General features: G+C 47.1%; 1 long non-coding RNA gene across 1 annotated transcript; it reads left to right on the forward strand.

Moving 5' to 3' along the window:
- The first annotated feature begins 21875 nt into the window (after positions 1–21875).
- Positions 21876–55717, forward strand: LOC115945339 (uncharacterized). The gene is made up of 3 exons (XR_004079696.2): positions 21876–21943; positions 23052–23138; positions 55600–55717. It is a non-coding gene; the product is annotated as an uncharacterized lncRNA (long non-coding RNA).
- The last annotated feature ends 5231 nt before the right edge of the window (positions 55718–60948 follow it).

Below are 60948 nucleotides of genomic sequence, written 5' to 3' on the forward strand. Positions count from 1 at the left end.
CATGGAGGCAGGGACATGACATCGTGGTATGACATTGCTGTTGCAGCTGTGCTAAAGGTGCTTTTTAAATCAGTTTGATCATCTTAAAGTCCTTTCCAACCCTAACTATTCTATGATTTTATGCAATTTTAGTCATCAAACACAGAGAAAAAACTTAGAAAAGGGACGCCCCAGAAATCCGATCATTTAGCACCATTCCTCTCCCCTCCCCGCTTTGGGTCACTGGCATGCTGAAAGCCTTTCAATTCAACACATTGACCTCTGCCACTTGAACTAATGATAGAGATTGATAGCAGCAATAAGCTGCTGCAGTCTGCCTGGGTAAGGGCTGTGGGAGAAGGCCCACACACACTGCCTTTAACCCTCAGCTGCTGGCAGCTGTCCCCAGCACATGGTCACCCCATTGTGATACAATGGAGTCAATCACAGAATAAATCACAGCCTGGTTTGGGTTGAAGGGCCTTAAAGCTCCTCCAGCTCCAACCCCTGCCACGGGCAGGGACCCCTTCCACTGGAGCAGCTTCCTCCAAGCCCCTGTGTCCAACCTGGCCTTGAACACTGCCAGGGATGGGGCAGCTTCTCTGGGTACCTGAACAGGGAACTTCCACCTTATATCTAATCTCATCAGAGCACAATAGAGTGGAAGGATCCCTTCCCTTGACCTGCTGCTCATGCTGCTGGGGTGCAGCCTTGGGATGTGTGAGAGCACATTGCCAGGTCATGGGGCTGTTGGTTGACAAGCAGCTTACCGAGTCTATTTCCTCTCTGTCTGAGCTTGTGAGCCCTGCTTTCCTTTCCAACCAGGAGTTGCCACCCAGGCTCCCTAATGCCTCTGCACCCTCACTGCACACTGATATAATACCCTCCCCTTCTTGGAGGATAAATGCACTCCAGGTTGTGAGATGCTCAGACACTATGGTACACAGGGCTGTGCAAGTACCTCTACTGAGTGGGTATGTTTAAGCAGCCACCACTCAGATCTTCAGTCATCATTACCCAGAGAAACCAGCTGTTCTTTTGCTATTTATGTTCTCCCCCTTAAATCTCCCCTCCCTATGACTCAACCCACAGGCTTTAAAGTGCGCGGTGTATTGACATTTATATAGTACATTTCATACACTTCCTCTCAAAGCTTTTTACAAAGCCATGAATTACATACCTGTCACCCACTGAATTCATTCATCCAAAAAAGAAGCAGTCATTACGCGCTCGGCAATAAGCCTCACAACACTACCTGCCGTCGAGTTTGTGTGCGTGCACAAAGCAGATAAAGTTACTTTAATGCCATCTCTGCTATTAATGCAACAGAGAGCAAGGGAGGGAAAGGACAAGGAGAGAGGGGTTGATGATGGGTGGGAGGGTCTGGGTCTTTCTGCATACCTAGATGTAGTAGCATGTATTAGCTTCTTAAAAGGCTGCATCTACAGGGAAGGAGCTATGTGAGTGGCAAGGTGCCTCCATCCTGGTCTAGAGGGGACATGATAAAACAATAGAATACTTTGCATTTGTTCTGCTCCTTTCATTTTGGGATCCCAAAGTGCTTTTTAGACATGAATTAATTCTCCTGAAAGACAAGAAAAATACCACTGCCGCAGGTCTTGTATTGGAGATGGAGGCACTGACAGGTCTGGGAACTTAGTCCAAGCTGCAGGAAGAGTTAGTGGCAGAAATAACCCCTGGCAGCTTGTTTCCCATCTCACTGGTCCACCACATTGACTCATCTCCTTTTCATCTACTCCTATCAGGCCTGCTTCTTGTTAATCAGTGTTCCAGTGGGATGGCTTTCCTTGCTGAGGAAAGGCTGCCTTAACTTTTGTCTCAATGAGCCAAGCATATGCAAAGTATCTAATTAATAGCCCTGGCCTTGATTGCAGGCAGACAAATAAAAGGACTCCTCCCAGATTCCAGTGATTTTAGGATGTGTTTTCCACCAGTGCAATGAAGCCCGTCTGTGTTCAGAGAGCTGGCAGGGACCAGTTCCAAGCCATAAGGACTGAGCTGAATCTGCAGCATCCTGGATTTCCCCTGAAAAGAGTAAACCTTGTGGTGTGTTAGTTACTCTTAGGCCACCTTTTCCCCCAAGACTGACCCTAATTCCTTCTCCCCTGCTGCATACTGTACTGCAATGGCACTGTGGGTTGCAGGATGCAACAGATTCAGATTTGGATTGTCAAAAGCCTGTCCCAACCCGCAGTGGAGAAGGGCTACCTGTGCCAAGAGCAGGTGAACAAGAAGCTGGGGAGGGAGAAGAGTCCTGAGAAATCCAGTGCTGAAACACAATCAGCTCATGATTTCCAGCCCATGGACCATTTTCTGCACTGTTCTGTCAGTGATTGAAAAAGATGAGTCCACGTCAACAACAGATGGTCACAAAGCCTCCATCTTCGTCCATCTCCTGCTCAAGTCTCTTGCCAATTACTGCAGACACCAGTGATGGAGGTCATCTAGATTACCAACCGACCCTGGAAAAGTCTGGTCAGGAAGGAAGGAACCAACACAGCAATTTCTGCGTGTCCCCTTGGTCAGTACACAACCTGCCAGGCACTATCCCAGCCCTGACAGCTTCTAGGTGACACCACCACTCAGCCTGTATCAAAGCATCTATGATGAGTGATTAGATAATTCAGGAGATGGTTAGACATACAGACAGATAAATGGGAATATATGGATACTTATTTGCACCCCATCCAGTTATCACTGCCTGCAGTGTGGTATCAGCACTCATTTCTAAGGGGTTTCTGCTCGCTGTGCCAGGTAGATGAAGCAAGTGCAGTTCATTTGAGGCCTCACAGTGGTATATGCTGATACAGACTGTGCATAGCTACACTGATAACAAAGCCCTTGTAGGGAAATATCCCGTCTCACTGGGGATGAGTCAAGCCAGGGGTTTGTACTTCATTTGCAAACAGGATATGGTTCAGCAATGACAGCCTCTTTCTAAATTCAAGTCATTCATTTGCCAGGTTGGGTTGGATGGGGCTCAGAGCACCCTGCTCTAGTGGAAGGTGTCATTGAGCATGGCAGGGGTTGGAACTGGGTGAGCTTTAAGGTCCCTTCCAATCCAAACTGTTTCATGATTTTGTTATTAGCATTACTATAACTTAAACCCACCTCCCTATCTTCCTTTGCTCCAGGCTCTGGCTGCAGCATTGAGTGGTGCAACGCTACCAATATGCAACACGTGTTTACAAGGCTGGGAAGCTTGTCTGGGAATCAAATACAGCAGTGACCAAATGCCATCCTTCCCCTTTTCAAAACCCAAAGGCCCTCAGGGAACAGGCAGGATCTGAATGGCTGCCCCTTGCATAGCACTCAAAAGAAACAACAACCTGTCTGGAGAAATAGCTTCCCTCTGTCTGCATTAGCTGAAAAGCACAAATGTGGAGTTGTTTTTGCCTCTGTGCACCAAATCATGCTTCTCAACGGGGATTAAACATGTTCTCTCAATTGGAGATTAAATACGTTCGAAAATCTCTCAACAAATGGCCAAATAGAACATAAACCAACAAAGAGGGCATTGCTTTAAGTCTAGCTAGATTGTAGTTATTATGGAAAAAGATATTTTACATTTCTTTAGTAACATCCACAGCAAAGCATTCAGCAGGCTACTGCTGAGATTTTAAAAGCAATATGTTGGATTATATGCCTAATACCCACTAATTTAAGTGGAAAATAGAATAGGCATTTACATCTCCTATATATTCCATCTCTCCCTCCCCATCACACATGCTCTCAGACTCTCACACGCACATAGAAACCCCTTTGTCCACGCAGTGGTTTCTGTATTGGAGCTGCTGAGCTGGTTATTTGGAAAGATCAAATCATCCTTGTCTACTAATGAGATCTCAAACTTGAAATGCAGGGAAAATAGAGAAGAAAAAAAGTTTTTATTCATAGGGTGTAGACAGAAGACCTATTGCCCATGCCCTGGGAAGGACACCCCAATTTCTTTGCAAGTTAAGATGCTCAGGGTATTTGGTCTTGTACCTCATCATAAGTAAGCCCTAAAGAAGAAGACTCATCCTCCACTTGGCCAGTCCCTCCTCTCAGTCACGACCGCAATCTCAGCCATTGCATCTGTGCATGGTGCCACCAGGGCATTCCTCAAAGCCTATCTCAGGCTGATCCCACCTGTAAGTACACTGCATCTCCAGTGTGTTACGGAAGGGAAAGCTGCTTGCGGTGCGTTGCAGATGAGGGCAGAGGGGGCTGGAACCTGTAGGAAATTTAACCTGGTTCCAGCTCGCAGTGATGTCAAACCACAGGAAATGAAAGCAGAAAGTGGAGATTTATGAGAAAAGTGGCAGGAGACATTATTATGTGTGCACTATTGATTGAAGAAGATCGTGTTGCCCCCAAATCGAAATGGCTTTTACGTGTTTGGGCCCATCCTGACAAAAACACTTTCTTCTCTGTTGACGAGGCCATGTTGCCATGGAGATGCAGGGCTGGATGCTTGGCAAAAGCACGTTTCGATAAGGCAGGTCTAATGGATATATTTTCACAACATTCACAGTTCCTTTCTGCTCATTTTCTCCTAAGCAGACTCCTCCACTTCTTCCATTTGGCCACTTGATGAAAAAATATCTTTTTAATCTTTTAATTTAGCTTAGATTTCCCTCCCTCCAGCACCAGAGCTTAGCAATTAAACTACTTATCTGAGATGCTCCACACCAAGGCCAAGTGCCTGCTTTTCATTATCAGGTTGGGTGGCTTGTTTTCACCCTCCCTGCTCCATGTGCGCACCTCTTTGCTGCTTGCTGGATGTTATAGATGTTGTGATATAGGGAGCTTGTAGTTTCATTCTAGTGGAAGAGGCTGAAAGTTCATCTCTTCTGTAAGACAGCGCTTCTGAAGTGCTTGGGACCACAAAACAGTATCATGTTGGCAGGTACACATCCTAGAGTGCACGTTGACCCTGTCTGTGCCAAAACCATCCATGCTAATGCAGTGATACCTAGAATAGAGGCAGGATTTGGTTAAAGTTTTTTAATTCTGGGTGGTTTTGGTTTCTTTTTAATATAAAAAAGCTTATTTTGAGTTTACACAGATGCAAGAGCTATTTCTGCGCAGATGTAGACATTCCTACATGCAGGTAAGTTATTTCGCATCCATTTGAGCATCTCTTACTGGTTCTTTCCATCTGAGCATCTTTTAGAGACTTCTGGAATCTGTTTGGCTTTCTTTTGCACAAATAGGCAGCTGGGATATTGCCTAGAAGGGATGCTCACAGGATCATCCAATCTGAATGGAAAGAACAGTTTGAAATAATATTTTCAGGAAGTGAATTGAAGAAATGTATATTCATGCCACAACATACACTTATGCCATGTGGCCTCTGTGACCAATTGAAGTTAGTCAGTCTCTGTTGGATGGGGGATACTTTTAATTACCTTCTCCAGAAGAAAGGAGCAGACCAAGTATTTGCATCAGCAACCAATTTCAAGCAATCAATTAGGTGGAGAAATCAACACCTCGAGCATAGAAAACGCACAAACAGGAAAGAAAAAAGAGGCAAAAATCATCCAATACATTATTCATCATGAATTATTTGTCCAGTTTCTTTTAGATCTGGTTTCAGTTATTTCTAATTAGTTATGGAGCCCTTTAACTACTAGGTCTTGTGTTGGGAAGTGGAAGAAAACCATTACCTCCAGTGGTGGCTTGAAGGCAGCTCCTAGGAGCTGGTAAGTCAAAGCTCGTGTCACCAAGTGACTGTTACAAGCTCTCCTGTTCCATCTGACAATAACACAGCCCGTTTTCAATGGTAACAGTCATCAAAGAGCTCATTCATCTTTCCTCCCCCGAGTCAGGGCTGAGGCACGCTGTTGGGTCAATATTTTGGAAGTGTGATTGTTCAGCACATTCAGTAAGTGCCTGAAGGACTGCAGACACCAGGGCTGTCATTCAGACACGTTACAAAGCTTGGGGTGTTTCTTTGTCCTTTTGTACGTGCCAGTGGTCTTGGAACAAGAAAAGAAGAAACGAGATTGAGTATCATAGGATTCCTTGGGTTTTTGGCTTTGCCTCTGTCTGGGCTGTATGTCTTATAATAGGGCTTTGGCCCAGGACGTGGGCTGTGAGATGTGAGGCAAATCCGATAAGGGAATAATCATCCAATAAGCAAATTCATTTCATCTCCTCATGCTTCAATTTTCCCATCCACAAGACACTGCTAATGATACTTCTCCTGCTCTAAGATCTTTGGATGAAGGGGGCTGTGTATGCAAAAACCCCAGCATTAACTCTTTGTAAAGGCTAATCCTCTTTGTCTGCTCTAACCGCAGAAGCATGCGAAGCTCAGTGTTAGATGTGCCTCTGCAGTGCAGAGGAGCTATAATTGGGAGCTCAGAAAGGTACAGGAGAGTGGGGGCAAAGGCAGCCAGAAACAGGGAACAGCTTCAGCAGGAGGCATCAGGTAGGATCCTATGGATCAAAGAGCAGATCCAGAAGGAGGGATGTGATGAGGTCTGTGGGATCATGCGTGGTGGGGAGGCAGAGGAGCAGGAGCACTTTTTCACCACGTTGCACAATATAAGAATGATTTGATAGCAGATTTAAACCATGTAGAACACCATCCTTCCCACAGCACTCCTGGTGACACTGGGATGGCCCCCGAGAGCTTGTTATCACCACAGATGGAATGGGTTTTTAGCAGTATCCCTGACAGAGGAGAATTGACAAACTGCCCCATCACCCCTGAGATAACTGCTGATTTTCGCAAGGTCTGGGGGACCTGTGCACAGTTCTTTCCTAAACACCCAAAGTTCTCACCCAAAACCAATGCCTGTAAATGCCCCTAGTGAAAAGACAATACTACTAAAGAGGCATCCTTACATGGCCACATACAGCCAGTGGATGAGCTTGCTCTGGTTACCTTGCCTGGCTGATTACAGGCTGAGGGATTGGGAAGGAGAAGACATGAGCACGCTGATGCCTTCCTTGTGGATTTTCTCCATGGCGTTTTCACATGGTCACGCTTCATTGATGAAATGAGTCCCAGGAAGGTTTATTCATTTGACTGCTTATTGTTTCCTCTAACAGGTGCAATCACTATAATTAGGTCTGTACAGCGGCGTTTTCTTGTTACTCCAATTCCTTCTGTCTCTCGGATGCTCCTGGCTATAGCACTACAGTGGCTGCTGCTTAGAGAATGAGTGAAAATGAGCTGTTTTCTTCCCTTCCTTTTACTTCATTCATCTGTATTAAGCCAAGACAAACAGGGCCTCCACCTCGCACAGATCATTTGCTCCTCGTCTTTCTTGGGCACAAGCGAAGATGTTACCGAATCCCTTATCCCTGATAAAGGCATTTCCCTTGAAAACACAGCACAGACCAACTAGGGACTGATGCGAATACAGGAGCAGAGGAAGCTGGTGTAAGGTGGGAAGGAAAAGACCAAGGCAGTCCATGGAGAGCTGCCCTTTGCCCCTAGTTTTGGAGGGAGGACAGTTGGGCATCTCCATCATTGAGTCTCTTCAGTAATGGCCAAGGGGAGCATGGCAGTGGGAGTGTAACAGTCACGGGTCCTGCAGGAGCAGTGTTGAGGGGGAGATTGATATCCAGTGGTTGAATGGTTGTCCCCTACATCTTTTGCTGATTTAAAGCCTGTAATCCTTTTCCCTTCCTATTTAACGCACACACATGCATAACCCACAGGCAAGCGGTGTAAAACCAGGCAGCTTTTACACCAGAAAGGTGTGGGTGCATCCAGTTTAACCAGCCAAAAAGCTATCTGATGCCCCAGCAAACCAACACCTTTCCTCTCACAAAACAGTGAGCCAGCCTTAGAAAACAAGGGAAAACACATCTCTGCTGGCACTGTACTGAAGTGGGATATTTTCCCTGTCATTTTCTTGCCTCATTATATGATGTGCCAAAAAAAGTGAATTCAAATAGTCCTTTGGAGCAAGGTCTTTCTGGGAATGACGGGGTTGCGTGTTGGCAGCAGCCTCAAGGCCTGATGGGTTTGAGGCTATGAGGAGAGCCATGGCACTGGGAAAATGAGGCTCTCAGGATAACAACTGGGGGGGGGATATGTGCTGCTTTCAGTCAATCAAGCCCAAACTCAGCCACGGAGCAATCAAGCTCAATTCAACCCGCTTCTGCGTTATTATTGTTATTATTTATCACTTGAATTACTGGAGCACCTTGAGGAGGCAACTGAAATGAGAGCAGAGAGAGGGCTGCTGCTCTACAAAGGTATAATGAGAGCGTGGCTGGGCACACGGGCTGCAGAGACGAGGCCGGCAAACAAGCAGGAGAGAAATGGGGCTGCAATTAGGCATTGGCAAGCATAGTCTGTCAGCACTGTGGGGAAGATCCTGCTCCCTGATTTCAGGCAGGCTGCTCAGCATCCGGCGTAGTCAAGGCTCCCTCCATAGCTGGTGGTGACAGAGGTGCCAGTGCAAAGATGAAGCCTGATACAGGTCCTCTGTGGAGCTGCATGTGGACACCATGCCCCTATAAGTCCAGACTGCAGTGAGACACAGCAAACGCCATCACATCCAGGCTGGATGCAAGCTCATAGCCTTGATAGTCCATCATACACACACCCGTTGTTTCCATCCAATATCCTGCTCATACAGACACACATCCTTATCATGCTGCACCAGCCCTTCAGGGCCTTCCTCTTTCCCATTCTTCCTCAGACACAGGCTTTCACACCTCGCTGAAGTCATTGCTTCACCCAGCCGTTCCCTCAGCGCTCAGTGCTCTCAATAGGAAAGCTGATGCATCCCTCTGCGTGTCAGCTGGGGTCTGTTTGAATGAGGCAGGAGTCAAGTCCCTTCCTTCTGCTGAGCTCACTCCAACTGTCATCTGTAAGTAATAGGCCAGACATGTTTCTTTTTCTGTTAAAAAAAAAGCAGAAAAAGTAATTTATTTTCTAATTATAAAAGAATATAGTATAAAACAAAAAAAAATACAATGAAAGAAAAGAAATGATGACTACCAGATGGCGAATCACCATTTAGCAGGAGCAGGCAAAGAGAGGACTCAGTCAATCACAGGGTAAGTGATAAGACACCAGAGGGAACTACCGAAAAGAAAGGCAGCTCATTACACAAAGCACTAAATTATTCTTACTGGGACTTCTCCTCCTTCTTTTCCCCTTTCTATTTCTTATTCTGAGCTATAAAGCAAGTAATTCCGCTGAGACCCTCGTTTAATGATTAACATTTCCATTTTAACTTTTGGGTTTGATGGTGTCCCTGCCATTAATCGTTCTGTCTTTTCCTGTGCCCCACTGTTCACCTCATCTTCTAACTCCCTCATTCCCCAAGCCGATCTCCTGCACCCACATAAGCAGCATCTACCTTGGGCAGATCAGGCCAAGGTCAGGGGGATGTCCCAACAGCATCACCAACAGCATCGTGGCCCATAAAGAGAGGCAGTGTCCCTCCAAAAGAGACATCTGGCCAAGATCATCTCCTTGCATGGATGTTTGGGAGCAACTTTACAAATCCCAGGTAAAGAGACAATCCTGAGATACACCTGGCCAGCAATCCCTGCTTGACTCCAATGGGAGCTGATGACATCTGGACTGGCTGAGGGCTATTTCTGGCTCTGTTCCTCACCACTGAGTAGTTAATTCATCACTGGGAGGAAGTTTTGGGCAGCACAGTGTTTTCAGCAGCATCACAGCAGCTTCTGCCTTTGCTTTGAGGAGGCAGGATGCAAACCTCGGCTCCCTGTCCCCAGGGAAGACACTGGGGAAGAAGTGGTGAGTCAAAACAGACCATTGCCCATCTTTGCATGTATATGGATAAACAGGAAAATAAAGGGAGCATTGATTATTCTGATGGCACCCATTGTGCCATGGGTCCCAAAAGAGCTGTGGGATGCTCTGTTCTTGTCCTGCCTCTGCTCCTGGGCTGGGCTGGGTCATTCCCAAAATCTCCTCCTCCCCTGGTTTCCCTCTGTTGCCAGGAAGGTAAATATTATTGCCTTCCTTTGCAAAGCCCCTTGTAAAACACTGCTAATGTGGAGCTTTTACAGCTGCCTCCTGGCACTGAGGAATCTGGGTCCCCTTGGGGCAGATCATCAGCAGAAGCCAGCCAAGCCATGGGTGTTGCTAGCCCATAAATCCTTTCTCACTACCAGTTTCCTTGCCCTGTTGGCATTTATAGCTTGTTGATGTGTTTTAGGAGTGTTAGGCAAAATACAAGCAGTCATGCATTTATATACTCATATTTCTCCAGCCTTTTAAGGACAGAATGTAGTGCAATTTGCTAATCTGGGGACACCAGCACAAGAAGGACATGGACCTGTTCAATTGAGTCCAGAGGAGGCCATGAAGATGTTCCAAGGGCTGAAGCAGCTCTGCCCTGGAGCCAGGCTGAGAGAGCTGGGCTGGGGCAGCCTGGAGAAGAAAAGACTCCTGAAGGGGAGACCTGAGAGCAGCTCCAGTGCCTAAAGGGGCTGCAGGAAACCTGGAGAGGGGCTTGGGACAAGGGCCTGTAGGGACAGGCCAAGGGGAATGGCTTTAACCTACCAGAGGGGAGACTGAGCTGAGCTCTTAGGCAGAAGCTCTTTCCTGTGAGGGTGCTGAGGCATTTAAGGTTCCTTCCAACCCAAACCATCCTAAGAACCAACTGGGCTGAGGCCAATGCACTGGTAGCACTGATTGAAATGAACACAAGACCTTGAAAAGGTGTAAACTTCAAGCATGCACAGAATAACCTCTCTCTGAATGTCACCCCTGCCTGTCCTCCATCACCTCTATGAGAGCTATGACAATGGGTGGGTGTAATGGAGCACAGCAGCCTGCCTTTGCAGGAGCCAAGGGGTCAAGTGCTGCAGGAAAGGCTGTGGAACATGTCCCTCCATGGCTATAAAGCAGCATGGCCAGAAGAAGGGGGTGAGATGGCCAAAAGCCTGGGCTGTGAGACCTCAGGCCATGAAGAGGCTGGTTGTTGAATGATGCAGTTTTGTCTCTTCTGGAAACCATGCAGGTGAAAAGGGAGAGGTTTCAGTCAATATAGAAAGTTCTTGTTGGTAAAATGGGAGCTCTTCAGCTTAGAGCAGCAGCGGGGCATCACCTAACCCCCGCGGCTCAGGACTGTGGGTACGTGGGTGTCAATAAACACCAAATCTTGCACTTGAAGTGAAAACAAACTAGAATTAATTAATCAGTGGAAAAACACTTGATTTGGACTGGGGAGAGCAGATGCAAGCAGCAGGTCTAGGTGGACAAACAAGATAATCAAATCAATACCCACACTTTTCTTACTGGCTTACAGCCACAGGCTACAGAGTTAGAGCAGGAGCGTGGATCTGCTTCGTTCCTATTAGCTATCAGCTGGGTCCATAATTAACTGCAATACAGACCCACTGGGGGAGTTGTTACCCTGTCCCTGGGTGGATCTTGTCTGTGTGATGAGGGCAGCTTGCTCCTGCTGCTCTTGTCTCCTAAACCTCATCTTGCTTCTGCACAAACCTCACTCCTTCCATCCAAACCAGAGCTGGCTGCGACACGTAAATTGTAGGAGGGTGGTCGAGACTGGAGGGATCAACCCGGTTCATTGCAGTACCAGCTAATCAGTGCCATTGTCAGCAGGAATAGCTGCAAACGAGTGGGGCCAGGTGTAGGACTTAGTTAATAATGCTCTAATTGAGAAGAGATTATCAGGCCCTGACACAGGGGCAGGGCTGGGGAAGATTTTGCTTCTTTTGGGGTTGTTTTTTAGCTGTTTAAAAACGCTGCTTAGAATCTGCAGATGGTGCTTATTGTGTGCCAGAATTACGTGTGCCCTCTCTAGGGACAGTCTCCATTGCCAGGGGGGTCATGGCTTCTGTGGGTGCTTCCACAAGCTACAGGGAATGCTGAATAGGTGTTGGAAGTGAGCAGTATCACCCTTCTTATCCACCTGGCCCTAGCAGCACATCAAGTCCTGCAGGCTGGAAACAATGCTCATTCTAATCAGCTAAAGATGCCCTGTGAAATTTGGATTCCCAGCACTTGAAAGCCTGGCATCGGGAGGCTGGGACTTTCCTTTTCTCTTCCTAGAGACAGCCCAAGAGCATCTCGACTGAGGTGAGCGGAACTTTGATTTTCCTTAGTTAAGGTATTAATTATTACTTGATATCTGTGCTGTGCAAGAAGCAGCTGCCTTGGTCCTAGACCTGGCTGGAGCCTGAGAGGAAGGGCTCATAAATATTCATTTAAACCAGCTCCAAATTAATTCCAGTGCAATACTTTATGGCTTTGCTTCCCAGGAACACTCAAGCGAATGCGTTTTGATAGGAGGGGTGGTAACCAAGAAACAGTAAAGTTTCAGAGAACTATAGTGACTGTTTGCCAAAACTCCCCAAAGTTTTCCACTTTGAAATTCCAATCAGTTTCAGTATTGAGCAGATCAGAGCGGGAGGAGTTAGTGTCATCCCGCTGGAGCCCAAAAACGTGCTGGATCACCTACATACTTGAGCCAAATAGAGTACACTGCAGATTTCAAGTAGCACCAATGGCTCATAAGTCAAAGAAGTGGCTTGGAAATTCACTGGGAAAGAGGTTATTCAACAAAAAATGAGAAAAGACAAATGGCAGAGAGAACAGGAACAGTTCTCCCTAGATCCACATTTCATTGCTAATGAATGCTTAGCTCGTCTCTTCTCTCCCCTCCGTGTCTTTTTGCTGTCCTCCTCCTTAATTTTGCCTCTTATTAGTTACACTTCAAGCTTTTTGTTTAGGCGACAGAAACAGCGATTTCACCTGCAGCACTTTCTTACTCCGGAGATGAATGGGGGTCTGCTTTAGAGGCTGGAGAAAAATCCTTACTCTGAGATTTGGGGTCTGTTTGCTATTCCAAACATTTGTGAAAGAAGAGGAGTTGAGTCCTGATGATCAATATTGCATGTGTGTGTTTGCGTTCACACCTTAATGTGCATCTCAGTGGCTCTGTTCCTTCCTCACCCCCCTTCCTTCACCCAAGGTCTAATTAAAACAAGAATGTACCAGCCTGCCTTTTGCTCTGTTTCATCTCCTGATATTTTTATGTTAAATCCACCAAGGAAATCTCCTGAAGTCTTTGAAGTCTTAGGGTGTGTGAATAAAGATGTCACAACGGTAGACACAGGGCTTCTTAATGAGGACAGAAGATTTGATGTCAGAACACTTCAGTGCCCAAAGGAAAGAGATGCTCTCCAACAAGCTCTCCCTTTCCTTCCCTTTATTTTCTGTATTCTTGCTGCAAGGGCCTATTTTTTTTTTCTCTTCCTATATTTTTTATTCTCTCCCCACCTTTCAAGGAGGATGGGGAAAAATGAGAGGAAATGCAGGGAAAACGTGCAGTTTTACCAATCCTGTTGTTTTTTCACACTGCTGTTTCTTATTTTATCTTGGTACCCTATGAGGTACCAGCCCCATCCTGACTGTCCTGGGTTCAGCAGCAGCAGTCATTTTTCTCCTTCTTAGTAACTGGTGCAGTGCTGTGGGTTTGACTTTCAGCCTGGGAACAGCGCTGATAACACCGATGGTTTTAGTTGCTGCTCAGTCATGTTTACTCTGACCAAGGACTTTGTGAGTCTCATGCTCTGCCAGAGAGGAGGGGAAGCTGGGAGGAAGCAGAGACAGACACCTGACCCAAACTAGCGAAAGAGGTATTCAATTCCATACCATAGCACGTCATGCCCAGTATATAAACTGGGGGCAGTTACCCAGAAGGGCTAGATCACTGCTCGGTTGGGCTGGGTATCAGTCGGCAGGTGGTGGGCGGTTGTATTCTCTTCCCTTGTCATTTCCCTTATCATTATCATTATCAGTATTGGTGGTAGCAGCAGTGGTTTGTGTTATACCTTAGTTACTGGACTGCTCTTGTCTCAACCCCTGGGAGTTACATTCCCTCATTTCTTCTCCCCATCCCTCTGAGAGCTGGGGGCAGTGAGCGAGCGGCTGCGTGGCTGAATGGCTGACTGGGTTTAAACCATGACACTGACACATTCTGCCTCCTTCCCAATCTGGCCCAAGATTACAGACCCTCCCTCTGCCTCTGTCTCTCTCTCAGTTCAGACTCAGGCAAGGAATGTTTATCCTTATTGAGAGGAGTTTTGCTTGAAAGAGTCCCCATTAAGTCAAAAGTTAATTTAATACAACTGAGAGCAACATCTGATCCCCAGAGTACAAAAGTCATTACCACAAGCCTGGTCAGTGGCAGCACTCCTTGGGACCTCAATGTATTTGAGCTGATCTATGTTTGCTTTGAATTTGCCTGCTGGACCCTTACCCCTATTGCTTTCTCCTGTAGCATCTGAGAAGCTTTTAAAATCATGGGTCAAATAGAAACCAAAGGAACTATCCCATCCCATCATTCTCCACCCTGTGTAACCAGCAGAACAACAGGATGCCATTAAGGCAGGGCTGGACATCCTCTGGGGTATGTCAGCTTTATGGTGGAGAAAGTTTCCAAGTTCCATGGGAAGAAAGCACTTCCTACACATGGGAAATACCAGCTGGAGCCAGGCATCCCCCCTATTGGGGTGTGTTGTCCTCTGAGGGAACTGAGTGGTTGTCTTGTTGCTGATGTCCCAGGCAGGATCTGGGTCACACAATAACTTGTCATTACTAAGCAAAACCCCACTCTCAAATCTGAGATCCCTCCTTTGTGCATTGTCCTTAGATCTGGACACAGCATCCTGGTTGAAGGCCATTCTGGCTTTTCCCTGTTTGTCTCCCAGCATGATGGGTTTCATGCTGGGTCCCCCCCATGTCCTTCCCTTCTGTAGGACATTAGAGAATCTCTTTCTCCCATCATTTCTCTGCAGGATCTTATTCCTCATCTTCACAGCATCTGAGCATCATCCACCTTACTCAGCACAATCAATGCAGAGATCTAGCATGTCCAATGCAATCCTCATGGGGAGAGGGCAGTGTCAGTGGCAGGGAATGCTGCCTTGGTGCTGGTTTATGTATGTACAGGCTCCTGCTGTCACCCCCTGCACCAGTGAGCACCTGAAGGGCTGAAGCTTTGAAGCCTCTGACTGAAGTCCTTGTCTTTGTGAAGATGAGGGGGAGAACTTTCTGGTTTGAAGTACAGAAAGCAAAGGTTGGTGCAATGCTATGAACGTAACCCAGTGGATGCAGAAGCCAATTTAGGTCCTAAGGATGCTGTTTGTGTACTTTCTCGTTAAGCTCAAGCATAGCTGGAGTTTTTGCTGCAAACCTCTGAATTTCAAGCTCAGAATGAGTCAGTCACAGAGTGCTGAAATATTTAAGAGCTTTTTTCACTCAGGAGCTGGATTTATTGACACCAAACAGGCTGTATCATTTTTCACCTCAGAAAACCCTGATGTTTGGTGTTGAGAGTGATGATGATGATTGTTTGAAATTAGGCTCTTTGCATTGATTGACCACATCTGCTCAGTTCCATCCTTCTTAAATCAGGCACAATCTTCCTTCCCCTTCAGGATTCGTCCTCAAAGGCTATTGCCTTCTAGCCCCATCGGGTGATGCTAATACATTTTAATAGGGATGTGGGAGCACACTCACCTCCTCAGTTTGCACCTTGAGTCAATCATCCAGGCCTGTGGCTTTGTGGTCCTACTGCTGGCAGATGGCTGGAGGAGGGAGGTGAGCTGGGACAGCCCATCCTGCATGCAAAGGGGCATGGCACAGCATGGTCTGCAGGTCCCAGGTTGTAAAGTACCTGTGCAGGGGTAGGATGGGTGGTCTCATAGCAAGTGACACATAGCAAAGTGTGTGCTTCTGCTTTGCTGTTCTGTTCAGAAGGGAAGGTGGGCACTCAACCCTTTCCTTCCCCCTCAAAGGAAATCACAGCAATCCTTTTTTACCCCCTCTTATCTCAATAAAACATAGTGCATAAACTCACATGACTGTCCTTACTGGTGTCTATTGCTCACAGGGGTGGAGTTTTGTGCTGGGAAATACAGGAGCACAAACTGAGCTCAGACCCTTATGGTTGCTGCTCAGACCTGCTGCAGCAATCGGAGGTACACACCATTTCTCTGCCAGAGGATGCAGCCCCCGAGGCAGAGATTTGGACAAGGTGTTTCTGCCTATGCTGTGATCCTCTCCCTTCCCCAGACACTGATTTAGCACCAGCCCCTACCCTGGCACCAGAAGTTAAGGCAGCAGCAACAGCAGCAAGTGCTCCTCCCAGGCAGAAGGACAGGAGATGGCTGCATTGGAAGCTCTGCCAGAGCAAAATGAGCCCCTTTCTGCATGTGGAGCTCAACTCACTGTCATGCTCTGGCCTTAGACCAGGGCTCTGACTTTGCAGTGCTCAAGAAGGTGCAAATTCAGCAGAGTATGGGGGGGCTGGCACATTTTCAGTGGGTGTTAATGAGTCTGATGGGTGTAAGCAAAGAGCTCAGGTGGCCATGTAGTTTTATCTGTTCAACCAGCTCTTTGGTAGGTAGGAGAACCATGAAAGCCTGGCCTGTAAACCCAGCAAAATCCCAGTTTCCCAGAGATTTCTGAACCTGGTCTCTGGATCTGATTATCCTTCAAATCAGACAGCACTTGTTTAAGTGACCCAGACTCCTACCACTGTTATAATGACTGCACTGATTCCACTGTTGGACAGAGGATTAAATCCTGCTCAGGTTTAAGGTCACCTCTTCTGCTGGACTGTGTGAAGCCATCTGGTCTTTGTGCCACTGACCTTTGTGAGCCCACATTAATTCACAGGGCCTGGTGAAAGAGCTCAGAACCCGCTTTCTGCAGAGCCATGAGTCACTGCTGGGAGCTGGATGGGTAATGAGAAAGCTGTTCAGATCGTTGTGAATTCCAGCTCTTCATGAATAAATCGCTGCTCGGGTCCAATCAGATTGTTGCCTGTGAAATTCCCTGCCTATTACTTTGATCCTGTTTGTCTGAATCTCTAATCTCCCCTGCACTGCCAGCCAGAGCACTGCCACAGCCCCAGTTACCAGCTATGGTTTGTGATTTGTGCCATCAACCCTCTCCACTCTTTCCTTTGCTTTTCCACTTGGGCATCTTTCTCCAAGGTCACCCTGTACATGAGCAAGCCCTGACACTGACTTATAATAAACCCATGGGGTTCAGCATCTCCAACCCACCCCATCTAATCCAGAGCTTCTCAGTGGTACACGTGCCTGGCTTGCACAACCTGAGCTACAGCCAGCCCTGTCAGTGACTGCAGGAGCACGTCTGCCAATGCACAGCACCAACAGCTCATGGCAATCACTGATGGATGCTGATTTGAGAGTGTGCTGGGTTCATCCTGGCTGGGTACCAGATGTCCATTGAAGCTGCTCTGTCAGCCCCCTCCTAAACTGGACAGGGGGGAGAAAATACAATGAAAGGAACATAGGTTGAGATAGGGATGGGGAGAGATCACTCCCCAGTTACTGTCATAGGCTTGACTGGGGGAAATGAGTTCAATTTATTAACAAGCAAATCAGAGTAGGGCAATATATAATATATATTTTCATAATATATATTATATATATACTATTTTATATTATAATATTTAATATTATTATAATATTAAAATATTATTATAATACATAATATGTATTATGTATATAATATATATTTAAAATATAAAATATAATATTAAAGAAACAAGCCCTAAACCTTTAAATCCTTCCCTCACCCCTCCCTTCTTCCCAGACTCTACCCTGGGGTCTGCAGAGCAGTTTCTCTCACCTATTCCATTGCATATAGCTCTGGCTGCAGTTACTAGGGGTTTTATTCCCCCTTCTTAACTATGTTATCCCAGAGGTGCTGCCACTGTTGCTTATGGCCTTTGCCAGTGGTGGGTTTGTCTTGGAGTCAGCTGGCATTTGCTTTATTGGCCATGGGGGAAGCTTCCAGCATCTTCTCTCAGAAGCCATCCCTGTAGCCCCCCTGCTACCAAACCTTGCCATGCAAAACCAATACAGAGGGGTTTCTGCATGCACCCCTCTGTCACCAGAGCCTCTGGGAGGGAAGTTATGCTTCCAGTGGCATGGGTAGGAGGGAGTTCAGGACAGAATGCTGGCAAAAGGAGCTTCCCACTACATACACTACAGCCCCATGCTGCATCTCATACCCAGAGCTAGGCAGGCAGAATCCCAGCCTGGTTTGGGTTGGAAGGGACCTTAAAGCTCATCCAGTTCCAACCCCTGCCACGGGCAGAGGTCACTTTCCACTAGAGCAGGGTGCTCTAAGCCCTCTCCAACCTGGCTTTAGGAAGGAATACATGCATCACACAGCACTTAGCCTTTCCCTCACCTGGAGCACAGTAGCACAGTCACCACAGTAGCACAGATGCCATCAACCTGCTCCAGTCTGATCTGCTGAACTTCACAGGGCCCTTTGGTACTCACAAAAGGACCCCAAACCCACCAGAGTTCCTTAATTCACCCTGGGAAGTGTTTTCCTTCTTGATCTATTGGTTTACTCTGCTATTTCCAAAGGTCTGTCAGGCAACCACAGAGGATTTCCACTAAAGGTTTCCATGTGGCCAGTCATGTGGCATGCAGAAAGAATAGCAAATAGTTGAACTGGATGAGGATGTCAGCCCTTTGAGCTGGCCTCTCCATCCTTATCAACAGCATCCCTAAGGATGGGAGATGCTTTCCAACCAAAAGGCTCCCTGCCAGTGGACATTCAGTGTGGGAAATCCCATTTGGCATCCTCCTGCCTCAGGAGCCTCTTGCTTTGCTTTCCCCCTCCCCTGAAGTGTGACACTGGTGGGAAGTGGGATACACACTTCCCTTGGCTGCATGACTGCAACGCATTGGTTTGGATGGGAAAAGCTGTCAGGGATACGGATGGGAGATCAGAAGTCAGGGTCCCTGTGGGAATGACCGGTGACCTCTGTTATTGGAACAGACATAAATGCAAGTGGCCTTGATTGCATCATTTATAATTAAGCAACAACATTGACATGAAAATAAATAATAGGAATGGGTCTGAAAGGGATGGGGAAAGCTGAGTTATTCAGGGCTGAGCATGCTGCTTCCCTTCTCATGTGCCCCTCTGTAACTGTATAGCTCTGAAGAAGATAGCCCAGAGCCAAAGGTTACCATATCCCATATTCTTCCTCCTGTCTTGTCTGATCTTTGTCTCGGTAAGAATAGCTGCTGGGCTACTATTTGGGGATTTTGACCTACAATTTCCTTCCAAAACTGAATGACTGGATGTTAGCGAAGGGCTGAGGTGTCACAGCAAAGAATCTCATCATGCACAGTGCACTTATCCGGAGATGGAGTTTAAAGGTGATTAAAGCATCTCAAATTCCTTCCCTGCCTCTAATGCCTCTCTGTGTGTTTCTGATACTAGGGTTGCTCATATAACCTTTGCCATCTGCAGCGTGGACACCGAGGAGAGTCTGTATCTCAGACTCCATGTGAACAGACTTTCAGATCCCAGACCAAAGGACACCCGCTGTGCTTCCTAAGGGAGCTGGGATGCACCTACCCTTAGATCTCTCCAGTCTTCCCAGGATCTATGAAAACAGGTGAAGGAGAAACATTTACCAGGCTTTGAAGTATGTGGAGCAAACCACAGCAGTGCCCCTTGTATGCATAGAGTGTAGCTGAAACCAGTTGCATCCTGGGTGAATGCTTTCAAAGCAGCAACAGATTTGGAGCAGAGGGGATGTGTCCTTAGGCAGTGTATCAACAGCCACAGGTTATCCAATGTCCTTTGATACTGTGGCTGAGCATCAGTGTGCCAAGCTCTTCTAGCAAGAGCTTCTTATAGATGGTGATGCTGGGATCAGGCGAGCTGGCAAAGCTGGTGTGTGCTCAGCACAACTTTGCATCCCCTTCTCCCTATAGATTCTGCCATCATGTGAAGTACCCGCAGTGGCACTGCAGGCCAGGCCACCTGTGTCTGGGCAGTTACCTCCAAGCTCAGATGAGGTTTGGCCACACAATTGGGGTGGGAGGGGTGAGGGAAACGTGGCTTCCACCACGGTATGAAAAGGAATTGCATGGAATGAGCATCTCCTTTGGAAGTCCCCTGTGTGTAACTGAGTGATTTACCCTCTGCTGTGACCTCAGAGCAAGCATCTTGCTGACACTGGCATCTATGTGAGGATTGAAACAAGAAACCTTGCAAAGGGAAACCAATGCACTTCAATCCACAGTCAGCTCCAGTAAGCATTGCTCGGTGTGGAAGAGGACTTTAGCATCACTTTGCGTTGCATTGCCACTTGTGCCTGAAGTTACTGGGCTGGAAATACTCTTTGAAAGCAAATGCACTGTCTGCCTCTTCCATGCATGTGTTTCCTCCCACATGGCATGACCAGTTTCCCACTCCTTGTCTTGGCTCTGTTCTGCAGAACTCCTGCCAGAGGCTGACCCAGCCGAAATCTCTGTTTCCAGCTCTGCTGAGTGAATCACAGCACTTCAGCTTTTCTGTTGCTGCAGCTTTGTCAGGAGCAGAATCCTTCTCCTTGTTTGTTTAAAACCTCACTAAGTGCAGAAGTGATGGACAGTGACCCATGAAGTTCAAAGCAGCAGCACTTCCTGGAGGATGTTTCACTTGTGGCAGTCAGTGGTTACCCTGACTGATGTTCAGAACAGGAGTTTGACTGCCTTCCATGTAGGAAATGTGCACATTGCCAGCTCCTCATCTTGCTTACATCTATATCAACCTGCTAAAAATACCATTGGCTGCAGCAACAGCGCAGGATGTGGGCCAAATGCCGTTCATTGCACCTGATCGTTCCTGCTTCCAACACAGTGAACAACCCCTGCTTCAAACCCCTGCCTTCTCATTCTCCTCTCCTCTTTTGGCAGCCTGTGTGGATGAAACAAGGAAGTTTCCTGCTAAGCTTTTTGCTTCCTTTCCTCTAACCTTATGCAGCTTCTGGAAGGCTGGTTCAGGCTTTCTACAGTGCACTGCTATTCCCCTAAGATCTACAAGTGGAATGGTCATGTCAGGATGACATTTCTCACTCTGAGAATGAAATAAGCAGTATTCCATGTTCTTTATATGGTGAGCAGAGCCTCTGGTGCCTGGCCTGCGGTTAATTCCAGGGTTAACCAAGTCATGGAAAAGATATTCTGGGACAATGCAGAAGATTCCTCACTTGGATGGGATGAGCAATCTTTCTGTTGTAAATACAGTGTCACGGGGCAGACAAACAGCTCTCTCTGTCTCTGTCGCTCTGTTCTGCTGTGGGTCAGCAGCACAATGTTGATCAGTGCAGTGATGGAGCAGCAACCCACCTCTTTGTGACCAGAGTGGTGTTGGCAGTCTCTGGCCCAGTATGGAGCACATGGAACTCCAGTGAGCCCCCGTGCCCTAGAGGCAGTCACTGAGGCTTGACATGAGCCATCCACAAGTGGCACTGATGCCTCCATCCCACTGTGTGTGATGCGCATCTCTTTTCCCAAGTGACAGGCCCTTTGGGAAGACTGGCTGCCCTTATAAAAGCTGGTTTTAGTGACAGAGGTACTCCCTTCTGCCCACCTCTACCCTCCGGAGTCCACTTACCAGCTTCCCAACTTTCCCCCTTGCTGGGCTGGTCTGATTTCTCCTGATTCCTGCTCCTCCTCATCCCTCCCCACTTCCCTCCACGGCTGCTCCATCCTCAAGGAAGCGCAGTGCTCATTCACACCCAGCCTCGCAGCCTGCAAGACTTTCTGCAAGTTGCAGGGATGACTTTTCCTTGTTATTTATTCCTCAAGTCAGCTCATGTCACATTCAGGAGCGACGTTGCCTATTGCCTCTCACAGCCAGCATCTACCTTTTGCTTAGAGCCTATGTACAGCCAGGGAGCGGTGATGGGTGTGCGCACAGCACTGCTAAATTAGCTGGTGCCTGAATGGCGTTGACAACCTCTTGTTACTGCTCACATTGCTTTCCACTTGTGCAGTCCATCACGTTAATGGGGGGAGGAGCCACACTGAACCTTCTGGCTCCAGATTCAGAGTCACTAGCCCCTTCTTTACACCTTCAAGAAGTGCAAAATGTGCACTTGGGAAGCTCAGGAATGCCTCAAGGTCTGTGTGTCTGGTGTGGGTAAGTAGCATTCAGCATTACACCATTGAATACTGGATGCTATAGCCAAGAAGCACGTAGGAGTGCTTGCAGGAGGTGCTTACCCACCTCCAAGGAGGGAGGAGGAGAAGAAATCTTGTGACTGTCTTATAGCTACATCTGGAGCAGTTCCTATAAGCCCCATTTGGAGGGTTTATGAGCCCGGAGTTCCACAGGGGCATAAAATCACAGACTGGTTTGTGTTGGAAGGGACCTTAAAACTCATCCAGTTCCAACCTCTGCCATGGGCAGAGACCCCTTCCACTGCAGCAGCTTGCTCCAATCCCCTGTGTCCAACCTGGCCTTGAACACTGCCAGGGATGAGGCAGCCACAGCTTCTCTGGGCACCCTGTGCCAGCGCCTCAGCACCCTCACAGATGCTGAACTAACGTAGCTTGAAGCTTGTAGCTTGACTTTGGTCTTAAGGGTCTGTATGTCCATATGAACCCAAACACAACTGCTGTCCCCTATGGGCATCTCTTCTGAGTGCAGTAGAAGGGGAGAATCCCCTCCCTTGACCTGCTGGTCATGCTGTGGGGATGCAGCCCAACAGTAGCCTTTGAGCAAAGGGTACATAAAGGGGGAGGAAAAGCAAGAGGAGGAGTAAACCCACTCAGAATTGTGTAGTTTTGCATCCCGATGGCCTCAGGGGCTTGTGTGCACCGCTAAGCTCCGGGCACCCAGCACAGCTACCCCACACTGTGCACACTGGGGGTAAAATCCTATTGCAGATCTAGAACGTGCCTCATAGAGCTGCTGCTTTCCCAAATGCCTCCTTTGGAACTGGCCTTGTAATCTGGTAGGAGTTGATCCTTTATATCACTTCTTTCAAATTGCCTTCTGCTCATCAGCTGTTCCTTAAGAGATGAACAGCCCCATCTCCATGGCCTATCCTGACCTGCTGGTGGCTCTGAGGAGCTGCCAAGCGGAGGGCTCTTTTCTTAGGGATTGGGGGGGGGGGATGATAGCTTTAGGTTTCCAAGTGCTTCCTGAACTTGTAGGATGAAAGGCACTGGAGCAATGTGAAATATTAGTGGTATTTTAAGCACACGTGTGGGTGTGTAGACACAATTAATTTTCCTTTTTATAGGCCTACATGGAATATCTCCATCTCTGAGGAAGACGCCTCTATCGATGGAGCGTTGGCATCCCAGAGGAGGGCACCGCTCTGCTCATGGTAACAGCAAATGCCATGGAAATTAACAGCACAGGAATTCTGCTGTGGTCAGACTGTGTCAGCTCCATAAATCCTGGGAGGTGTGAGAGACAACAGGCTCGGAATCCCTCCGTCCTTCCCACCCTGAAACACTTCATTCCTCCGTGTTAAACGGTAGCAGTGGGAAGGGATTTTTGTCATGGTAGTCCCCCAGGATCAGAGAGGAGCTGATGCCACTTGGAAATAGGATTAAACAGCACAGGGGCTGCGAGCCTGCATTCACACAGGCAGAGCTCTCTGGCTGGGTATTGTTATTGACACACTGCACCTTAATGGCTATAATGTCAATGGGCACTTTGGGACCTTTACTCGTGGATTATTAATGCATTAGGCTGCAGGTTTGATGGGTTATTGTGTTAAGAGTGGAGGGAGTGGATGCCTGCGGTGTATGGGCAGCCTAAGGATCTTCTTTAATCAGGGCTGTGGTGTACATTGAGAGCTGCACTGTAGATGTCTCGTTTACTGCTCTGTCGTGCCTGCTCTCAGCAAGGGGGATCTCACTGCGGCTTAGAGGACAGCATGGAAAAAATGACACCATCAGAGAGGAAAAGGGATGGTCCAGAGGAAGGAAGCGATGGTCCTGTCCGTGGCTAGGGAAAGGCACATTGCTGTCCTGGCCTGGGGGAGGGGATTGTTTCCTGGCGCTGGCCACTGATACCCTGCAACATGAAGATTAATTGGCTCTTTATGTTATTGTTAGCAACTGCAGGTGCTGCTTTTCTATGTATAAATGTGCTGCTCTCCTCGCCAAGGGCTCAGCCCAGCACCAGTCCTCCTCTGGGACTGCAGGGAGAGCGACTTTCTCACACTGCTTCTCTGCCTGAGAGCAAATGTCACAGCCCAGGCCTGGACACAAGTGGAGGGGTGTCCCCAAAGCCTTTGAAGGTGACGGGAACTGCAGGTGCCCAGTGCTGCTCAAGGGCCAGATCCTGCCCCTTTCAAAGGGCCTTTTGGAGCTCGCCGTGATTTGCAGGGGAAAGTGATGCAGGTGTAACCATGCTCTGGCTGATCTTCCCTAGGTAAATAGGATATGTATGTTTGCCAAAGCCTATTTGACAAGACAGGGTGGTTAACTCTGCAGATGAAGTGGAAAGGGCAGAATAACATGTTCAGATGCTGTGTGAAGCACTGACTGCTGTGCTGGTGGAGCAGGGGAAGAAGGGGGATCCTGAGAGCAGCAGGGCAGGAGCAGAGAGGATGTGCAGGACATTGCACAGCTGGAAGTGTCCTCTCTGGTGTTTTAACAGGTCAGGCTGTGAAGGGCTCTTAACAGCAGCTCTGGGTTCATTTCTGGCAGCAATTGCCATCTTCCTTGTAATCACCACTGCTCCATTACGTGGAGACCTGGAGAAATTAGCCTGAAACCAAACTAGCTATTGGGTGATAGAAACAATAATCAGGCAGCAATGGAAACAAAACCCATATCACAGCCTTTCCTTCTAGCTCTAATGTATGGGCTGCAATGGCACGAAGACAGGGAGGAACCTGAACCCACGGGGTTTGCTGCCTCTCCATAACTCTAGAGGGCAAGAGATGCCATTGATCGAGAAGGGAAGTTTCTGACATGCAAACTTCTGTCCCTGCACTTCAGGCCCATGTCTTTCATTTTCTCCACTCCTCCTTCTCCCAGCTTCCTATCTGAAGGAGGCAAAGAAACCCCTGCATATCCTGACAATGCTGACTGCAGTTTGACTTTTCATCATGTCATATCTGGGCCATGGGAAGGCCCCTGCTTTTATTGTGTGACGACACGGAAATTACCGAGTAATTACAGGATTATGCAGCACCTTGTAAATTAAATGTTACCTCTTTACCTTTTATAGAACAAAAAAATAACCATGTAATTACCTAGTGAATTAAGCTGTTAAGGTCTCCTGGTAATTATACATGGAGTCAAGAGCGCCGAGTTCTGCTGGTGGTTACAAGTAAAGAATTATCTTCCATTTTCAAACATATGTTGCCGTTGGATCCTCAAGCCTGCACATTTCCATTTTAATAACACTATGGCCTGCCCAAATGAGAAGAGGCATATGTCTCCCATCTGAGTGTGCAAATAGAGTGAACATGTATATATAAAATAGATTGGACATATGCAAAACTGACCCTGGTTCAGACCAGAAAAATGGGATACCAGCAGAGGTAAAACGTGATCAGTTGGATGATAACGTTTAGAATGATGTTTGCTTTCCCAGCACTGGAAACTTGTTTTCAATGTGCTGCTATTCTTAATGTACACGTGATTGTGTTTTGAAAGCAGACAATGAAACCACCTATCAGGGAGCTCTGTTCCCCAAGGGAAGCTCAGGACTTGCTGTGTGTAGCTGGCTTTTACCATGTATCCTAAAAGAAGAGATGACTCTGCTGTCAGGAGACCCCCAAACCAAACACATTGGTGATGTGAGCTTGGTGGATGCTCCTGGCTCAGGTGGGGAGGTTTTCCCATTGGCTTTTGCTACTAATAGCACAGAGCTCTCAGGTGTGCTGGTCTGGACCACCCCTTCCAGAGGCAGTCAAGGAGAGGCATAGCACCAAGGAGCTTCAAAAGGAGAAGGGTTAGAGAAGAACAAGCCTTACTACAAGGCAGCAAATGCTTGTTCCTGTCAAAGTAGCTGCACGGAACATGTTTCCCTGCCAGGGATTTGGGTCACTGCAGTGGTCATTGAATGTGGAAAGAGCAGAGCAGAGACCATCCAGCCTGCTCTGACCACACCAGAGGGGAGAGCTCCAAGACACCAAGCAAGCAAGAGGGGGAGGCCATCGGATCAGTGACTGCAGGTGCTAAGGTGGTCAGTTTTTTACTGGACATGAGGATCATTGGCACATGGGAATTGCCTCTTTTGTTCTATATAACCTGTGTCCTTAGCTGGCTAAAAGTGTCCTTTTGTGATGTAAGATTTATGGGGGGGAGGAGGGGTTAATTGTTCTGCATAACTCTCTTCCTGTGTAAGTTTTAACACAAGCAGTCCAAAGTTTCGGGTTTTCTTGTCCTTTCTTCAATTCTCCTATTTTCACGTTTTTTAGGGACACATTTCCAAGAACTCTCAATGAACTTTAATGATGAAATAATAACTGGCATCAATGTCCTTTCAGATTGATAACAAGCATTTTTGTAGGTCCTAATCCCAGATTCTTTGGCTTCATAGTTTTAGATTCCTATAGCTGAAAAATGGGGTGTTACAATATGGCCAACACTATCTGAGAGGTATGGGATGTTCACCTTTCAGTGTTGGGCATGTGTGTGTTTACTGGCTGTAACTTACTGGTGTTATGTGCATTTACTGGCTAGTTTTATAACTTGCTTTGAAATACGTAGCATGTTATATATAGAGATATCCACTTCATTAATCATGGGAGAAAACAGAGGACCAGGACAGGAAGGTGGGCTTTTCTTTGCATGAAGCTTAACGCTGGCATTTTACCTCTGTTTCTGCACTATCACAGACCCATTTCCCCCTACAAGTCATACCCAGCCCAAACAGGAATTGCTGCAGGTACAAAATGAATTGAAGTAAATTATCTTCTCATCTCTTTATTTTGCATTTTCCCCTCTTTGGTTTCAACCTGATCAGCAGTTCTCTGTCATGCTGTGGTTTGTAGTGTTTAAATCCTGCTGTAATGCTGCATGCTGAACATGCATTCACTTCAAAGAGTCATTTAGATCCCCTGGGAAGCAGGTAGTCTTTGCTGTAGAGGTGCAGGGGTGTTTTGGTGCAGAATTGCTTTTCTAGGTGTGTTTATTGCAGGATTCCTCCCCACCCCCCCTTATGTCCATCAGTTTTACCACTTTGTAGCTGCAGTCTGGTGAATATTAAAAAGCACCATTTGGGATTGGATCAGAAAATAAAGGGGGGGGGAAGAAGTCACGCTCCATCTCATTCCTAGTCTCTTGCGTAACATCCCTTCATCCTGACACAGATTACTGCTAGCATTGTGCTTGCCCAGTTCCTCTGCCTTAATAGCCTTACGTCTCATTCCAAGTGAGATCAAAGAGAGGAAAGTACCAAAGGGCTTACATTCAATTAACAGGAAAGGGGCAGGCGTTGTATGTGCTCAGCAGAAGCTCTGATTGCAACAAACTGCTGACTGCATATCATGTACTATCACTATCAGCATGTGTAACACCAGCCCTTTCCCTGCCAAGCTGAAAGGTGGTCTGGAGAGGCAAATGGCATCTTTTGTGCTCCTCCTGGCTGTGCTGGGATGGAGGGGCCCATGTCCTTTCACAGGGATGCTCTGCAGGAGGAGGGGGCTCTACCTCCTGCCCTATGTGGGGCTTTAATTAGAGCTGCAGATGGGAAACTCTCTGTCAGCCCTTGACCGATGGATGGACAACTTGAATTTTTAATGCTGAGTGATTTCCCACTGCTCTCCACATGGATCTCGGGGTCGGAGGCTTAGCCTGTGGCAGTCAGAAGTCCCAGGGCAAAAGCTGAGACTTTGGGCCCTTTCTGTATATTCAGTGTATTACAATGAGATAAAGCCCCTCTCATTCTCACAGAATAAACTCTCTGCTTTTCCCTCCTCCAGGTGTTTGTGACATTAGGAAAAGCTGGGTGTCTCGGGGGTAGCTTGTGATTAGGATGCATCTGGGCCAGTCTCTGCCATGGGAGGCAGGATCCTGAGAAGATGAGTGTGGCAGTCTGGTTTTACCATTTTCTCATTTCTCCTTGGGAAAAGCAGGAAGGAAAGGTACAAAAGTAGGAATTAGATCAGAATATGGGGGGGGGGGGGGGGGGGGGGTAAAGAATTTACAGCCTAAAAATAGTAGGGCATGGACTCAAGGATTTTACCTTGAAGTGAGAGCAGATCCCATCCACTACACACTCGGTGCTCATTGCTGTTAATTACAGTTATGTCACATCCTCGTATTTCCCAGGGTTCTGTGTATGAAGTTTGGGAAGGACTCAAGTTCCTGGCTTTGAATTACTGCTGGAATTCTCTTTTAGCATTATATTTCAGAGCTCAGAAACAGCCTGGATCACTGTTTGTATGAAACCCTGTATTAAACCCCTCAGCTGATTGTTGAGATAACCCGCAGCCAGAGCTGTCTGAATTGAGGTGACCTGGTTACATCTGTGTACATCACTTTACTTCTAATGCAAACCTTGCCGAGCAGGAAGTTCCTGCCACACACATACAGAACCAAATCTGTTCCTAGGGATTCAGTACCTGCTGTTGCCGGGAATGGTATCATCTCCTTTAACCTAGTAATGCTCTCTGCATGACTGTGGGAGATGACCACTCCACATGTTGCTCACAGGTTAACAGCGCTATAAAGAGCACAGCTGGTCAGTGGAATCAGAGAGCATTGGAAAGGTCGGAGCATGGGAGTGCTGCAGAGGCTTCCCTGTAAATGAGAGTAGCCTGTGACCTTCACTTAACCCATACTTTAAATGATTGCAAATTAAGTTGGGCGACTTAGCCTGAGCTCTAAAACCCTAAATGAATTGAAAGATGGAACTACATCAAACAGCTTTCCATCAGTGTCGGGCAGTGTTCTCTGGCACGCGTATTCCAGATAGACATTGCTTTCTGTGAGCCTTACTCACCCACTGAGCTATATTCAAATAAAGCCCATTAACTTCACCGGTGCTGAATGACATACATGCATTTGTACCCTAATGCAGTCATCCCCTTGAACACAGGCTTATCCAACTGGAGATCTTTTCTATGAGGTTTTTTAATCTTCTTGGCTTATACAGGACTTACAGGTATAATATATGGCGTTTGCATAGCAGTCAGAGCCAAGGGCTTCGGCGCTGTAAATCCATCACCTGCTTTCCATCAGCCAATTGTCTGCACACTGATACTCATGTCAAAGCTTCCTTTGGCTTCAGAAGTCATTTTTCACTTCATCCAGTCTCCGGGGGTCTAGGGACCAAATGCCCACCAGCAATTAAATATAATGATAAAGCAGAAGAGCTCTGTAGCAAAGCATCCCGGCACACTCCTCATCTCGGGGCTTCTCAATCTCCTCCATATGGTGACAATAGAGCAAGAGCAGAGGTGAGGATCAGTGGTCTTCAGGGAGATCTGGTGCATGGGGCTCTCTGTGCCCAGGAGCAGCAGAGCCAGTGGCACATCCTCCATCCTTCCTAATAATGAATGGCGTTTAGTCTATTCATGCAACGAGAGGAGTCCTGCCCAATGCATGGGCTTGCACAACACTCTCAGCTGTTCTTACTGGTGTTCTTTGATGTGGCCTTTATTTCTTTCATTCCCTGCATACCTGCCTGGCCCTTTCTCATTTCACAGCAACAAATGTGAAAGCAAACCCATTGCCTGAGCTGCAAACCCAAAAATTCCCTTTTCTCCCAGCCCCAAACAGAACCTGAAGCAAAAAGACACCTTCACAGAAACACCCCCCAAGTTCTTCAATCAGTAAGAACACAATTTTTCATGAGTTTAGCTGCCATTGAGGCAGGGCAGTGGTGCTGTGGAAATGGTGTGTGTCCTGTGAGCAACCCACATTTATTCAGTGCCATGGTCAAGAAATGGCTGCTCAGTACCTGATATACTGGCCAAGAGGATACTCTACTTTCTGAATTCCCATGGAGATGGTCTGATTTCCATAGCAACTGGATTCTCTCTCTTGCCTTTCCCTTTAACAGGTAGAAACACACTTACATCCTGAACATGCTGGATTGTTCCAAGTATTATTGTGGGTTTGGGTGCCAGTGCACTCTCTGGACAATGTGTTCAAATACAGGCACCTTAATTATCATTTAATCCACCTTTAGAATCGGTGGTGACATTGTCTTCCATCCGCTCTTAAGATGCGTTGTGATGAGAGCTTGCTTTCTCCTCTTGTTCTTTATCATTGTTTCAACTGTATATTGGACAACCTGCAATGCAGGGTGATGGCTGTTGACAAAAGCTCTTGGGAGAAAGAGAACATCGATAACAGCAGCTACCAGCAATATCCACAATGCATGGGATGTATTTCTAGAGAGAGGGCTTGGTTCAATCTCTGATTGAATCCCAGAGATGGATTAACAATTCGTGCTATAATTCAGCGTGTCAGAGAGGAGATCATGTCAGCAGTAAGTATATACATTATTTGTCACCTCTTTGTTGAGGCTTTTAATGGTTTCAGGTTTTGATTTTAGATGCTAACTTGAAGTGTCCTCTTCAGGTCTGTCCTTCCTCAAGTACATCTCACTGCTTCTCCTCTGCAGACTGAAAGGAGTACAAAGGGAGATGGTTTAACTGGGGAGTTTCTTACAGCCATTGTGAAGGGATTCCTAAGGAATAACATGTGGGAGCCCTGCAAACCATCTCCTCAGGGATCTGCTGAGGATGCAGACAGGACAAGGAGTCATGGGAATAGGCTTTTGGATAGTAGTAATGTCTCACATCAGTCTGATTCCTTAAGGAAGGGGGTGCCATTGGCATTGTGAGCTGGGAATTACAGGATATGAAAGATCAGGGCCTATACTGAAATTCCAGCATTTTTGTAGGTCCCTCGAGGGCACCAGGTTTATGGCAGTCTGGGATGCCTCAGTGATGGTACAAAAGCTTCTGCATTGCAATGGGTGATTGCACAAAGGGCAAGCAGGAGGAGGTGACAAATGCAGATCCTGTGTCCATCAGGATGGCTGAAGTTTGTGACTGGTATTCCTGGCAAGTGAAGCCAGTTGGGAATCCAGGAAGAAAAGCAAAGCCCACGAGGGACACATCAAATAAGCGCTGCTGTCAGAGGTGCTTCTTCTTCAGCCTCATATCGCAGGAATGCGGTGCCTGCACCAAGGATGAATTCCAGATACCCCTTTCACACAGCAGCCTGGCCATGCTTCAGTGCCAACTCTCCCTTAAGCATGCATTGCCCTGAATTGGCAATTAAATAGTGAGCTGTGGCAGCCCTGGATGCCGTAAGAGCATCCCGAGGTGCCCATTCACTGACCTCCTCTATGTTCTGAACTGTGTGAGTTTACACCCGAAATCAGCCTAAAGGATTGGCAGGTTCTTCTGTGTCCCCAGTTCTGACCTTACATCAGAGCTTACATTGGAAACCTCGCCACAATCTGTGGGCTGACATCCATCCTCCCCTCAGCTCCTGCAGGGCCAGGTAGGTGCCTGTCACCTCCCTTGTATTTTGCAGCCCCACTTGCACACAGATCCTTATTCAGCTGTACACACAAAGGGTTTCCCTGGCTCCCTGCTAGGAAAACATCCCTCTCTCTTTCCCTCACCTCCTTCCCTTCCTCTCCCCTCCCCAGCTGATGCTGAAAGCCATGGAGGGAAGCATAGCAAATTGAAATAAATGAGAGCAGAGGAAGAAAGGGGGAGGCAAGGATCGAGCTCCTGGTCCCTCTCCCGTCATCTGCCTTGGGGGCTGCAAGGATAGAAGGGGAGGGTGATTGATGATGAGGCCAGAGCTGGAGCAGAGCCTGGTCCTTGGTGGTGGCAGGAGCTTCATTGCCTGGAACCTTCAGAGCACTTAGTGCTGCCCCCGTGTCTGCCATGGGGAAAGGGATTGCAAAGACAGGGTGCAGGGCTTGGTGCTGGCACTGCAGCATCCCTTGAGCACGCCAGGAGCAAACCTAACCGGTCCCATGGGCTTCTTGGAGCCATGCCCAATAGAGGGCACTGATTTGTCAACAAATCTCAGAGGAAAGCAGCGTTTGGATAAGGAAAAGAGACGGGAAGGGCCCGGGCGTCCTCCTGCATTTTCTGTAGGAGGATTCCTTCGGAGCTAATGATGGACTGCTGCTTTTTCCACTTCCCCTGCCTCTCTTGAGAACGCAAACATCACTGGGAGGTGGGAGAAGTGGCTTCCCCTTCGCGTTCCCTGCAGGAGCAGATGGCCCCACAGATGATCCCTCCTTGCTTCCCTCTGTCGGTAGGAGATACGTAGCCTTGCTCCGAGAATATCATTCCTTGGCAAAGATGTCCCTGAGAAATAGCAGGGAGATTCCCTGTGCTGTGCTTTCATGCTTCTCCATCCTCTTTTCTTTATTACCTTCATTCAACTGGTAATGGCAAGGTGCAGAGCTGCAGATGTGTTTAGTTGCTTTGAAGACACGTGCGGTGCTTAGGCGATGCTGCCAATAGCCTGATCTCAGGGAAATCCCATAGGAATGACTGAAAACTCATGTCCTTCACCCGAGGGGCAGAACCCACCTTGCTTGAGGGCAGACCAGGGATGGAAACCCAGATTCATTATGGGACAGTGGTGTGTGTGCATGGGGAGGGGACAAACAGCCCTTGATGCTCTTCTTTCCCGTTGTCCCTGCTTCCCTTGCTCCCAGCTATTCCCACTCCTCCCCAGGTGAGACCAGCAGGGACAAGGCCCATTAGCAGCAACTCTGCTGCAATGTCTCTTTAAAGGAAGTGTCAGGAATAAAGATTTACCTGCAGATTTAGCAATACAATTATTATATGTTAATTAAACATGAAATGACACTTAAGAGCATATCCATTGCCTTAACAGCGACTCTCTGTAATAATAATAACACTTAGCACTTACATAGCTCTCTCCATCTATACAGAGCTTCACAAACATTAACTAAGGAATCCTCACAACCTCTGTGTGAAGCTAAAGAGGCTGCCGGCATGATGGGGAGGGGAAAGAGGGGATGTATCAGGGGAATAACCTCTTCTTGGCCTGCTGCTGCTTCTTGTCAGGCTGCTGAGGTTTTCATTCTCCCTCCTTCGTGTCAGCTTTCCCTTAAGTGTGCTTCGGTCCAGCACTGTATGGTGAGCAAGTTGCAAGGTGAAGAAGGACATTGGCAGGACAGTGAGGTGGTACCTGTGGCTGCCACTGCTGATGTTCTCCTGGCTCCTAGCACTGGGTTCAGAGTCCACATACAATGGCACCGAGTCCATAGCACCCAAAACTGCCTCCTGTTCCATCCCCTTTTCCTTAGGGCTCAGCAAGGGAACCTAAGAGGGTTTTTGCCTGAAGCTGGAGTGTTTTGAATGTGACTCTGAGAAACAAGATTCAGGCTCTGACATAACCAGCTGTGATATGAAGAAGTCCAGGTCTAGGACTGTAATAGTCTGGATTTCTGCAGATCACTTGTGGTGGAGCCATGCTTTGCCTTCAGGTCTCAGTGGGGAAGCCAAGAAGCCTCTCCTGAGCCTTCTTTGCTTCCCAGGAATAGGACTTTTGAGCTGAAAGCCCAGGTCTCCTCTGTAGGAGTCACCTGCCTCCTTGCAGATGTGCTTGCTCCACTCTCTCTGAGCTCCCTCCATGGTGACCCATCCTTCGAGACCACCTCTTGACCCAAGGGGGGTGACAGATGCTACACTAGGTCTGCCTTTCTTGACATAATTACATCATCCTCATTGCAACTGCCTGTGGCTGTGTGAGGTCTTTGCTGGAAGAGTGAGGAGAGAGACAAGGAAGAAACTTCATTCTCTCCACAAGAAGAAGAAATGGACCTGATTCTGCAGAAATCCCAGTGCCAGGCTCTGCTTTGCCTCTGCACTGGCTTTTAGGCAGCAAATTCCAGTTTTTCCTGTTTTTTCCCAGGTTTGTCACCAGAAAGCATTAAAAGGGCACTAGGGCCACATCCATCCTCTCTTCCACATCTGGGCTGACTCACCCTAACCAGGAGTACATAGGGAAAGGGAGGAAGATGGGGAGCAATGGGTCAGGGTTATTAGGAGGAAGGAAAGTGATTACCCATCCCTTTTCAGAGAGCAGTGTTCTGCACAGTCTGCTTCCAGACTCGTTTTTCCCAAGCTCATTCCTCTTAAAGAGGTAATAAATATTCCAAACATCCTTGCTTAGATTAACAGCTCTGCTCCAACAGCTTCAGCACCTACAAAGCCAGTGCCTGTGTGTATCTGCTAAGCAGTTGTCAAACTCTATTTCTTGTAACATTTAGGGATGGTTTGGAAGGAGGTCTCAAGGCTACACTCTACAAAACACTCAGGATTGGCCAAGGGGGAAAACAAAGACAAGGTGACCTAGAAAACGCTGTCATCTTTCAAGCTCCCCGATTGTGCTGTTATTTATTTAGCACTATAAGCCCACCAGATCTATTTCCGAGTCTTCCAGGGTTGTTTTTGTCTTCTGGAAAGGTCTCGAGCAAGCCTCTGAGTTTGAACACACTAATGTTTTCAGACACAGTCCTGCCAGCACCAGTGATTTCAGCCATGTCCCTGTTTTAACTCACTGGTAGGCTCCTTGGGGTTGCATTTAGAGATGGAAATGTCACAAGGTGCTCTCTGTAGCTTGGTACAATAGCGAAGGTTGCCTCTGATGTTGAACAGAATCTGGTTCTTTCTGCATAGATCACAGTCATCTTGTATTGAAAAGCCTTTAATAAGCCAGTGGGAAAAGGGTATTTAGTGTGTGAGACCTCACCTGTCCAGCCCTAAAGGTACAGACTGATGGAAGTCAACCTCAAGTAATTTATTTATGCCTTCTTTTCCCTTCATTTGACTTTGCTTTGCAAACACAGCTCCTGACCTTGGGGCTTTTGGCACTTCAAGGTGATAGCAGCAATTCTGGTACCCTGCTTCGGCCACAGGTGAGTGACAAGGACAGGTGGGTTTGAGCTCAGGTCTCCAGCAGCAGGGCCCATCCATGGCTGCTATGTATGGCATGATGTATGGTTGCATGGTGGGTATCTATTTGTTTGCACTGGTATGGAGCAGAATGGATCCAGCTCATCCTACAAACCACAGATTTCCCCATCCTGGGGCTGGAAGCAGCCATTCTCCCACCACCAACTTCATGGTTGAGCTTGGATCTTTCTCCTTCTTTACAACTTAACACATTGGCCGTTCCCTGAAAGCAGATAATTCCTTCTTAATGGTGCCCATTTCTCAGCATGCACTTTGGCTGCCAGCTCCTGAAGGTAATTGCATTGTTATTTAGGAAAGTCAAAGGTGCACTCTCTGGCTGCGAGCAGGTATGAGGCAGGCTGGCCAGGAGACGGCTTCCCATGCACTTGTTACAGCAAGGTATCACTGCAGGCAGGCAGGAGACAGGGATGGATGTACATCTCCCTCCCCACTCTCCGCTCTTTCCTTCCCCGGAGAAGAACCTGTAAGAAAATAAAGATGGGCATGCCAGTGCCGAAAATACACAACACAAAATGTTCCTTTATAGGAGAAGAAAGTGATGTCACAAATGACCTTATTAGAAAAAGGTAAAACGCTTGTTTACTTAAAGCACTTGTTCAAAGAGAGCAAGGGAAAATGTGGCTTTGGGATATTTTTCTTTCTCCTTTCTCTTTCCTCCTAAATGAGATTGAAATACAGTTTCGCATTTGCAAGGCCCAATGCCCTTTCTGCCAAGAAATCCATTGACAGGCCAATCAACAGACATGTTCTGGTTACAGGAATCAGGCATCAGTCAAACGCTTGGAAGGCAGATCCAGCAAATGCAGCAGATAATAGCATTGAAAACAGCCGGTGGGGGAGATGAAAAAGTAATTGGAATATAGGTAAGAGCTGGGCTAAGCAGGATGGATCGGTGTATTGCTGACACGTGGAAGGGAGGAGGTGGAGCGGGAGAGCTAATGAGAGGGGTAATGCTAATGATAGAGGTAGTTCAGTACAGAGGTAGTTCAGATAGAGGTAGTATCAGGCTTTTGGGTTTTGAGGGCTGAGGGAAGGATTTATTTGTGCAGAGACAACCCATCCCATGGGATTTACACAGCACCTACACTGCAAGTCCCTGCGAGCTTCCAGAGCTGGTTTAACTCTGGGATTTGGCAGGGTAAGAGCCATAGTAAAAGGCTGTGTGCAGTCAATAGGAGAGCTTTGGGGCTGGACTGCTGGGAGGGTGCTGGAGCAGACACACGGGGGGGGATCAAACCAGGGTTAAAGGATGTGGCAGCATGGGGAGAAAGGCTTTTGCAGCAGCCCAAGGGGGATAGTTACTGGAGCAAAGCAGCACCGGCCTCTGCGTGCTCAGGGGCTGCATCACTGAACGCAGTCACTTCAATCTCAGCAAGCCCTAAAATTCACTGATTTCATCCCAAATGTAAAAATCTACCAAAGACAGGAGGGAAAATGAACAGAATAGGGTTTGATTGTACGGACTGCATCTCCTCATTTATTCCAAAGCCCTCACTAGTGCAATACCCAGACTCTGATTACTCACTTCCTATGGGTAACGCGACGAGCAAATTACCTGAATTTCTTGTAAATCTGTAATCCTCTTGTGGGACTCAGCACTATGGCAATTGCAGCGAGGGGCTGTTGGTCTCATACACTGCAGCATGCGCTCCCTCACACTGAGCCTTGGGCGAGTTCACCCTTCCCCATGCACCCTGCCCAGCTGGGGTGATTTCTGCATCTCTTTAGCTTCACATTCTCTGTCCCACTTCCCCCAGCACTTCAGCTCTTGCCTGGCCCAGGAGGGGCTGTTTTCAGGAGCTGCTCCATTGCAGGCTGTGCTGTGTCAAAAGGGGCAGTGTGGGTTGGCAGGGAAAGAATGGAACGCTCTGTAAAAGCCGGTACAAAATACTCCAAAGTAATTTGGATCCGACTTGAGCAAGTGATAAATGAGAGCAGCATGGCACTGACAGGTCAATCAAATATTTATAGAACTCCATCCATTAGCATTGCAGCAGCAGAAAGGAAGGGATGAAGTCAGGGTGCTCCTAAACCCACAAGGGGTACCATGTGCTCATCGGCTTCCCCAAACTCTCCATGGGTGCATGTATCTTCTGTCTTGTCCTGGAGGGGACTGGCCTGGACAGAGGTGGTGGAAGAGCTAAAAAGAGGTTAGGATTATGCAGCACTGTATGTTAGCATCAATTCATCTGATCTTCTCGGGTGGATTAATGCCTTTTGCATAGTGGGGAATAGATTCTTGTACCAAAACATAGGGAAAGGCGAGTGGCGTGTAGGTATGTACATACATGTGGGTACATGGGGACAGGGCATCAGGTTTTGCAATCCTCTGGAAAAGCAGCTGCTACAATCAGTGAAATGCCAGAAAAGGTTAAACCAGAGCAGCCAAGAAACCTTCTGGAGAGAGCAGAGTTGCAATTGGGAAGCCTATTTTTAGGATCATATGACATGATTTGTTTAATATTTTAGGAGGCAGTTATCATATGCTAGGAAACTGAAGGGTTATTAGGAGCATCCTCATGTGCCTTCTTTCAGGGCTTTAACAATCTTCCCTTTAACAGATTTCTCCCTCCTCACCTTTGAAGAACCCCAGAAGCCAGGGGTGCAGAGAAGCAACACATGGATGAGGTGGAAGGTGCAAAGGGCTGTGGAGAAGTTATTCATTTGATGTCAGCACTGAAATGGAAATGCCACTGCAGACATGGGCAGATGGAGCAGTGTTTAGCTGGGACCAGCTCTGTGGTGCTCCCAGACACCAGCAAGGCAATGCAACAGCAGGCTGGTGAGGAGAAAGACTACCCTGGTCTCCAAGTGGTTAAATGCATGCTTGACTTTAAGCATAGGAAGGATTACACTGAAGTCCCTCTGTGACCTGCTGGTGAGATCTATGCACCTGGTCACATAAACTGCATCCTGCATCCCGGGTTCCTGGGACCATTCCCATTTCCTTTGCCAATCTGGGCTTTGCTAAATGTGATCTACACATAAATACCAGTGCTTAAATGTGCTGGGTGTGGGTCTCCTGTGATGCTCTGTCTGATGCTATTGACCAAGAGCTGAATTCCTGTGAATTCAGGAGGAAAAGGAAACAAGTTCTTTTTTCTTCATTCATTCATCTCCTGATGGAGTCTCATTCATCTGGCCTGGGAGCAATGGGGACTCTGTGTGTTGGAGGCAACCAGTCAGCCAGGGGATGAGGCAGGGCACTTGCCAGGCTGCTGCCCATTTGCTGAAATGGATGCTCCAAAGTTGCATGGGGAATTTGTATGAATGGAAGGAAAGACAGGCAGTAATTGGGATCGGTGGGAGAAGTGTCAGCAAACAGAGGAAAGGGATACTTTGGTGACAGTGATAAATGGTAGCAGCTTTTGGCCTCATCTGGAGGAGTGAGTTGGAGCGAAGGCTTTGCAAGAGGAGGAAGGAATAAAGAGACAATGATCTGATGGATGTGAGAGCAGAAAAAGGCTCAGAGAACAGAAGTTTAGAGCAGTGTTTTAGGGGGCTGATCAGAGGCAAGTCACAAAGGTCATTCCCCAAGTCAAGCGGTTCATAATGGTTTATACCCCCAGAAATAAGCCAGCAAGCTGGAAGGGAACTTGTTGCACAGCCCCTCCATCCCTGCACTAGGTCACCTCTTAATCCATCCTCGTCCTGAGCTGGTGCTCACCACTGTGGCTTATTGCAGCCCAGAGACCTACCCCACATTGCAGATACCACTGCCCTGGTTCTGCCCTAGTGATTTGCATGTTACATCCCCCTATTTTAGCCAGACACTGCTCTAACTTGCTACACACAGCATCATGCTTAGGGGTATATGAAGTCACTGGGCACCATCCCTGCAGCTGCAAACCCTTTGGAGCAGCCATGGGGCTCTCCCTGTTGGGCAGCATGGATGTGGAAGGTCTGTGCCTCCATAGGGATGCAGGAGCCCTGGGGGTCACAGCTGAACATCCAGGCCTGTGGGTTTGTGTCTGTCAGCCAGCCCTGCAGAGGTGACTCGGGGGGGATTTGCCTACAAACCGAGTGTGTGCAATAACAAGATGCCATTTCCAGAGTCATTCCTCTGACCCTCAGCAGTGTTTCAAAACACGTCTCAAATGCAATTGGCACCTCTGCACTGCCAATTTTAGAAGCGCTTTGCTTTGGAGGGAGGACTGGAGCACAGAGGTGATTATCCCTCCCCTCCTGGCAGCTCCAGTTGTGTGACTAGCAGGGAATGGCAGAGATGAACAGCATGTAAAAGAGCTCCAGCAACTGCTCTCTTTCCCAGAGCACCGGGACGTGCCTCTGTCCTGCTTGTTTAGACTGCAGAGGATCTTTGGCTCTACAAGAGTAAAGATCCTGGCAGAGGTAGCTCAGACATCCATCTAACATGCCCTGAGACAGCAGAAGCGGTGACAGAGGGACGGATTCTGCTGGCAGCAGCGCAGGCAGGAGCTGCAGTCACTGGGAGCTGTTGTTGCCTCCTGTTGTGCTGCTGCACAGAGACACTGATGAATGTTATGAATTTTACGAATCGAGATGCACATTCGTTTCCTTTAACTCATTTTAGGTTTTCTGCTTGGCTTTATTAAGTGGCTTTTAAAAGCAGTTTTAGCCTCCGAGGCTCTTGCTGCAATGACCTGACTCGCACCAGGAATAAAAGCGAGTCCTGGGTGCTGGCTGGTGAGGATGGAGCAGTGTATCCATGGGGATGGGAGCACCTTGGAGCAGGGACATGAAGGAAGGTGGTGTAAGGAGGTGGCCTTAGGGCCAGTTTGGGCAAAGGGGACGGATCCTTTCATAGGGGTATAACATGAGGCATCGTGCGATGCTGAAGATCTAAGATCTGCTTCCCTCACATACAGACAAATAAGCATTGATTGAAAGGTTTGTTTCCTCTTTCCTAAAGGACCATACAGATGGACATGTCTGGGTGCTTTCAGGTAGCAGATCTTGCCCAGAGAAGCTGTGGCTGCCACATACCTGGCAGTGTTCAAGGCCAGGTTGGGCACAAGCTGCTCCAGTGGAAGGTGTCCCTGCCTGTGGTGGGGGTTGGAGCTGGAGTAGCTTTAAGGTCCCTTCAACCCAAAGCACTCTGTGATGCTATGCTAATAGTGTAAATCAAGAGTATCCCCAGTGGGACGAACTCGGCATCTTGTTGATATTTTAAGGCCTGATTCCCCCTTTCTCTGAAGTCAGTGAGAAGATGCCAGGTACCTTCTCTTGCACCGATCTCCGAATGCCATTTACTGCCTATGCAGTAAAGCAATCCCCATCTCCCCTGTTCCACCCTCAGCCCTGCCTGCCTCCTGCCATCCATTTTGATGACACAATTACACCTTTTAATAATGCCACCATGTTTTCTTGGCTAAAGAGCCTCTGGAGACCCTGTCTGAAAGTAAAGTTTCTCCATCTCCTCTTCTCCACGCCTGTAGGTGTATCTGTGTCATAGCAAACCCTTCCTAAGCATCTCTTCAAAGACGCTCTCAGCTTCATCTCCTCTAATCTAGATGCACTTTTGACATTGCTAAATCATTATGCAGTTACACAGTAAAGTGGTGGTGGGAGGTATGCAAGTGGCAAATGAGTTCTGGTGGCTAAACCCACAGTAATCCTGCCTATTGTGTGAGGCAGCAGAGCTCTCCCCAGGTCCCTGGGAAGTGATGCAGGGGGAAAGCAGGCCCAGTGTGGACAGAAGAGTAATACTGATTTAAGGGAGATAAACCACTGAGATTGAGATTTACTCCCTTGGGATCTTATTCTGGGAGATGACACCACACATCTGTAGGACTGGGAGCAGGAGAGATAAAAGCCTGAGTTGCTATAAGCAATCAGAAGGGACCAAGTGCTCTGGGGTAGGGATGTGCCTCCAGGGACATAACTCTCTTCCTTTATCAGCATTTCATTTTCTTACCATTGATTATAACAGGAAGGGAGAGAGGGAAAACGCATGTAATTCTGCGTCCTTGGGGTTGTGGCCTGGGGGAAGTGGATGCTGTCTAATCTAATAAGGATGCTGTGCAACCTGGATCATCTGGGTTCTCCTGTGATCCTTTGGGAATCTCATCTAAATGAAAAGTACAGAAAGGAATTGTAAGTTCCCTGAAGTCCCCTGCTTGCTTTTGAATGGTGGCTGAAATGACACCAGGGCTCTCATGCTGCATTAGAGGGAGATTGCCCAACAGTAATATGGGAGGATTAGGGCCAGGATTTGCTCTGGGGCTACGGCACAAGCTGCTAGAGGGTGACAACAATGGGGATCAGCAGGGAAGGCTGAGAGCAGGCTTGCAGCAGGCAGATGCCCTCTCCATGCTGGAGCCATGCAATGGGCATTGCAGCACATTACAGAAATCCTCTCAGCCTACTGTGTGTGCATAGCACAGCATCACACAGGGATGTGGCAGTGCTGTGGCAATGCTGTGCTTTAAGCTAAACCAGAGCTGGTATTTCATTAAGCTTAGCAAGGAGCAGAATTGGCCAAAGCTGAATGGGTCCCAAGAGCCGTGGGTGCAACCGTGCCAGCTTTCATCCTGCTTTCCACCTCCCATTGCACGTTTCTTGGGATAGGGTGAGAGAAGAGCACTGACTGCAGATGTGGACTGATGTGCCAGAGAGCAGCGGCAGGTGGGAAGCAGATAGGTTACATCTGATGCATCTTCCCATTCAAATCAGGGCAGCAGCACCGATAGCCCCAGAGAGGGCTGTTTAGATGGAGGATTTGATTCAGATGGCATCTGAAACTTATGTTTTCTTGAATTTAATTTTAATTAATTGTGCTGCTGATGGTGAGCTGAAATGGCCTCTGGTTTTGATTGTTATTCTCCCCAGAGTGGATGTCCTCAAACTCCTTCTTATAATGATATGGTTGTAGCTTGCAAACAGCCAATCTGGGTTTATTATTCTGCCTCTACCCTTGTCCCTTCTAATCGTAGAGAGAACATTGCAATAGAAAATTAGTTAAGTGAGCTGTATACTGTATTCTCTTTCTGTACCGCTCCTTATTAGAGAGAAAAGATAATGTAGTTCCCTCTCTCCCATCTACTCACCCTGCATTTTATCTAGAGCTCATGGAAGGAACACTTCAACTGACTGCTGTGGTCTGCTTGCAAAATGATGCACATCTCAAAGCCTGCAGGATAACTCAACTTTTGGTGCAAAGTGCAGCAAGTAGTGTATGTCATGTGTGTGGAGAAGGATGGTGGTGAGATTTGCTGTCAACGCATGGGTGCTAAAAACCAGCCTGTTGTATAATCCTAGCATGGTTTGTGTTGGAAGGGACCTTAAACTCACCTAATTCCAACCCTGCCACAGACAGGGACACCTTCCACTGGAGCAGCTGCTCCAAGCCTCTGTGTCCAACCTGGCCTTGAGCACTGCCAGGGATGGGGCAGCCACAGCTTCTCTGGGCACCCTGTGCCAGCGCCTCAGCACCCTCACAGGGAAGAGCTTCTGCCTAAGAGCTCATCTCAGTCTCCCCTCTTGTCAGATCCCCTAATCCCAAAGCAGAGTAGTGCTGTAACAGTGAGCTGACCCATGTTGATAGCCCACGTATTCACGTATTCAAGAGAACCTGGACCTAAAGATGCTTTCATCTGCTGCAGCCTGGCAGTATGATGTCCTGTCATCAGGGGAGTACACACCATAGAGGTCTCCTCCTCCTGTGGTCCATGTATGGTGTTTGGACAACAAAGCATGGGAGGGCTGCAAGTGGGTGCATGTACAAAGTATCTGACCTCTTTAGCAAAGTATGGACAGGACACCCTATAGCCTGGTTAAAAAGTATTGTCAAAATTAAACTGAATCTGTAGAGGGCAGAAAGCCAGAACTGTCCTTGTAAAACATTATTGCCACACAGTTAATAGCGGATTTTTCTTGTCCATATGGACCAGTTAAAGAAAGGAATTTTCCTGAACTGAGTCAATTTATGGCACAGGGGCCATTTTAAAAGAGTATCTGACAGAGGGATAGATGAGCCTGTTAGGAGAATAAACTCCCAAAGAACTAAAAGGACAGCCCCAAGGAAGACCAAGCTGATAAGAATGAAGAGCTATTAAACGACAAAACTCTTTGTGCTCCAAATCCAAATATATCTCATGCAAAAGCAGAGCTTTCTAAAACAAATCCCTGCGACTGACGAAGGATTTAGGCACAGCCAGGTTGTCTGTTTAATGAATTTCTTGCATTTACCCCACCGAGGGAGGAGGACCCAAATGCAGGTATTGGGAACCTTTTTCATGTGGATTAGAGCAGCACAAATGACAGAAGACTAATTTTGCCTTGATACCTTCCTTCACAGCTCCCCTGTCCTACTTTTCATTTTTAAAGGAATGAGTAATTGAAAAAAACCCATTGATAGTTATGGATGCTCTGGTTCTTCCAGGCTCACTGGCTATATGTGAGCCATGAGCCTAATTACGTGTTGGAGGAGCATATGTAATTCTTTGTCTGTATCAGGATAACCTTGACTTGGAGGCGAGGAAGATGGCTCAGAGTGAAGTTATCCACCCTTTCCTGCAGCAGGCCACATCCTATCCCAATGGGACTTTTTTGTCTGGATATCCAGCCCATTTCTGGCTCACTCCTGCGTTAAGCCTGGCCTGTTGACAGGAGCTTTATGAGATGGTGGGAAAAGAAGGCTCAGTGGATTTTCTAATACACCAAGGAGAAAAAGAAAAGCAGAGGTGAGTCCAATAGGATGCTATTTGGATGGCACCAGGTTACCAGCCACCATTCAGATGGCAACAAGCTGCATTTTCAGTCATTTCTTCCCCCATTTTCAATCATTCTTTTCTTGCTTTGATTTGGAAGTTGAGATTGAAGCACTGCACATGGAGCATTTCACAGCTGCCCTCTGCTCACAGCAAACACCCAACCTGATGGGTAACCCCAAGGAGCAAGAGTCAGAGGCACTTTCTTAGGGTTTATTTAGTGAGTGGGTCCACTTGTCAGCTGAAAGAGAGGGCCTTTTATCTTAAACCAGAATTGAAGCCCACTGTACCTCTACAGGCATCCATGAGATGCTTGCTCCCTGTGCTGGCCTGGCTGTGCAGAGGGCACTCCAGAGTGAGTGATGTGGCCTGGCAGCCATACTGAATGCTGCAGTCCCGAAAGGAAAGGTCTCCATGTGTGATCCCATTGAGCAGCCCAGCCTTCCCCAACAATTGCTGCTGCACACTGATGCCCTCCAGCTCATCACGCTGCAGCCCCAGGAGGCAGACATCCCACACCAGTGGCTTCCCCAGGAGCTGGCAAGGATGAATGATGATCTTTGTGCTTGCTGGCTACCAAACCCCTGCTCTCCAGGGGATGCATCTCATGCAGTGACTGCCTGGAAGGAGACAAACTGCTCCAGAAGGGTTAGGTTTCCCTTAGCTCCTATGTTCTATAGGCTCTGTGTGGATCTCTCTGACAGACCCCTGTGTCTTAACTGGCTTTAAATGCCTATTTTTGGCACCTGAGTCTCCCCCCAGTAATCAACTGTGAATGAATTAATCTCCCTTTAGTATTCACAGAGGCAAAATTCATTGGGGAGCCCACTGGGCTAAGCTCAAATCCAGCTCAGGTTTGCCTTAGGAGCAAATCTAAGCTGTCTGTCCTCATCCTTGACCTTGTTTCCTTTCCCTTGGCAATAGCAATCCTCTTTCCCAGACTAAATAGCACAAGAAATGCCGGGTCTAGGTGTTAGCAACCATCCAAGTGAAGAGTTACTTTAAATCCAGCCTGACTTCCTGACTTCTCCTCCTGTTCTCCTGAACCACCAGCTATGGAAATCTTTCACCTCTGATAAAGCAGATTAGCTACTGGAAATGTCAGCGAGAGGCTACAGATGGCTGCACCGTGGGGAAAGATTTCCTTGCTAGCCCTGGAAGCCGCTGAACACCACACCCCAAGAGAGATGCTCCACAGTCCATTGCATAAAGTGACTTGGCCTGTGAGGCTGTTAATGCAGAAACACCCCAATGTGCTCTGTTCCGTGGAGTGTGCCAGTAGCAGCGAGTCAAACCTGCAGACAGCTTTGTGCAGGGGAGGTAGGGCTGGGGTTTCCCCCCACCCCCTTTCCTACTTCCATTTCTTTCTCCTTTAATTCTGGTAATGGATCGGAGGCAAATGAACAGCATCTGGCAATTAGCACATCCCTCGCCCGGCTCCGATCTGCCACCAGCTTCCGAGTGTTTGCCTTTAGTTTTAAATCGTTGGCTGTCAGAGAGAATTAAATGGTGCCTAAAGAAGCACGCAGACGTTATAATTAAAGGCACGCCAACCTTGACAGGTATCTGGGAATGGAGCTCGGGATTTCAACTTCCATGGGAAAAGGGGCCGTTGGCGCATGTGCTCTCCAGCTCCATGTGTTTCTCCCAGCTGATCTATCCCCAGGTGCTTTTTATACACCCGTACTTGCGATTAATTGTCTCTTTGTCTGCTCCGTTTCAGCAGCCAGCCAGCCCGGGACTGCAAAGTGTGCTTTAAATGGAGGGATAAAACTGGAATCCATTAGCTGTGATTGCATGTGGGGCTCTGCTGTTAGCAAAGATAGGAATGATTTAATAGAAAACAAAACCGGGAGCACACAAACCTGCTGGCACACAGAGCATCCTGTAACCATGTAGCCTGTAATCCAAGGCAAGTGTCTCCTAGCTAGGAAGTAAATGCCTGGTGCTGTGGGCACCTTCCTGCCAGGCCATAGTATTATAATCATGGTCTTCCTCAAACTCAATGATTTCTCATTCTGCTCCTAATTCAAACAGGGTCAAATCTTCATCTCATCAGTATTCACCCATCCAAACTCAGAAGCTCAGCTGACTCTTTTAGGGAATAAAGGGAGCATGGAAACTGGGTTCATCTGCTACCTGCTCAGCTTTGATCCCAATGCTGAATGGAGAACAAACATCACAACAATGGGATCTAGCCCTTATTCAGGGGATTTTAGGGTCTCAGGTTGCCAATCCAGCACCTTTCCCATTGATAGCTTAGGGCTGTGATAGGAGGGCATGTAAGGTGTGAATCAATGGTCCTCTCTCAGCCTTAGGGCTGGTGCTAGCTTTGCAGAGATGGGAAGAGCTGTGTTGCTGATGGAAAGAGCTGTTTCTGCGAATGTTTGGATGGAAAGGGATGGAGTTTCTGTGCTGTCACACATCTGCAAGTTTGGGTATTATACCAGGCAGCACCAGACTGAAGAGTGCAGTCTCCCCACATCTTCTAAATCATACCTGCCACGGTCTTTGGTCTTTTGGTGCTTCCACCTCCTGTCTCTTGGTTTCAATTTTAAATGGCTGAAAGAAAGTAAATCAGGGAGGAAAAACACCTGAGGGATTGTCCTTCTCCTTCTCTCTCTGTCCCACACCTTGTAGCTTCTTCCCACCCTATTCCCACGCTTTCTCACTCAACTTCTGATATCTATCTCTTCCTTTTCACCCCCTCCTTCCCCTGTCTCCTCCCCAGTCCCTCTCCCTGTCTCTGATGGATAGAACCATTAGTGGAATCACTGTAAATAATGTGTAAAGTTAGAAGTTACAACAAGGTATCTCATTAAAGCCGCTTCACTCATCTTACTTCCCAATTAATGTTTAAGGCTTCACTGGAATGCGGTGACAATATGTCACAGCATATCATTGTGGCAGGCGACAGGAAGTTAATAACCCACTGGCCCTTAAAGGAGCCTTTAATGTCAGCTGCAGAGGAGTAAATAACATTGGTTTCTTCCCACCACCACCTCCCACCCTCCTTTCTTTTCCTCTTTTCCTCTTTTAATTCCCTGCAGGAATAAAAGAGGTTTGTGCTGAAATAACATCATTATCTCATGAAGCCATCTCCCACAGAGGCAGAGCAGAAAAGGTGATGCCCAAGGAACTCTGGGGTTTTTGGCTCCATGATAAAGTTGTTCCAAGTCCCCACTCGGAAAATTCGGGAGCTGGTGTTGTGTTTGCCTTCACCGCCCTTTCTTCCCCCATTTGGGGCCTCTTTCTTTCTTCTATTGAGGAAATTCCCTCATCCATCTTAAATTAATTTCTACCCCCTTCGTACACCCTAAACACAACTTGACAGCATCAGTGTGGCCCAAAGATGCCTTTCCTGTGTAACAGTTTTATGTGCCATTATCCAGACTTCCTTCTTCTGCATTGCTGCTTTCAGGGGCATGAGTCATCTTTGCCTTTCATTCCTCAAAGTACCTGCTTACTTTGAGTACAATCACTGCTCTTTACCCTCCTGTTGCTCTGCGATGAGGTCTGAGCCCTCCTGGATATCAACCATCACTGATTCAAACCGGGAGCGATCCCAAGTGGCTCTACTGGAGTCAAGGAAACTGCTCCAGTTCATCCCAGAGCTGCCAAAACTGGAACTGAACTCCTGATTCCACACCAGTGTCACTCCTCTGGGGATGTAAAGATCCATTAAGCACACTGTGATGCAACATAAATGACCCATTATTGGAAAACTGTTTTGTAGACATATTCCATAAAGAGGAAGAACAACAATCCTAATGTGTAACGTTTGCTTTTAAAAATACAGGAAAATTGGCTAGAGATTAGGGAATGAATCCTGGAAACTCGGCTCTGCTCAGCCACAGACCCAATACATTATATCAGGCAAATCATGCATGGATTTCTTATGGCCTTGATTTCCTCCTGTACAGTAGGTCTAAAAGTGTTTGCTCTCCTCACTTGGGTTATTGCTTTAGTGTTTGGAAAGGTCTTTCAAATTTCAGGCTAAACAGACAAGTGTTGTGACTATATAAATACTTATTTTACTTATTGTACAAGGGACATTACAAATACGTCCCTAGGCTTCAGTTCTAATAATAGGAAAATTCAGGATGAATATCAAGAGCAGGTTCACGGCAATGGGATTAACTGTTATTGCAAGAAGGTCCCAAATGGAAAGTCAATGTTGGTTCTTTCAGAGCATTTAAAACTTCACTGGTACCAGGATTTTGGAAGGCCCTGTTCTCTTCCAAGAGAGTGAGGATGGCCAACCAAGCTGTACTGCATCTTCATGCCAGAATGCGCTATAAAACATACTGTGGAGCACTGTGGAGATTGCTCAGGAGAGATTCACAAAGAGAAGAGGATCATGAATCCCAGAGAGTTGCAGAGGATGAAGGCATAAATGAGTCTTCAAGTAGCCAAAGTCTGGTCTGTGCAACCTCAGATTGGAAAACAAACTGAATGGAAGCAGATGGAGTTCTACACATGGGACATGGGATGTCCTGTGGGGAGCATAGGCAGGGTGAGGTCTGCCACAAGCCAAGCATCTAGCATGGCATCTAAACCCCTGTCTGCATCTACACCTTTATCCCTCTGCTTCTTGTGGGCCATCCATAATTCACCCACCTTGTTCTTCCTCCCCACACTGCTAGAAGCAGAACACATTAAAGGTTCACAGAGTGCTTTGAGATCCTCAGCAAAAGGCACTGCAGCAATGCAGATGTGCTCAGTTTCCCCCCCCCCCCCTCTTTTCTAGCTCAAATACATTATTGATTTGCTCATTTACCAGCGGCCACTTGTCAAAAGTATAACAGCATTAGCAGCACTTGACGTAATAGGGGAATGGAGAGGGCTGTGATTAAGTTTAGACAGCCTTGTTTGACTTAGTTAATTGGTTAAATATATTCAGTTACATGTGATGCTTCAGAATTTCGGCTCCAATAAGGTGTAATATTAATTTTAATTAAAGCTCAACAGACTTAGCCAAATATTGCTATTTTCTGAATATTTTTCTTAATCATATCATTCATATTCTGCTATAACAGGGATTCTGAGGGCCACTAAGGCCTGACCATGAACAGTTGAAAAGAGAACTAGATAGGCTAACACTATGGAGAAGTGAATTCATTAAAATCTTTCTAAGCGGGAGGAAAAATGAGGTGGAACAAGGAAGAATTCCCCTCTGCCTCAAGATGGGATTAACTTACATCTTTCCTGACAGATGGTTTTACCTTAAAAACCTAAGATTCTCATGAAAACCATAACTGCAAAAAAAGAGCACCTTCTCCTAAGTTTGCCAAGGAGCCTTCATGTTGGCAATCCATGGCCATTATCACTGTTTCCTTGCTGAAGATCTGCATCCATCACAACAGTGGGCAACTTACTATGGATCCTTGAATGTTTCCAAAATCAGAACTCTTTTAGTTGCTTTCTTAAGGACACTCCCGTAGGAAACGGAGCCCCATCTCCTTCACCTCAACATTCTTTGGCATTTTCATGGCAGGGGGTTTGGCACTTGATGATCTTAAGGACCTTGCCAACCCTAACTCTTCTAGTCTGTGATTCTTATAGGGAGGGAATATTTGTGCCAGGGACATGCTCATGTGAAAGTCAGATTTGCAAAGAAATCACAGAATCCCACAATCCCAGCCTGGTTTGTGTTGAAGGGAGCTTAAAGCTCATCCAGCTCCAACCCCTTCCATGGGCAGGGACCCCTTCCACTGGAGCAGCTTGCTCCAAGCCCCTGTGTCCAACCTGGCCTTGAGCACTGCCAGGGATGGGGCAGCTTCTCTGGGCACCCTGTTCACCCTCACAGGGAAGAACTTCCACCTAAGAGCTCATTTAAATCCATCTTCTTTCAGTTTAAAGATGTTCCAAGTGGCAAAGAAACTTCCCTTAGTTCTTGCCTAGAGAGGCTTCAGTCTTGCTTGCCCAGCTGCCGTCATCCTTGGGCCTTGCAGATCCCTATCCAAAGCATGTCTGTGGTTACATGAGGAATGTGCAAGCCGCAGTAACACTACAACTGGCATAACTGGAGCAGACTCACCTGACCTCTGTGCATAGGAAGGCATCCAGCAGGTGCTCAAAGGGGGAAGTGGCTACCTCCGATGAACCACATTGATGTACTAATTACAACAGTTGGCATTGCCTTCCTAATGACAGCAATTGAAAGTGCAAACACAGCCGCAGTGCATCAAAAATAGCCACTGGTCCCATGAAGCAGCAGCTGCATTTGAGGACTTTTCCCAGTGCAGAGCTTTCGGGCCCGCCCCACCAGCATTCCTGCCAATTCCCACCCCTCTGCTTTGCATTTCTATTAGTTTTCCTTCTCCCTCTTGAAATGCAGCCTCAAAGACCTGAAAGAAGGAAGATGGAAGGCAACTCCTGTGCTGCCTACTGGCCATAGTCTGGATTTCTTTCTATTACATACACAGGAGCTCCATTAAAAAGATGTGGTATTTTTCTTTAGCAGTGTTGGGTTCCAGCTCTGCAAACCTTCAATTATCTGTATAGGTGGAGCCAGGACCAGGAGAGAGCATGGAAAAAGCATCTATTCTCTCTGCAGATCTGTCCCCAAGAGCATCCAGCTCAGGTATTTTGAGTCTAGTGATAAAAAATAGCCCCCTTATTTAAAAGATGAATTCATGCATCTTCTTTAGAGCATCTGTACATGGTAAATGATGTCCCTGACATGGCTGATAAACCTCAGCACCATCTTCTGCTGGCTCTCCTGACTGTACTTAATGATGCAACCTGCTCTTTTATCACCTATTAATTGTACATCTGCCCCTTGAAAACAGTGCAGAGGGATGCCTGCAGTGGAAGGTGGTCTGTTTCTTCCCAGGGCTCTGGCTGGAATGCTCCAAGTCTAAATGATATAGATCACTGAAAGCTTTGGGGAGAATTCCTCTCTCTGCTCAAGATAGCACAGCTTAGCATCCATCTAGTCCATTGGACATCAGCAGGGTGGGTGAATGGGCATACTTCAGCATCCAACAGAGAGACAAGAACAAAATCCAGTGCATTTTATAAAGGATACATGGAAACCTGATGCCCAGGCAGCAGGAGGGTTAGTGGGATTGTGCTGTCAGTGGTGTTTAACGAGTACAGCAGTAGGATAATGCATAATAGGCCACAAGCAGGTTGGGACCTACTGTGCAGCAGCCCAAAGGGAGAAGCCTGCCATCTCGCTCTTGTTCAGGGTGTCAGAGAAGCCAGAGTTATGCTCTCAGGGGAGTCAGCCATGGGGCTGGAACGGGGCAAGATACAATTATGGAATAATGTGTGTTCTTTTCCCACCACTCCCCCCTTCTAAATTAGCTGTCATGTCACTGGAAACGTTTCTGTGTTCCACAATCAGTCCACTTAACTGTAACAAAGCAGCACAGATCTATCAACCTCACAATGAGCTCCACTAATGACTGCTGAAATTACCAGCTCAGTCCTGCTTCCCAACACCCCAGCCCTACCTCCGCACCCATCGTCAATCAGTGCTCTGCTTGTGGTCCCACTCAGGGTAAGGATCATGGTGGAGGCCACATCACTTCACCATGCAAAGCCAGTCTTTGGGATGCAAAGCCTTGAGGTGGTTTGGTTTATGTCATCTTTTAACTGTGAGGGGACTGCTGGATTGTAGGGAGGGCTCTAAGCAGTCACTGGAGTGAAGGTACAGCCAGCAATAAAATACCAGCAGAGTGCATTGTTCCTGGGCCCTGATTATGCATTTAACTGCATTGCTAAGCACATCTTTTTTCCTTCTCCTCCTCATTTTTTTGGTAACGGCTCCTCGGAAGTGCAATCTCGCTGCTATTCAGATACAATGCGGCTTCTATTCTCTCTCCCAGTTTTAATTATGTGTCCGCCACTGCTCCTTCTCCAAGCTGGCGGGCTCTGAGATTCATAATTTCAGCCTGACACCATAGTAACCACTTAGTTTGATTCAAGACTCTAATGTCATCACTGGCTGGTCTTGAATAGAGCAGGGAGAGAGGGTATAATTTGAAGGCAGCATCACATAGAAACTGCAATTATTTCTCCCTTTCGGAGGGAAATGTAAACAAAAGGTCATCACTGGTCAGTGCTCTTCATTTCCATCCCCGCACGCTGACAACCTGACTTCTCTGTTTAGTATTTATATCCTCACCCACCAGCATGCCACCACACCAGCACCGTGAGCAGGAGCCGGTGTTAGTTATCACCCCTCTGCTGGGATGTGAATACACCCCTGGACCAATTCCTCTGGTATTCAGAGTCCCAGACAGCTTTGAAAACTACTCTGGGGTCCCATGAAGAGACCAGAGGAGATGTCCATGACTCCAGAAATGATCCTTTTGGCCCTCAAGATCCATCCTGTCCTCTGCCAGCTCAGAGGGATGATGCCTCATGGTCACACAGTCTCCTATGAAAAAAGCAGCAGTGACACAGTCCAAGATGTTAGCCCATGGCCCATGGTTTGGCCCATGTCTGGACACAATCTTCCTGGGAAAACGAGACATGCACAAGATGATTATTGGCCCGACAGATGAATGTGTACACACAGTGAAGTGCAATTCACTCGGCAGCTTTCCCTGCAAAGCCCACTACACTAAATGAAGCTCTCCTGCCTTCCCCCAATGGCTCAGTGATAGAAAGGAGTTAAGTGAAAATAAATGCTCATATCAAATCACAGGTATTGATTTTCTGAGCTAGTAAATGAAGGTGCTTTATCTCCGATGGGAGATTGAATATCTGCGTGCCACGCTTTGCTCCATTTTCATATAAAGGAAGGCATGGCGGAATTATTTTACCTGGCTTCTCACAAAGTGGAGAGGGAGCAGATCCTTGTGTCAATGACAAGAGGTATCAATCAGGAAGAATATCAACCATTGTTGGAGCCATTGAGGATTGATAATGGAATAAGGAGCCTGGGAGGCTGCACTTGGCCATCGGCTCATCCTCCAGCTCACATGGCAATGTCTTTCACACGTCTCCGCGGTCCCTGACCCTCAGCAGGTGATGGGAACAGGCTGTAGTAACCTGTTCTCTGCAGTTCCTGCTTTGGTTCACTAGAAGGTAAGCTGACATCTAAAGAATTTAATTCCACTGGCTGGTTTAAGATGGGAACAAGAGTTTCACTGCTACTTACACCCGTTTTGAGATCTAATGAGTTCTGAGCAGGATGTGATATTGAAATTACAGGTGCATTACATTTAATAATCTGCAGAAAGCCCTTAAAGGGAGCTGCCCATGGCCTTGAGGGGGAGTTTAGATGATCAAAGCTGACTGATGCAAAGTAATTCATGTAGACAGGGGGAAGTCACACTCACAAAGGTCCTTTTGGAAACACAACCTCTTTTTGACCAGGTTCATCTACACAGGCACGCCTTGAAGTGAAAGAGCTGACATCTCTGCGTCTGAGATCTACAGATCTGTGTTCAAACCTTCCATGTTACCTGGCAGTTACCCATCTTATCAGGCAATTTTCTGGCACTTGCAATCCATCTCTGCAGCCCTCCACCCATTTCACTATGCAGTCAGCCCTGACGTATTTTGCTGCTGGTGTTTTTCAAAGGGGAAAAGATCAAATACATAAAAATAGACACAAAGAAGCAAGTCATTCAAAAGCAGACCCTATTCTTTTGCAGCAGAACATGGATTCTTCTGATGTAAACCTGTGCTGCTAACCGTATTTCCACCCTCTGCCTTTCATGACCCTACACGCCAAGACAAACAGGAGATGATCCAGTTTAACCCACCAACGGGGAGAAATGAAATGGCAGGGGGATTTCAGCCTGGAGTGACTTTTGCATGGGTGAGGGATGATCAGGAGATGCTCATGTTCCTGACTTAGAGACTGGCTACCTTTTATATCCCCACAGTATTAAGTGAAGAGCCAAGCCTTGAATCTCAGTTTACAGAGGCACAACCATTGATCTTAAACTCTGAGACTTAAAGAGATTTGGGATGATATTCAGAGTTTAAGAGAGGCTTTACCATGCTGATACAGTCTGAGGCTATTGCTCTGTCCACCCCTAGCTTGACAATTTCTACTGATGTCTGAGGAAACAAGAAACAACCCAAAAGTCTATTTGTTTGGTGCAGAAAAGCTCATTTATCCCGTTGTGGAATTCCACAGGATAAGAAGTGAGAAATTTGGCTCTTGATTACTAATGGTTGAATCTGAGAGGTGGGAAGTGGCAGTGTGTGTCTAAAGATGTGATAATGTGCTAATGTTCACTTTGCTATATGAGAAGCGTATCAGACACTGCCCCCATCGGCCCTTCTTCCATCAGGCATTGGACACGGCCTGGCAGGGGAGTGCTGTCTCGATGTCAGGCTCTCAAAGTGCTCTTTGCTGTGCGGCTGCAAAGCAGCACTGTGATAATCAGAGAAATAGTTTTGTGCCAACATCCTTTGAAATGTACTTTATTATTTCTTGGTCATTGTACAGCCCTTCTCAAGGTGATGTGTGAGCGCCTTCCAGAAGCTCAGATCCGCTCAGGGAGGTGGACACTTGAAGAAATGGAACAAGGCACTCTTTTGTAGCTCTCGATTGAAGCAGTTGAGTCACTTTTGTCAGAGACACAGGGCAAATAGGTGAGATTTCCTTTTTCTTCCCAGTGGGAGGGTTGAACACAAAGCATTATCATTCTGTTTTGGTAGGATTTCGATTCTCGTGATGGCAATCATTTTACGCCACCTGTGATTTGTTATCCTCTCTTTGCACCTCGTTGTGGGGGCTTTTTTGTAGTAGAGGAAGAGGACAGGTTACTTTTTACTGTTATCCCCCCCACCCACTTGCCTGAGGCCTCTCTTTCAATAAGCTTCTTGCTGCAACAAGCAGAAACAGTCGCCCTGCACAACCTCTCCATAGAGTGTGAACATCAATCCTCTCTTATTAAGCTGAAGCTAAAATGCTCATAGACAAACTGTTAAAAAGAAGAAAGCATCCACGCTGTGGTGGAAAAGGTAAAATGCAGTAATTGTCCAAACCTTTCAAGGAAGAATGGCTCAGCAGGGAGGGGAGGACCTTTTTCCTTTCTGTGGCGAATTGCCAGAAAACTCCAGGAAACCTCCCTTCACCAATATGTATTTATTTTTTAGGCACAAAAATCACCTTTATTGCCTTTGATTTCTGCACTTTGTTTTTCCAAAGACACAGGGAAGCAAATACCTTTCCCTGCCCAGCTTCCTGCACATGCCATCGCTATCTCATTGCTGCTCCTTTTTGAGTGCTTGCTGAATCTGATTTATTTGTAGGCTTCCAAAGGAAAAAAAGGCACTCCCTGCCATGTCTACACAGCAACAAGAGAGAGAACTGGAGCATGTGTAGACATACAGGGTGGATTAATCTGATTAAATTCAGGCTTCTAAGTTTAAGCTAGTCACCCAAAGCCCCTTTCTTATAGTAGACAGACATCTCATCAATATACAGTCGATGGAGCCAGAGGTGTAATTCATCTCATTCCAAAGCAGATGCTTAAAGTAGGTCACACGAATCACACCCTTAAGAGCCTGTTTCTCCCCATTGACTACAGAAGGATCCTAGCATGACGAAACCATTTGTAGATACTGAAACCAGCTCTGACTGAAGTGACTTCTATCCATTGCACAAACTGTTCCACGCTCTTCAATGCTCACACGAGCAGCTCTTCCCTGATGTCTTTGATGCTATGGCTTGGCTGTTGTTGGTACTCACCCCAGGAAAGCAGGACAGCTTCAACAGGGATGAAGGCACAGGTCTCACTGAGGGATCCGGAGGCAACCCAGGAGAACACTGCAGACAGAACAGAGCAATGTGGGGAGCAAAGTGTCTGTCATGGTATTTTTATCCTGATCTTGGATACAGTCTGACAGACTGCCCTGTGAAAGAGGACACAGAGTCACAGAATGGTTTGTGTGGGAAGGGACCTTAAAGGTCATCAAGTTCCAAGCCCCTGCCATGGGGGCCAACCAGGGATAGCTTTATGGATGATTCCTCTGAAAGCATCTTTTGTCGATCAGAAATGAGTAGACCAATAAAAGTCCTCACTTACCACCACCCTTGAAGTAACCAAGGGGCACAGAAAGAAGATGGGAACATGATTAAAGCAACAGAATATAGGAGCTTAGCCCTTTTTCTCTGCTGTGCTATATCTCTGTGACTTTTGGCAGTTCCCTGTGACTCCATTTCCCACCTGCAGCACTGAAATAATTGTCTCTTCCTTCCCCCTCCTCAGGTTTATCTCTTGGACCACAAGTGCTGGATGAGAGGGGATGAAGACATAAAGCCATGGCACAGTGAGATGATGCTCTTCAGGCTTGATACACAACTTTAGCAATAAAAGGAAGTGTCTGATGGCTGGGGAAGCACCTGAGCTTGTTTGGGAACGTGAAATGCATTGACTGGGTCATTTTGTTGGGGGAAAAAACATTTTTCCTTTCTCTGCCAAGAGATTCTTTAAATGACCTTTAGAAAAAGAAACAAGGAATTAAGGAAGAGGGGATGAAAGCAGCGCTGCGAAACACACACCTCGGCTCTCATCGGAAGCCTTCCACAGCAAAAGCCAAAAGTTAGAAGTGAGATCTTGATGCCTGGCAAAAGTAACTTCTTAAAGGAAAGGGAAGGAACCTGCTGCAAGCTGAGTGCTTCGCGCAGCGGTTTTCACGAAGCCAGGGAATCCATATATTATTTAAACCATCCAATTTATCGAGCGGGTTCTCTCTACAGCAGTCAGAGCTGACAAGGGCTCACAGAAAACTTTGCAGAACATTCTGCTTCCAGCCACTTCCAGCCTGTAGGAAGCTTGCAGGAATAAAGGTCTTTGCTCCTGTCACCTCTTCCCTGCCTCAGAGCAGAAGCTCTGGTGATAGCAACACAAGTCACCTGTGCTGCTTCAGAGAGAGGTGTTGTAGAGCTCCATGGCCCCAGGCCAGCGCCTTCATATGCAGTGATGATTTTACTGGCAACATCATAGCACAGATGTATCAGAGAGAGCAGGAAAAGATGAGCCTTTAATAACATCTATTCTGAGATCTGTTGGAATCAGAATAGCAGGCATTAGCTGGAAGGCAAGTGCTCCCATCCATGGGTTTGAAAAGAGAGTTGTGTTTAAAATCCTTTCCAATATCCAGACGGTGAACTGCCCATCTGGAGTTCCTTGGGTAGCAAAATGATGCATATGCATAAAAGGAGGTAGAAGTCCACATGTTTCCAAATAAAACTCACACAGGCAGGGCTCTAAGAAGCTGTGAAACTGAGAAGGAAACTAAACTTTCTCACCCTTCAGATAATCTGGGGTTTTAATTTCCCAGCCTGTGCTTGCATGGAAAAGTTTGCATCTCTCGGTGAGGTACCCAAACAAGCCCTTTCTTTTCCTTAGTAACAATCCTTTTGCCTCTCCTGGATTTTCTCACGTCTGAGTCACAAAGTGATGTGTTTATATTGGAAATGTATGTGAGCAGATCTCCTTTAACTAGTAGGGGCTTGGAGAGAAACAGCTGAACAAGCCCATGCTCGTACATGCACAGGCACACACACACTGGACCTAGCACAGCTAGTTATAAATCTAATAAACTGGCAAGCACTACGATCCTTATGCTGCCCATAAATAATTCACTGCCAAGATGCTTGTAGGAACAGCACCTTCTGCATAGTCCATGGGAAATTCTAACGGGTACCAAGCCCTGCTGACTCCAGTTATTAATCCTGTTTATTGCTGCAGTGCCAAAGGGCCAACACAGAATGAGCCCCCTTTGGGCTAAGCACTGTATAAACACAGACTCTTGAGTTTAAAAGGACTCTGGGAGGAGAAATCTCTGGTATAACTGTGTTAGCCCAGCTCCAGGACTGTCAAGATGCAAAATTTCTTTCCTCTCCAAGAAACAGCAATGGCTTTTAGGCAAAATTCTGTTTTATGTTAGAAATAGACCCAAGCTGCTAAGTCTGGAGCCTGATAAGGATGTGAATGTCTCCAGCTCTAAAGGATTCAGGTGAGTTTTGCTCATTAGAGCGGTCTCACTGCAGCACATTGCCTCCATTGGGAGGAAGTAAAAAAGAAGGGAGGTAGATTTTGCCCCTTCTCCTAGGAATGCTTTGTTTTAGAGATGTAATTTACCTGCCAAGAGGTACATGTCCTCAAATGGAGGGACTGCCCTGCACTCCTCATGTGCACAAGTCCCAGACGTGGTGGCTTTCCTACTTGCTGCTTCATGGAAGCATTTATGGGGAAGAAGAGGGACCAGTTTCTGAGCCCCCTCAACCCTGAGTTGGGTTGACGTAAAGAGGAGATGCCATGGAGCAGGTGCTTTCTATAACAGCAGTAATCAGTGAATGAATGAGATTTGTTCCAATGGCAGTTTAGACCATCACCAACCTTGATCAGTGACCTAAGAGCAGAAGGATCTAAAACCACCCCATTATCTTGTGAGACAAACTGTCCCTTTCCCCTGTGGTTTCTAAATACATTCTGCTGAGGGCTGAGTTTTCAAAGGAATGCTGAAAACATTCACTTCAAGGGGTCTCTTTTGCTTTACCCAGCTAAAAGTGGGTGAGAGAGGATTCAGCAGAGGTAGCTGTAATCTTCCCTCTACCACTCGCTTTACTGCAGCTTAGGAATGGCATTTCACTTGCCTTAGTAGAGAAGAGCTGCAGGTCTACAAAGCTCTTGGAGATCTACCTTTAATGCTCCCAGTCAGGAACAATCAATATTATGGATTCTTTTCATTTCAAATCCTGAATAACAGCCTTCATTTTTCAAGGGGCATGACCCAGCTGATGGCTCCCTGAGCAAACCCTCTTGCTGTGACTTCCACTGCCCATGGAGTGCAGGAGGTAAATCACTCACCTCATCATAGGCTAGCAGAAGGATCCTGCTCATCCTTCAATGTACTAATCAACCTGTCTACACTTCCCTCCTGCCCATTCCTAATGGAACAAGATGCTTGGACTGGTTTCACACTATCTTCCAGAAGGCCATTAATAGTGCTGCACTTAGCATAGAGATTGGGCACACCTTGGGGAGACTCCAGCATTCATCTCTGGCAGCCTTTTTAGAGGGAAGTTTAATAGGGATGCTGGCTCCCCACACAGCTGTAAAGGGAAGGAACTGGTAACACTGGGCAGGGAGGGAGTCGTAGGACCTGTGGTGGTCTTAATGCAGTGAACAGCTTTAGGCTGAACCTTGAGTCTGACCCTGGGGACTGTGGCTGTGGGCTGCAGCCACGGAGGTGAAATTCCCTGGAATCTGACATTTATACGTATGTGTATAATGTAATCTTGTAAGCCATAAAGCAAAGGTTGGCTCTACCTCTTCCAAGGTGGGTTTCCCAGTAACGCCTTAAATGAAGTGTCTCAAATAAGGATTTAATTTAGACTCAATAAGGAGAGTTATTGCTCTGTAATGAAATAGCAAGTAGTTATTGCAAACACATTTAGTGAGGTTCAACAGCCTCCTAATAGGGATGTAGAAGCTGTGGCCTGGCTGGCAATGTTCACTGCATGTCTTCATCATCTTATACAGGGTTTTCCTTGCTCAGTGCACAATTACTATTTCATTACATTTGTATTAAGCAACAGCTATGGGTGGGAAAACCCAACCAGTTCTTCAGCATTGGCTGCTATTGTCACCCCTCCAAATCACAACCAGTAGTGGTATTTGGAGTTAAATTCAGTGCTGTTCTCCCCTCCATCGCCTATTAAATGTACAAAGTTCAGGTTGACTTCAGGTACTGGAGACCTGGTTTGGAGTGGAGGGTGCTGGTATTTCCTGAGCTGCTCAGGAGAGGTTTATAACCTGAAATACAATGTCTGCACCTCCTTTGGTAAGGACCCAATTCTCTTTGGGCCACAGTAGGATCACCTATGGGGTGATGTTCAGATCTGAGGATCCTGTGCAACCAAGCAAAATGAAATCAGGCTCGGTTTGAGGCAAGGAGGCTCCTCCAGGACAGGCAACAGATAGAAAACAGGATGTGGTAGAAAGCAGAATCAATGACTTTAAGAGAAAAACTACAGTTACACCCCATGTTGTCACAAAACAGAGCCATGGCCCAGCTAACAGAGGAGAGAATCACACTTTCTTTCCACCAGGCAACGACTTCAATTGATCTAATGTAGGAAGTCATCCCAGCTAATCCTAATTTTATAGGGTCTAATGGTCGTTGCTTAGCTGTGATCACACTTCACCCAGTTTGTGAAGAAGACACAGGTCAAGTTAGGGTGGATGTGAAGGCAAGTAAGAGATTATCGGCTTTACAGCTGTGGAAAATGAGGCAGGAAGGGAGGGTGGAGGGGGAATAAACCCACCCTGATTGAGTAAGACAGCTCCTTAGCACATCACACACTGCATGAATGGATCCTGAGCAATGACAGAGATCTCTGCTCTGTATTGCTTTTAAAGATTACTCTGCCTATAATCTGTGTTTAGGATCTAAATGGCCCATGACAAAAGGCCTCTGATTAAGCTTTGTTACACTTCTGGGTGAAACTGGTTCTCCTGAGAAGAAAACAACTGAATAAAGATGAAAGGGAGAGACCTGCATGCTCCCAGTGCAGGAGGCTCTGCAATGTCAGGTCCAAGTTTCAAGTCATTCTGGGTCAAACGTAATGTTCTACACAACCAGAAATAAACCATTTCATTTTAGGCTTTGGGAAACTTGTTGCAGATCTGTAAAACACCCATAGAAAACATCACTTAGGTTCCATTTCTCTGCTTTGAGGAAAACTGTTCAGGTGTTTTTCAAACAGAACCCATCCGCCCAAACATAGGAAGCTGCAAAATTATTTGGCTATAATTCAACAGGAAATGCTGACGAGTGAATCCATCCACCTTCACTATCAGAGGAAAGCAGCTTCACATTCAAGGTTCTTTTTTCCAGTGGGGTTTTATAAAGCTGAGCAGAGAATTTTATGTTATTCTCTAATTTTCTTTAAAAATGATCCCAGAATTGGCTTTGGAAGGACCAGGGTGGCTGCAGGGAGAACCAGCAAATTAAACTCGCTCCAACCAAACCCAACAAACAGAGCAACATCATCTGCACTTGGGGAAAGGCAAAGATATAATCAAAGAGCACAGTGCACAGGGAGCCCATCTTCTTTCCCTTTAGCAATCCGAGTACTCGCTGTTATATCAGTGAAGACATGCTTTTGAACCACTACAGCTTGTACTGATCCGCAGCCGTTTAGCAATACAGGGCACACACACAGCCCCAGCGTAGAGCTCTGCTTTTTGCTTTCCCTTAGGACAGGTGAAACGCTGCATTACACAAATGTACAAGCAAGTGGCATCTCTGCTGAGTGACGAGGAAGATGCTGGGTGGGCACATGCACGGCTCGAAGGCTAAGGCCTGAAGTGATGAAGGATGCATGGAGGTCAGGGAGGAGAATCCCTCTTCCCTCTGAGATGGCCATTGTGCTCCTGTGGAGAGGAGAGGTTTTTTATTACATGTCATCCAAACTGCATACAAAGTAGTGTTGCCACAGGGTGCAATATAACAGCTTCAGTGTCTCTCAGGACACTGATTTTGAGAGGGTTTGTTGGCCAATGGGTAGTAGAGAGGAAGGAGCAGAGGCAGTAAAGTACCAGTGG

This window comes from Melopsittacus undulatus, chromosome 9 (genome assembly GCF_012275295.1).
Source record: "Melopsittacus undulatus isolate bMelUnd1 chromosome 9, bMelUnd1.mat.Z, whole genome shotgun sequence".
In the NCBI taxonomy this organism is placed as follows: Eukaryota; Metazoa; Chordata; class Aves; order Psittaciformes; family Psittaculidae; genus Melopsittacus; species Melopsittacus undulatus.